This window comes from Nicotiana tomentosiformis, chromosome 10 (genome assembly GCF_000390325.3).
Source record: "Nicotiana tomentosiformis chromosome 10, ASM39032v3, whole genome shotgun sequence".
NCBI classification, from domain to species: domain Eukaryota; kingdom Viridiplantae; phylum Streptophyta; class Magnoliopsida; order Solanales; family Solanaceae; genus Nicotiana; species Nicotiana tomentosiformis.
In genome coordinates, this window is record NC_090821.1 from 8,483,495 (window position 1) to 8,555,583 (window position 72,089).

A 72,089-nucleotide genomic window follows, 5' to 3' on the forward strand; every position below is an offset into this window, starting at 1 on the left:
GAATTTTCAACGTAAAATCTAGAGTTTTCATGGTAGAATTAAGGGCTTGGGTAGAAACTAGGAATTTCGGAAATTTGGGGATTTAGACCTCAGTTTGAGGTCGGATTCCAACACCAATTATATATCCGAGCTCGGGGGTAAATGGGTAAATGAATTTTGGTCCGAACCTCGGCTTTTAACCAAGCAGGTCCGGGGTCGATTTTTGACCTTTTGGAGGAAAATTTGGGAAATTTAATTTATGCAATGTAATTGATTCCTTTAGAAATATTTGATATTATTGAGTCATTTTTGAATAGATACGAGTGGTTTGGAGGTGAATTCTAGAGGAAAAGTTGTGATTGAGAATTAAGTGGCCTTCAGAGCAAGGTAAGTGTTGTGCCTAAATTTTGACTTGAGGGAATTAGGAACCTCAGATTATTTGCTATGTGAAATTCATGTGAACATCGTTTATGTGAGGTGACGAGTACTTATGCGCCGCCAATTTACCTGTTTTCCCTATTTTCTCCCATTTTTCTTATATTGTCTATTTTCTATGCCTAATTACTACGTGTTTATACTAGTGTTGTTAAATTGATCGTTGTTATCATGTTTACGGATTTTATGGTCATAATCAAGTATTTATTTCAAAGTTGAGATTGATATTGTGGAACCAAATATTGAAGTAAGACTTGTACTTGTTATTCTATCTCCCTGTTGTTATTTATGTATTGCATTATGGTAAGGGAGAGTGTTAATGCACGAAGGGTGATGTCGTGCCATATTGTTACTCTTAATGCCCGAAGAGTGATGCCGTACCATATTGTGAGTGTAAAAGCACGAAGGGTGATGCTGTGCCATATTGTGAGTGTTAATACACGAAGGGTGATGCCGTGCTATGATATGAGAGTTAATGAAAGAAGGGTGATGCCATGCCGTTTCTATTATTTTTATGGTGAGATTGAGAGTAAAAGCACGAAGGGTGATGCCGTGCATTTTTCCTTTACTGTATTCGTTGTTTCTGTTGATTCATAGTATATTGGTTGTTCCAGTTATCATTCTGCTGTAGTTCCTTATCTCGTAATTCCCCCAGCATGTTTCCCCCTCCCGATACTTCTTGTCTAGCTCTTCATTACTGTTATTTGTATATACACTGTTAAATTATATAGGTTACTTTGTAGGTGCCTTGCCTTAGCCTCGTCACTACTTCGTCGAGGTTAGGCTCGACACTTACCAGTACATGGGGTCGGTTGTACTGATACTGCACTCTACACTTTCTATGCAGATTTTGGTACCGGCTCGGGTTGATCGAGATTTTGCTATTGGACCGCTATCTGGAGACTCAAGGTATATTTGTCGGCGTCCACAGACCTTGAAGTCCCCGTCTATCTTTTCTGTTCTACTGTTTCTTTCATTCAGACAGCTGTATTTCTTTCAAACTATTACTTGTAGTGAATTCTAGAATGCTCGTGAATTGTGACTCCAGATCCGGGTGGTAGTAATTAATACCGTTTTTATATCATTCCACACTTATTATATTTTATCTTAGCTAATTATTGTTATTTATTGAATAAAAATAAGGATTTGGTTAAATAATTCTCTAACGTTGGCTTACCTAGCAAGTGAAATGTTAGGCGCCATCACGGTCCCGACGGTGGGAATTCCGGGTCGTGACATATACAAACCAATCGTCATAGAGAACCTTGAGATGTAACTTAGTATATCTATTTTTGAAAGTGATTGATTTATTAGGAGTAGTCACCAATTGAGATTTAGCGTCTCTGAGTTGCAAATTGGCGTATATATATTAAAAGATCGTCATACCTACCAAACCAAACGTCATATCCTTGTTGTTGACTTGTAAATATTTCTTTTTAACTATCTATCTTAGATATAGAGTGAAAACTTATTGATAATTTATTGGAAGGAATAAAATTCATTATGTTAGGCAAACACTCATATTTAAACCTATTCATGCTTACCATGCAATTCTAAAGTCTGTATGTGCGGGTGTTGATATTTTTATCAATCAATATTTTGTGTCTTAACATTTATATTTTTATATATATATATATATATATATATATATATATATATATATATATATATATATATATATATATATTAGAATTTGTATAGTATAATTCTATACAAATATAGTATAGTATAGTATAAATCAACGGTGTTTATCAATATATTAGTAGTTTATCCAATTCATAATTATTTCCAACGTTACCAATTTGTAGTTGTATTAGAAGTTCTAGATATTGGTAGAGTAGGAATTTGCTGTCGGATGTGGAGTTTTAATTCGGAAAGAATTCCATTCTTGGGGTAATATTTGGAATATTACAATTAAATCTATCTTTAACTCAAAATTTTAAGGGCATAAAAGTGTATTAAAGTTTCGAGGATATTTTAGTTGTTCAACATTTAACATAATTATTCGCACTTTTATAATAATATAGATATATAGATAGATATAGCTATAAATATAGATAGATGGATAGATATATATATATAGATTATCCAACTCCACTGTTGATCACGTTCACAAGAAATACGAAATTCTATTACGACCCACCTTTTTCCTAGCCAGGAGCTTAAGCCACAAAATCTAGGCCATTTGTTTTCCTTTTTTTTGTTCTTCCGGAAAATTCCGCTCGATTGTATGCCTCAGAATTCAGATGTTTTTTTTTTGGATAATGAAGAAAATTAATTTATCATTTAACTAGTAGGGTTACATGGCCTGGTCCTCCCATTGGGAGCAGACGTAGGCGTGCTAGTAGTAATATTGTTACAACCAAAAGAAGACATTAAAGAGTTTCCAAGCATAGCCAAATTATTTAAGACAACAACATTAGTGGTACTGGTCCTAGTAGTACTAATACTCTCCTTGTCAGCTTGCACAGCATCCCTTAGGTAGTCTGGGACATCTGAATATAACTGATTATAGTAGATGTTGGCTTGCTTGACTCCATGTTGTGCTAGTTCATGTGCTACCTTGTTTCCTTCACGAAAGTTGTGTAGGATTGGTAGATTCCTCAACATTTTCAGCCAGTACCTGCAAGTGGAGATAGGTGCATTATATGGTGGGTATAATTGGTAGTTTCGATTATTGATAGTATAGAGGTTGAATCCTTCTCTACTTGGAGGTTGGTCAAGTTATAAGTTTTTGCTAGTTTTAATCCGTAGCATAATGCTTCAAGTTCCATGTAGAGTGGGGAAGGGCCATAACTCTTCTTACTAAATCCTAGAATCCATTCCCCAATGGAGTTTCTAAATACACCTCCTACCCCTCCTTGTTTAAACCTACCTGTAAAAGCTCCATTTTACATTTCTATAATTCCATTTCTAAGCTCCAGTTCCTTGTTTCAAAGAACTGCTCTACTAATCTAAAAAATTCCATTTCTACCATCCTTAATATCAAAGTCAGTGATAGCTTTGGAAAGTACTTGGGCTTCCCAATTCTAACTAACAAACCTAGGCCAGCTGACTACACTTTCATCCTTGACAATCTCAATAAAAGACTGTCTAGTTGGAAAACCCAATTTCTCTCACTTGCGGGAAGAGCAACTCTAGTTCAAACCACCCTGAATGCGCTCCCTAGCCACGTTATGCAATACACTATGCTGCCTACAAAAATCCACAGACAAATTGACAAAATTCAACGTGATTTCTTGTGGGGCAGTAACCAAGCCTCCAGAAAAATCCACTACATAAATTGGGACACTGTCTCACTGCCTAAACATGGTGGGGGTCTAGGAATAAGAAAATCCACTGAAAAAAACACTGCTGCTATAACAAGCTTCACTTGGCGATTCTTCAGCCACCCCTCTGCTATTTGGGCTAAAATTATCAATTCCAAATACGCTGGTCGATACTCAAATAAATCTCACTCCTTTATATGGAATAACATTCTCACAGGCTGGACAATTAGCGTAAATGCTATTGTTTGGCTACAAGAAAAATGCTTATTACCGACCGAAAAAATGGTCCTTAAAAGTCCAATTTTGGTTCCAAATGGTAAATAGCGACCAGGTAAATCTGGTCGCCACTCGTCGCTATAGGCTCCGCCGCTAAAGGTTCGACGAGATTGTTTAACTGGTCCCCAAAGAGTTTCAGCGACCGCAAAAATGCCGGTCCCTAAAACACTTTTAAGGACCATGTTTCAAGTCCCTAAACATTATCACCGACCAGCTTAAAATTATCCTAGAAAATCTTTAAGGGCCAAAATCTGGTCATGATAATTATTATGGACAAAAATCCTGTTAATATAAATATATAATGTTTTCATGTCCTATATATCATACAATTTATAATATAGAAAAGGAATTGTATATAGACTATCAATAATATCTTCTTTCGTACATATTTTGTAATTCACTACCAAAAAAAGGGATTCACATTCCATTAGGTGCACAGGGTATGGCAATATTATACAAATCCTGTACTGCTAACACAAGTTTTCAATAAAATAGCTGACTTCCCTGCCAAACAATATAAAAAAAAAATTTAACAATCCTAGAAAAATGATTATCAACTTGTCAGCTCATATGTGGCCTTCGAACCCCTCATCTTGACTTGTAAACTCGAGTCTTCAAACCCTGTAAAAGGTATAAAGCAAATTCACTTAACAAAAAACTATAAAGATCGACAAAAGATTGGTTAAATAATTTTACTATTAACATAACAAATGTTTACTATTAAAACATAAAAAAATATAGGTAAACATTACACGGGTGGAGATGAAACCTCAACACTTATTCATCAGTAATACTCTCACATACAACTTGACTCTCATGTACCGTTTAAATTGTTAAGATACCAAATAGTTATAAATAGCTCCCACACATCTTTTGAGGATCATCGAACAACATATGTTCCTAATCATGAAATTCTTCACCTATCAAGTACTCCATAAGTCACTATTTTTAGATATTGGAGTACCATCTCATGCTTCAAACTTTCCCATATAACTTGAACATACATGTTGAGATAATAAAGTAGTCCAACAAATTTTATTTCCATAGCAACACATCAAAGGCTTTAATTACTTAGAATCTAATAACCTACTCTCTTTACATTCTTTTCATGATAACTAAAGTTTCAATTAAGTTCAATCAAGCTAAACAATATTTTCATAACGCATATGGGATCTTTATGATATCAATGTACGAAACAACCAAAACATTTAAGAATACTTCTTAATTTTCCTCTAAATAGATGAGAACATGCATTTAGCTAACTGAAGGAGCACACATAATGACATTTTGCATTACACAGACCAATCGACAAGTCATCAATATAATTTATATCAGGATGTGAATAAAATATTACTGATACGTCCAACTTATTATTTTTCATTTGTTTTTTTGGCCATCTCCCTTAACTAGGCTATCGCATCTATTCAAATTAAGTTTATCAACAAATTAATTCTATATAACCATGAAGCACTCAATCCGATATCAACAATGCATAAAAAGTATTTTATCAAGTTATTATTCTCTTCATGCTCTCAATAAAATGATCTAAAAGAAAAGTATTCTAACAGATCTACCAATGCTGGCAGTGAAACAGACATAACTGATTTATCAATATTATAGAAACAACAAAAGGAGTGGCTAAATCAAGACCTTCATGAGAAAATGAAATTGAGTGATAGTAGGGCTATTCTTTATATAAATTCAAGAGAGCCAAAAGCCTGAAATCTATGAAAGCCTAAGTCTATTATGCAAATCCATTTAGATAAAACAAAGGAAACAAAGTTATTTATTTGAAAAACACAAATTCCTTGGCTAATATTAAACACCAAAACTTTTGCAACATTCGAGAGATCAACGTCAACATTCTGCCAAGAACAAAAACTGAAAAACCGAAACTATGCCTAACAGAATGTAAGGAAAATATTCAATTAGGCAATGGTTTAATAACAGAAACTACTCTATCTTCATTCCTGCTATTGATCAATCTGAATGTGAATTATTCCACTTTCATTCCTACTCTTGGTGAAACTAAAATTGATAATATTCTTAAAGATATCATCTTCTTACATACAATAACTGTTCAATTTATCATCTCATAACATTCAAGACATAATCTGCTTACATACAATAACTGTTGAAAAATCATCGAAGTACATATCTTAAAGATAATACTGAGATATAGACTATAGCTATATAACGGATTGGGTATTTCTACCTAAATCATTTTTGTTCTTATTATATTTTTTTCATCAGGTACAAGTATCAGAACAATTAAAAAAAGTATAAATTGAAGGGATCTTTACACGAACAATATGGCAGTTCCTCTTTCCTTATTCTTTATCTTTATTGCTGCTTATGCTTCAACAATCAACATGGCCTAACCATGTAATCTATCCTGACAACTTTTATCAATCACATGCTCTGCACAATGCACAACAAGAAAGCAGAACCAGCACAATGTACAATAGCAAAATGTATAATTTGCTCAAATAATGATTTAGCTATATGCTATCACACACTCAAATCAGAAAAAACAAATTAATACTTCGAGTAAATTCTTACTAACTTGTATGTGCCTCAAGTTAATGTCCATTCTCCCAAGTTGGGAGATGTTGAAAGCTGAACATCACATTGATGAACATTCTTGAAAGCTGAACATCACATGAATTCAGGAGTATAAAGATACCATACAGAGGAAAAACTCTCGAATTCTCGAATTTCACAAAATAATATAACCCCAAATTATTTTAGCATGAACTCATTATGCTTTAATTTTATACCATTTTGAGTTGGTGCTCTTATGCTTCACGAGAAAAAAGAAGAAGCTAATCTTCATTTACAAATTCTGTATTCATTCAGAAGTAGGAAAACTTCCAACTTTAGCAGCGGAGGAAATAATTTGTACCAAACATTCAATTTTAGCCTATGAGATAATTCAAGAAACATTTCTTTTGAGCCTATAGAAACAACTCATGGGACTTGTCAAAGCTCTCTTTTGAGCTTCCATCCCACATTTCAACAGAAATTCACTCCTTCAAAACAACTAACGACTACCACCACATTGATACACCAATATGGGTCCCCACCATAGATGGAGTGTTCAGCACAAAGTCTGTGTACCCTCTTATAACTCCAAACAATACTCAAAACCAAAGCAAATATTTTACATGGCTTTGGAAACTAAAAACTTGGAACAAGATTAAGTATTTCCTATGGCAATGCTACCATGATCGCTTACCTACTAAAAGCTACCTATGTCATATTGGCGTTGATACACTCTTGTACTGCTCAGTTTGTAGCACCACTGAGGAAACACCACAACACATTTTTCTCTCCTACCCGATAGCCAGACATCTATGGGAAGAACTAGGTGCTAACACGCAAACCCTTGACACCCAATCCACCCATTGGCTAGATAGTCTTTACAAACATAAGCCTCAAATTACATGCCACTCCTTAACTTGGGACTGTCTCTTTTCCTTTGCACTTTGGCTACTTTGGTTAAATAGAAATAGAAACACCTTCCTCAACCTTTGCAATCCATTAAATAGTAATAATGTTATCTCAAGAGCCATGAAATATCATCATTGTAGTAATATCAATTGCAGCAAGCTAGACAGACCCCTAACAGTTATTACCAAATAGGAGCTAGCTTTGTTTTCTCTCTTTTTTATACGGAGGTCATATTAGTCTATAGTTTATTTATGTGAAAATAATAATTTAAAATAATTATTTTAGGTTTAAGCACTACTAGAAAACTGGCAAAATCCATCTACAGAATACCGATCGAAATCGGTCAGAAAATAGGTAAATTGGTCGCAAAAGTTAAAGAAAATATTTCTCACAAGGATACTGATCATCATCGATCAGAAATAGTGGTCCCACAACAAATAAACACAGCTATATATGTCTGACACATAAAAATTCAGACCGATGTCGGTCGGAACCAAGACCTGGTCATACTTGCATATTATCTACCAAAATAAGTTTTAATTAAAATATTTCAAGATACCGACCGAATTCGGTCGGAATTTTTTGAAATTATTTTTTCCCGCCCAGGGGCAGTTGATTTTTTTTAATGAATACGAAAATTATATATATATATATATATATATATATATATATATATATATATATATATATATATATATATATATATATATATATAGTTAACCGACCGATTTCGGTCGGTATTTGTCACGACCCAAATTTTTCTTTGTAGGATGTCGTGACGGCACCTAGTCTTAGAGACTAGGTAAGCCTAACACTTAGTAAATTAATAGAAGAATTTGACCAATAATTAATAATTAGGAAATAGAACCTTATTACACAACTTAAAAATTTTCAAAACCGGTAGTACAAGTCATAAGCTCTACTGAGTTTGCTAGAAAACCTACACATACAACCGTTTCGAAATAAAGGTAAAACAATGCAAGTACAATAACAGAAGGTGACTCCGAGACCTGTGAATGCAACAACAGATTTACTTGAGTCTCCACAGCAAGATCTGTACTGCTAGCTAGCGATCGACTGACTCCGAATTACCTGGATCTGTGCAAAAATATGCAGAAGTATAGTATGAGTATACCACAGCGGTACCCAGTAAGTATCAAGACTAACCTCAGTGGAATAGTGACGAGGGACAGTCAAGACATCTATTGGACTAGATAACCTGAACAAGTATAGGTATAGAACTAAAAGAGTATGATATCCTTACAGAACTACGCATAATGACAACAATATTACGGTGCTTGCAGTAGGAAATAGAAGCAACAATTTGCAGCGGGACACCATATGTAATAACACAGTAGAGTAAGTTGGGCACAGATTAAATCCGATGAAAAACAAATAAAGGAAAGACAAGTAGCAACTTGATAAGAATAACCGCTTTTGCACCAGGTTTATTCAATAATCCCCACAAGGTACCAAATCTCAAAACTCACACAATTCAAGGGTCCCAATTCATGAACCCTAATCACTTGGCATCTTGTGCCCTCATTACAACTTATAACTGCACGGGCGAATCACGTGCCAATAGAACCAATCTCACATATGAGACAATTATACAGAGTACGTATAAATGATCAGTAACATCAGTGTTCATCTTCTTAAACCGATAGGGTGATAAAGTACGTGTACGCTTGTGCAAGGGACGATCCCCACAATTTGCACCAAGTAAAACTCACACAGGTTAGGTATGCCACTACACAAATATCAATAACAACAATGCCCTCGGGCCATCACAAATCAATCCCCGACATAGCCCACCTTGTCTCGCCACGTGCGAAATAATAATATTCTTACCTTGTCTTGCCACATGCGCAAATCCACATATATAGCTTGCCTTGTCACGCCACATGTGCCAATATCAATAGTAATAGTAACACGACAGAAACCTCGTGAAAACACCCAAATAAAACCTCTCAACAATATCACATGCCAAAAATACAACATCACAATAGAATGACTTTCACAATATGTCCCTATATTCCACAACATTTCATCTAAACATTATCAATACCACAACCGCGCATAGCCCTCGGCTCAACAAACTGAGTACAACAGTAATAACAACAAAAATAGCATGATAATTCGACAAGTAAATCAACTCAAGAGCTTTGGATCACAAAGAAGCGGTAGAACGAGCTCACAAAGAATAAACACAATAGGAAATACTAGTTTCAATAAGAATATCTCAACAAGGGAGAAATGATATGTAATAAATGATTCCACAAAAGTACAATCTGACATCAAGAGAGATAACATGAGTCAATAATTTCAAATAAGGATGAGGCCACTACGATCAAGGATAGCTAACTTCATTTAGGGTTGAGCAATTATGAAAGAGGTACAACAAATTCAATTAAGGATAAGCAACAGAAAAGATAATCATAACCTTATTTAAGGATAGACAATTACAGAAGAGATAATAATAATTTCAATTAAGGATAAGCAATTAGGAAAGGATAGCATGGCAATCGAAGAGGCAACAACTTCAGTTAAGGCACGCAAGAGTCAAATAGACAATAAGAGTGGAACATAAAAGAAATTAATTCTAATTAAAACACGTAGTGGTGAAACTAGTAAATGGGGAACTTAACATAACAAAATAACTTCATATCTAATGAGCACAAGAACCTAGGAGCCCTAAAAGGTCAACTTTCCACAAATAAGCCTGAGCACGTACTCGTCACCTCGCGTATACGGACTTCACATGACACAGTTAGAACCAAAGACTCAATACCTAAGGGGTAGTTTCCCCCCCCCCCCCCCACAAAGTTAGGCAAGATACTTACCTCAAACCACGCTCAATCAATCAATTAGTAGGCCTTTCCCTTCGATTTTCAACTCCGAATGACTTGAATCTAGCCAAAATAATTTCATACTATAATTATAACTATAGGAAACTAATTTAAATAATGAAATAATGATCTTAGCTAATAATTGAAAAATTGCTCGAAAACTTTGGCCCGGGCCCGCGTCTTCGAACCCGACCAAAATTACAAAAATCGAGCACCCATTCGATATCGAGTTTAACCATACCAAAATTATCACTCTCAATTCGTCATTCAAATCATCATTTTATATTTTGAAAGATTTTACAAAGTTTCCCCAAATTTTCAACTTAATTCATTAATTAAATGATGAAAATAGCAATGGACTCATAAAATATAACAAGATTCGGGCATAGAACACTTACCCAATGAGTTGCTTGAAAAACCCATGAAACATCTCCCAAAACTGAGGTCTAGAACTCAAAATATGCTAAAACTATCACACCCTCGACATATAAGTGTTCTGCCCAGCGCCCTTCATATTTACGAGCAGGAAAGTTGCACCTGCGACCTCGCATTTGTAAGCAAATGTTCGCATCTGCGAACTCAACTTACTAGGCCTAGGTCCACATCTGCGGACAATATAGCCGCACCAACGATATCGCAAAAGCACCAAAAGGAGCGCAGAAGCGAACAACTTCGCAGGTGCGATCGCTCGACTGCAAAAATGGCCTTCGCACATGCGTGCCAGCCGCCGCAGAACCGAGCAAGCTCCCAGGCCACTATGACTGCAAAAGCGACCAGGCTCACGTAGAAGCGGAGGCGCACCTGCGCTCCAAAACGTCGCAGGTGCGAAGCACCAGAACCAGACCTGATCACAAGCATGAAAATCATCTGAAACTCGTCCGAAACACACCCAGGGCCCTCTGGACCCCGTCCAAGCATACCAAAAAGTTCCATAACCTAATACGGACCCGCTCGAGGTCTCAAATCACATCAAACAATGTTGGAATTACAAATCACACCATGAATCGAACTTTTGAAATTTAGAATATTCCAACTTCTAAAACCCATACAAAAACACATCAAATCAACCCAGAGCGACGTCAAATTTTGCATGAAAGTTCCAAATGATATAACAGAGCTAATCCAACTCTTGGAATCTCATTCCGAACCTGATATCACCAAAGTCAACTCTCGGTGAAACCTCTGAACCTTCTGAAAACTTCAACTTTCCAATTTTCGCCGAAATGCTTCAAGTTACCCTACGGACCTCAAATTCAAATCCGGACACACGCCTAAGTCCACAATCACCATACAAAATTATTGGAACCATAAAATATCCATTCTGGAGTCATCTACACAAAAGTCACATTCCGGGCAACTCTTACCGCTTCAGCTTCTAAAACACAAATCCTTCTCCGACATCAATCCCAAATCATCCGAAGTTTGAACTCGACTACGCACGCACGTCATAACACATAATACAGAGCTGTCTGAGACCTTAAGCAACTAAATGGAGCGCTAATACTCAAAACGATCGGTTAGGTCGTTACATATTATTGTTAGATTATTTGTTATTTACAATATATACATATATTTAACAATACACACACACACACACACACACACACACACACACACACACACACACATATATATATATATATATATATATATATATATATATATATATATATACACACACATAATCTTGAACGTTTTATTCTCGATCACCTTATTAGTAGTTTGCTCAGAACTTCACCAGTGGATCAATTGGAAATTCAATTATATTCGATTAAAACTTACTATAACACATTTAAAAACAAATAATTTAGTTCTATAAGATGTAGTGCTATATTAATACTTAAGTTTTAGCAACAACAACATATATATATGTATATTAATATAGCATTAATATGTATACATATGTTGCTGCTGCTACAATTTAAGTGTGTGTGTGTGTGTATATATATGTTAGTCAAACTGTAATGCGATAATATAAGGAAACAATAATATTTCTGTAACCGGAAAAATAAAAATAGAAAAAGAGTAGAATATCAGAAATGTATATAATCAGAAGCAGAATCTGAAAATATATTTCAGAATAAAATTGAGCCCATTGAATGCACAGTGTGTCCTTAAGAAAATTATTCCGCTCAAGTACCCGAGGTGCTGGAATATTATCCTCATAGGATAGAACTATTTAACTCACCAGAGTATCGGTACCAAAAACACCGGTGAAACAATAAACCACTTGAAGGTTGTAAAATATACTGGAATATTTTTGTGCAGAAGAAGAAGAAGATCAAAAAATTTTGTAAGGAAAGATTCTAGGATCAAGGCATATTTATAGCCATTTTCTGGCACTGTTTCTGAAAAGGTTTGTAATCTTTCAGAAACAGCCATGGCTGTTGGAATAGGCGGGAACGATTCGTGTTTAAAATATTTTGGGAAATTAATTTAAAATAATATGTTAAAGAAACACACCAGGTCGAGTCATCCTGGGTTATTCCAAGTTGACTTTTTGTTAATTAATTAAATTATTGAAAGAAATTTTGTCCAAAAAAATTAAACAATTAATCGATCTTTGACCAAAACCGAATCCGAATCCGAATCCGAATCCGAATCCGAATCTCAAGCCGAGTGTGTGATTTACATGCAATCCTTAATTGCGTCTGGATAAGTAGGTTTTCCCTTGAACTTTCCGTAGTGAATTATATTAGATATGCTCGGTCAACCGGTAGATTTGATATCTTTGTGTAACGACCCGACCGGTCATTTTGAAAGTATTAGCCCCGAAACCTATTTATTGCTCCCTCTATTTCATTTTGTGATTACGTGACTTGACGAGAGGATTTGTTTTTTGGTTTCAGAGTGAAATGGGACACATAGTCCCTAAAATGGAAGTTTAAGTCGTAGGAATCGATCGTAGTTTGAATTTTGTGAAGACCATTCCAGAATGGAGTTTTGGCAATTCTAATAGTTTTGTAGGGTGATTTTTGTCTTACGAGCATGTTGGGATGTTGAATTGGAGGTCCGTAGGTCATTTTAGCGCCAATTGGCGAAGGTTGGAAAATTGGATAAATTTTGAGAAGTTTGACCGAGGGTGGACTTTTTGATATCATGGTCGGATTCCGATTCTGAAAGTTGGAGTAGGTCCGTAATGTCGATTATGACTTGTGTGAAAAATTTGAGGTCAATCGGACTTGATTTGGTAGGTTTCAGTATCAGATGTAGAAGTTTGAAGTTTTAAAGTTCATTAGGCATGAATCGATGCACCATTCGTGTTTTTAGCATTGTTTGATGTCATTTAAAGGCTCGACTAAGTTTGTATGATATTTTAGGACATGTTGGTATATTTGGTGGAGGTCCCTGGGGCCTCGTGTTAATTTCAGATGGGTTACAGATCAAGTTGAAGTTTAAAGAATGGCTAAAGTGCACCAGTTCTGGTGCGATCGCACCTGCGGAAGATGGGCCGCAGGTGCGAGCTCGCAAAAGCGGGCATGGCAGCGCATAAGCGGAAAAAGGGAGAGTGGAGCAGTGGCCGCAAGTGCAGGAAATGATCTACATTTGCACGATCGCAGATGCGGACAAGGAGGTCGCAGGTGCGCTTGAGCCGCAGAAGCGGACTGCTTCTCGCAGAAGCAGATAGGAGATCGAAGAAGTGGAGGAAAGGCAGCATGGGAAAAACCGCAGATGCATTTCATTTTCTGCAGAAGCGGGACCGCAAATGCGGTCAAGTGATCTGCAGAAGCGAAAACACTAGGCAGATTCTATTAATTCAAGGGTTCAGGATTTTTATCATTGTTGGAAATTTTGAGCTCGGGTTTTGGCGATTCTAGAGAGCATTTTCGAGGAATTTCTTGAGATAATTCCTTGTGCTTATTTTTGATCAATAATCTTGATTCTCCATTGATTTTCCCACCTAGTTAGTGTGTATTTAAGGTGGAATTCGGGAGTTTGAGACTAGGGATTTGAAGAGTTTGAATTGAGGAATTGAGTGGCGACTTGGTGTCGGATTTTGGTAATTTTGGTATGGGTGTTCGTAAATTGTGACTTTTACCCGATTCCAAGATGTGGGCCCGGGTCGACTTTTTGGGCCAAATTTTCAATTCTTTACTTAAGTCATAGTTTCATTATTTAAATTATTTTCTTATAGTTATATTTATAGTATGAAATTTTTTTGGCTAGATTCGAGTTGATCGGAGTTGGAAAATCGAGGGAAAGGAATCCTTATCGATTGATTGAGCAAGATTTGAGATAAGTAACTTGTTTAACTTTGTGTGGGGGAAATCCCCTTAGGATTTGGAATTGTTGTAACCATTTGTGATATGTGAGCGTCATGTACACGAGGTGACGAGTGCATACATGGGCTAAATGTGAAAATTTCGGTTCTTGCTGAGTTGTTTCTTTTAAATTCTTTAACTGAGTTGCCTTTGTATATGTAGTGACCATGTTTAGCCTAGTATCGCATGTCTACGTGCCTTAACTCTTACTTGCAATTTGTGCAACATGCTTAGTTGAATTACCTGCTTCCCTTGATTGAATTAAATCTTTAACTGTAAGGTTTCTTGCTGTAAATTTGTTGTTCCTTCGGTTCAGTTATCTGCTGCATATTTATTTTAGGACTACGAGGTGTTTACTTGGGAGATCCCCCTATCTTGCATAATTACTTTGGGACTACGAGGCGGTTCCTCGGGAGATCCCCCTGTCTTGCATAAGTACTTTGGGACTCTGAGGCGGTTCCTCGGGAGATCCCCCTATCTTGCATATTTACTTTGGGACTACGAGACGGTTCCTCGGGAGATCCCCCTGTCTTGCATATTTACTTTAGGACTACGAGGCGGTTCCTCGGGAGATCCCCCCTATCTTGCATATTTACTTTGGGACTACGAGGCGATTCCTCGAGAGATCCCCCCTTATTGCATATTTACTTTGGGACTACGAGGCGGTACCTCAGATGATCCCCCTGTCGTGCATATTTACATTTGGGCCTACGAGGCGGTACCTCGGGAGCGCCCCTGTTGTTTACCTCTATTTGCTGTGCTGCTATTTTTGGAAATTCCTCGTTATTTAAATTCTCAGTCATTTCAAAATATTATTATATCTTCTGCCTTGCTTTTATTTTAAACCAGTAGGGTCCTCACCTGACCTCGTCACTACTCTACCGAGGTTAGGCTTGGCACTTATTGGGTTCCATAGTGGTGTACTCATACTACACTTCTGCACATTATTTTGTGCAGATCCAGGTCTTTCCTACCTGGCCAGATACCCGTGAGCTGGACTATACGTGGAGACTTCAAGGTATATCTGCCAGCGTCCGTAGACCTCGGAGTCCCCCTCTATCTTTATTATGTTGTTTTCCTTACTCTCTTCAGACTCTAATGTATAGAGACACTTAGTATTTTCTCTTAGAAGCTTGTGACTTATTCTCACTGAGTTTTGGGAGTTGTAATTATTGATTTGCAGTTTTATATTTATTTCATGTGTTGAGAATTGGGCTTCAGTTTTATATTATGTTATTCTACAAATTTGTTAGGCTTACCTAGTCTTAGAGACTAGGTGCCATCACGGCATCCTACAGATGGTGAATCTGGGCCGTGACAAGTTGGTATTATAGCAGTAGTTTCATAGGTGTTATGAGTCACAAGCAAGTTTATTAGAGTCTCGCGGATCGGTACAGAGATGTCTGTACTTATCTTCCGGAGGCTATGGAACTATTAGGAAAAGACTTCGCTTCTTGATTCCTTATCGTGCAAGATTTTGACTTCGGATTATAAATTTTTGTCTTTCTATTCTCTCACAAATGATGAGGACACGTACAGCTGGATCGGATGACCAGACACCCATGCCCCCGGTAGATCCATGAGAGGCCGGGGCCGGGGTAGAGGCCGAGGACGTCTACATGGTGCGGCCAGAGCACCCGCACAAGCTGCTACAAAGGAGCCACCAGTAACTCCAGTTGAAGGGGAGGCGCCTGAGACGCCTGTTACTGCACTAGCCCTCCAGGAGACTCTAGCCCAGTTTCTAAGCATGTTTAGTCCTTGGCTCTAGCAGGATTGATGCCTCTTGCTCCTGCCACATCTCAGGCCGGGGGAGGAGCACAGACTTTCGTCGATGGTACCCCAGATCAGTGGGTTCATGTCGACCAAATTCCAGATATCATACCGATGCAGCCGGTAGCTCTAGTTTAGCCTGAGGTTAGGGTAGCAATTTCTTAGGCGAAGCAACTCAGGCTCGAGAGGTACAAGAAGTACCACCCTCCTACTTTCAGTGGCTTGGCATTAAAGGATTCCCAGGGTTTTCTTGAGAAGTGCCACCGTATCCTCTGTACTATGGGTGTTGCGGAGACTAATGGGGTTTCTTTCATTATGTTCTAACTTAGAGGAGCGGCCTATCAGTGGTGGCACGCATACAAGTTAGATAGTCCAACTGAGGAAGCTTCACTTACTTGGACTCATTTCTCAGATATGTTTTTGAGGGAGTATGTTCCCCAGAGTCTCAGAGATGCATGGCGCGCAAAGTTTGAGCAGTTGTGCCAGGTTTCTATGACCGTGTCAGAGTATGTAGTCTGATTCAGTGATTTGGCTAGGCATGCACCAGCCTTAGTTGCTACTGTTTGAGAGCGGGTTCGTCGGTTTATTGAGGGGCTCAACCCTAGTATTAGATTAAGCATGGCCCGAGAGTTAGAGATGGATGTTGCGTACCAGCAGGTACTAGGGATTTCTAGGTGGTTGGAGGGTATGCTGACTCGGGATAGAGAGGAGAGAAAGGCCAAGAGGTCTCGAGAGTCTGTCACTTATAGTGGTTCTCGTGCCCCAGCTATTGATCGTCGGGGCAGGGGTTATATGGGTTGCCCTATTCATTTAGCACTTCCAGTAGCCAGCGGTGCTCCGGCCACTCCTAGGCCCCAAGATCCCTATTATGCACCGCCAATGTCTAGTGTTCCTCCTGTACGGGGTACTTTCAGTGGGCAGTCCAGTCGATCAGGCCCGAGCCAGTTGCAGCAGCCACGTTCTCCAAGAGCTTGTTTTGAGTGTGGCGACACTCGTCATATGGTAAGGGATTGACCCAGGTTCAGGAGGGGTGCACCTCCACAGATTTCTCAGGCACCGCGTGCTCTACCAGGTCCTCAAGCTATGGTTACAACACCAGCTATCACCCCACCTGCACAACCAACTAGAGGTGGAGGTCGGACAGGTAGAGGTCGTCCTAAAGAAGGAGGCCATGCCAGATATTATGCCCTTCCTGCTAGGACGGAAGAAGTTGCATCAGATTATGTTATCACAAGTATTGTTCCGGCCTATCATAGAGATGCATCGGTCTTATTTGATCCAGACTCCACTTATTCCTCTGTGTCATCTTATTTGGCTTCGTATTTGGGTGTATCTCGTGATTCTCTGAGTTCACCTGTCTATGTGTCTACACCCGTGGGTGATTCTATTGTTGTTGACCGTGTGTATTGGTCGTGTTTGATTGTTTTTAGTGGTTTTGAGACCATATTATTGCTCAGTATGGTGGATTTCGATGTTATTTTCGGCATGGACTGGTTTTCACACTATCACGCTATCCTTGATTGTCATTCTAAGACGGTGACGTTGGTTATGCCAGGTCTACAGCGGCTAGAGTGGAGAGGTACCTTAGATCATGTTCCTAGCAAGTTTGTTTCATTTCTTAAAGCTCAGCGAATGGTTGAGAAGGGGTGTGTTGCGTATCTGGCCTATGTGAGGGATGTTGGTGTTGATACTCCTGTCGTCGAGTCAGTTCCAATAGTGAGGGACTATTCAGATGTATTCCAGGCAGATCTTCTAGGCATGCTGCCTGACAGAGATATTGACTTTGGCATTGATTTGTTATCGGGCACTCAACCCATTTCTATTCCACCTTATCGTATGGCCCCAATAGAGTTAAACGAATTAAAGGAACAGTTGCAAGAGTTGACCGATAAGGGCTTCATTCAGCCCAGTGTGTCCCCTTAGGGTGCTCCTGTCTTGTTTGTAAATAAGAAGGATGGTTCTATGCGAATGTGTATTGATTTTCGCCAGTTGAACAAGGTTACAGTGAAGAAAATGTATCCATTGCCACGTATTGATGACCTATTTGATCAGCTTCAAGGTGCCAGAGTGTTCTCTAAGATCGACTTGCATTCAGGTTATCATCAGTTGAAGATTCGGGTGCCTGATATCCAAAAGGCTACTTTCAGGACTCGGTATGGTCATTGTGAGTTCCTTGTGATGTCTTTTGGGCTGACCAACGCCCAATAGCATTCATGCACTTGAAGAACGGTGTATTTCAGCACTATCTTGACTCCTTTGTCATTGTGTTTATTGACGACATTCTGGTGTACTCCCCGAGTCGGGAGGATCACGAGCATTACCTGGGGACTGTGCTTCAGACCTTGAGAGAAAAGAAGTTGTATGCCAAATTTTCGAAGTTGAGTTCTGGCTAGATTCAGTGGCATTTTTGGGTCATGTAGTATCGAGTGAGGGGTTCAAGGTATATCCGAAGAAGATTGAAGGAGTGCAGAGTTGGCCTAGACCGTCCTCGACTAAGGATATCCGGAGGTTTCTTGGCTTGGCGGGGTATTATCGTCGATTTGTAGAGGGTTTCTCGTCTGTTGCAACACCTATGTCCAGATTGACCCAGAGGGGTGCTCTATTCAGGTGGACCGAGGTGTGTGAGGAGAGCTATCAAAAGCTCAAGACTGCTTTGAATACAACCCAATGTTGGTGTTTCCTACTTGTTTGGGGTCCTGTACAGTATATTACGATGCGTCGCGCGTTGGTCTCAGTTCGGTGTTGATGCAGGACGGTAGGGTGATTGCCTACGCATCTAGGCAGCAGAAGGTGCATGAGAAGAACTATCTTGTCCACAACCTCAAGTTAGCAGCTATTGTTCATGCCTTGAAGATCTGGCGGCACTACTTGTATGGTGTCCCTTGTGAGGTTTTCACCGATCATCGGAGTCTACAACATCAATTTACACAGAAGGATCTTAACTTGCAATATCGGAGGTGGTTGGAGATGCTTAAGGATTATGACATCACCATTCTCTATCATCCCGGGAAGGCCAATGTTGTGGCCGATACCTTGAGTCGCAAGGCGGAGAGTTTGGGCAGTTTAGCATATCTACTAGTAGTAGAGAGGCCTTTAGCCTTGGATATTTAGGCCTTGGCCAACCAGTTTGTCAGATTGGATATTTCCGAGCCGAGCAGGGTTTTGGCTTGTGTGGTTTCTCAGTCTTCTCTCTATGATCGTATCAGGGAACGTCAGTATGATGACCCTCATCTGCTTGTCCTTAAGGATACGGTTCAGCACGGTGATGCCAATGAGGTCACTATTGGAGATGATGGTGTATTACAAATGTAGGGCAAGCTATGCGTGCCTAATGTAGATGGTTTACGTGAGTTGATTCTCCAGGAGGCTCATAGTTCGCGGTACTCCATTCATCCAGATGTCGTGAAGATGTATCAAGATTTGAGGCAGCACTATTGGTGGAGGCGAATGAAGAAGGACATAGTGGAATATGTGGCTCGATGCTTAAATTGTCAGCAGGTGACGTATGAGTATCAGCGACCGGGTGGATTGCTTTAGAAGTTAGAGATTCCAGAGTGGAAATGGGAGCGGATCACTATGGATTTCATTGTTGGGCTCCCACAGACTCAGAGGAAGTTCGATGCAGTTTGGGTGATTGTGGATAGATTGACCAAGTCAGCTCATTTTATTCCTGTGGTTACTACTTACTCTTTGAAACAACTGGCTCAGGTTTACATTTGCGAGATTGTCAGGCTTTATGGAGTACCGGTATCTATCATCTCTGACTGAGTTACACAGTTTACATTGCGGTTCTGGAGGGCCGTACAGTGTGAGTTGGGTACTCGGGTGGAGTTGAGTACAACATTTCACTCTCAAACGGACGGGTAGTCCGAGCGCACTATTCAGATATTGAAGGATATGCTTCATGCATGTGTGATGGATTTTAGGGGTGCTTGGGACCGGTTCTTTCCACTTGCGGAGTTTGCCTACAATAACAGTTATCAGTCGAGCATTTAGATGGCATCGTATGAGGCTTTGTATGGTAGACGGTGCCGGTCTCCAGTGCGTTGGTTCGAGCAAGGTGAGGCTAGGCTATTGGTATAGACTTGGTCCAGGATGCCTTGGAAAATGTTAAATTAATTCAGGATCTACTTCGTACAACCCAGTCCAGGAAGAAGAGTTATGTGTATCAAAAGGTTCGCAACGTTGCATTCATGGTTGGGGAGCGGGTCTTGCTCCGGGATTCTCCCATGAAGGGTGTTACGAGGTTCGGAAAGAAGGGCAAGCTGAGCCCTAGGTATATTGGGCCTTTTGAGATTCTTGAGAGGGTTGGAGAGGTGGCTTACAGACTTGCACTATCACCTAGTCTCTATGCAGTTCATTAAGTGTTCCATGTTTCCATGCTCTGGAAGTATCACGGCGATCCGCCTCATGTGTTAGACTTCAGCTCAGTCCAATTGGAAAATGATCTATCTTATGCTGAGGAGACGGTGGCCATTTTGGACAGGCAGGTTCGAAAGTTGAGTTCAAAGAACATCACTTCAGTGAAGGTTTAGTGGAGGGGTCTACCACGACCCAATTTCACCTAAAGGTCGTGATGGCGCTCGACACTACAACTAGGAAAATCAAACTAATAAATTAAACATATATCAATCATTCTTTAATAATTTTGTAAGTAATTTTATTCTCTTCCTAGCAATAATTTAATGAAAATAGAAAAAGATATTGATAAATTTAAATCCAAGAAAATAATACAAATCCAAATTACCAGTGTGTGTGCCAAGACCTGGTGTCACAAATGTATGAGCATCTGGTAGATTATACAAAAATTTCACCTACTGTCTGAAATAAAATAGACAGAATAAAGTCTCCAGGAAGAGGCTTTGGTTGCTGCAGAATGACTCAGAAGGGCAACTCACCCCTAAGCCTTTGGATATCATGGGTGCGTGCCGATAGGTCCAACTATAGCACCTATCTCAGGTCCTACACAAAAAGTGCAACAAGTGTAGCATGAGTACATAAACAACGTGTACCTAGTAAGTATCAAGCCTAATCTCGAAGAGGTAGAGACGAGATGGCCGACTTTAACACTCACTAAGGGTCAATAATAATAATTGAAATAAAACTAGAATATCTAAATCAACATGATTCACAAAGTTAACAATAATTTTATTTAACCAGCAGAAATAATTAAATTCCTTCAAATGCAACAATTTCCAATCTATTAATTAAGTTCACAAGCTGCCATTAAGACATCAAGGTATCGTGTAATTATTATTATTATTATGCACGATTTCTTCCGAAGTCGTACGGCCCGTTCCAGAGTATCGTGTACACTGCCGAGGGACCTACGGCGCGATCCATACATGCATCTATACTGCCGAGGCGTTCGGCCCGCTCCACAAAAAAGGAGGACATTTTCTTATGTACCTCCAGAATGAGAGTGTATTTATTATAAGATTAATTCGAGATGATGAACAATTCCTTTTAACAATTAATTAAATTAAACAGAAAATTAAATATATGAGATTCCCATCTTTTACTATCTTTCCCTAACAATTTACAATATATTTCAAATAATTTAATTAAATAAAGAATACAATTTACACACATAATTCATTCTTTGAGTCCTAAACTATCCGGACTTAGCATAGATAGTAGCTACGTATGGACTCTCATCACCCCGTGCGTACGTAGCCCCCATAATTAGCAATAATTATTAATTTAATCACCTATGGGGGTAATTTCCCCCTCACAGGATTAGACAAGAGACTTACCTCGTCTTGCTCCAATTTAATCTACTAGTAGACCCTTTCCTTGACTATCCAACTCTGAGTGGCTCAAATCTAACCAAAAATAATTCCATACAGTCACCAAAAATTATAGAATCAATTTCATAAGAAAATACTACATTTTCAATAAAAATCCAAAATTAATTAAAACTTCGTTCGTGGGCCCCACATCTCGGACTCCGGTGAAAGTTACAAAATCTGACAACTCATTCAATTACGAGTCCAACCATACCAGTTTCACTCAAATCCGACTCCGAATCGATACCGAAATCTCAAAAATTCGTTTCTATGAGATTTCTAAAATTTTCCAAAATTTCAATCTCAAAACACTAATTAAATGGTGAAAACAATGATATATTCGTGTATATTGACCAAATCCGAGTTAGAATCACTTGCCCCAATGTGTTTCCTTGAAAATCTATCAAAAATCAGTTCTGCTCAAGCTCCAATTTGTCAAAAATGGAGAATGGGACGAAGTCCCCTCCTTTATAGTTCTCCCCAGGCAGCCCTTGGTCCTGCCTCGGTCATGGCCTCGATCATGGCCTCGATCCTCGGCCTCGATCGTGGCTTCGATCATGGCCCTCGAGCCTGGGCCTTCGATCCTGACCCTCGAGCCCTACCTTCGATCATGACCCTCGAGCATGGGCCTTCGATCATGACCCTCGAGCATGGGCCTTCGATCATGACCCTTGATCATGGGCCTTCTATCATGACCCTCGATCATGGCCACGATCTTGGGTCTCGATCCTGGGCTCGACCGTGACTTCGATTTCAACCCCGAATTTCCAGCAGAAAAGAAAAATTGCAGCAACTGTTTTAAGTCCAACTTTTGATCCGTTAACCATCTGAAACTCACCCGAGGCCCTCGGAACCTCAACCAAATATACCAACAAGTCCTAAAATATCATACAAACTTATTTGAAACCTCAAATCACATAAAACGACGCTAAAACCACGAATCATGCTCCAATTCAAGCTTAATGAAACTCAAAATTTCCAACTTCTAGATTCGATGTTGAAACCTATCAAATCAAGTCCAATTGACCTCAAATTTTGCGCACAAGTCATAAATGACATAACGAAGCTATGAAAATTTTCAGAACTGGATTCTGACTCCAATATCAAAAAGTCAACTCCCCGGTCAAACTTTCAAACTTAAATTCCTATTTTAGCCATTTCAAGCATAATTTAACTACAAACTTCCAAATAAAATTCCGAACATGCTCATAAGTCCAAAATCACCATACGGGGTTATTGAAATCATCAAAATTCTTTTTTGGGGTCATTTTCTAAAAATGTTGACCGAAGTCAAACTTAGTATTTTAAGGCCAACTTAAGGAACCAAGTGTTCTGATATCAACCCGAACACTTAGAAATCCCGAACCCACCATCTCCGCAAGTCATAAATTAATGAAAGCGCATACAAGGAGCTTTATTTATGGGAACAGGGTTCTAAAAGTCAAAATAATCGGTTGGGTCATTATAGGGTCATCCGGTTGAGGAAGCGACTTGGGAGATCGAGCATGATGTGCGCAACCATTATCCTTATCTTTTCACCACTTCAGGTATGTCTCTATAGTCGTTCGAGAACGAAGGTATTTTTTAATAGGGGGAGGATATAACGACCCGGCCAGTCGTTTTGAGAGTATTAGCCCCAAACCTCTAAATATTGCTCTCTTTATTTCATTTTGTGGTTACGTGGCTTGCCGGGAGGATTTGTTTGTGGTTTCGGAGTGAAATGAGACACATAGTCCCTACAATGGAAGTTTAAGTCGTAGGAATCGACCGTAGTTTGAATTTTGTGAAGACGACTCCGAAGTGAAGTTTTGACGGTTCCAATAGCTCCGTATGGTAATTTTGGTCTTAGGAGCGTGTTGAGATATTGAATTGGAGGCCCGTAGTTCATTTTAGCGCCAATTGGCGAAGGTTGGAAAATTAGATAAATTTTGGGAAGTTTAACCTGGGGTGGACTTTTTGATATAGGGGTTGAATTCTGATTCCGAAAGTTGGAGTAGGTCTGTAATGTCGATTATGACTTGTGGGCAAAATTTGAGGTCAATCGGACTCGATTTGATAGGTTTCGGCATCAGATGTAGAAGTTTGAAGTTTAAAAGTTCATTAGGCTTGAATCGACGCGCAATTCATGTTTTAGAGATGTTTAATGTGATTTAAAGGCTCGACTAAGTCTGTACGATATTTTAGCACATGTTGGTATGTTTGGTTGAGGTCCCAGGGGCCTCGGATTGATTTCGGATGGTTAACGGATCAAGTTAAAGTTTAAAGAATGGAAATTGTCCAAATATACCCCTGCACTATGAGAAAAGGTTTAAATATACCCCTCGTTATACTTTGAGTCCAAATATACCCATGTCATTATACTATTGGTTCAAATATACCTCTCTTCCGTTAAGTTTGGCCAAGGTGGACATCCAATCCTACGTGGCATTAATATTTGATGAGATGGATGGCATGTGGCATGCCACCTCAGCGCCCCTACCTATTTTATCCCTCCCTTATATTTTTTTTTCATCACTAAAATTCCCTTCATCTCCACCACCATTGCTACCATTACCGCCACCATCGGCAATATTCCCAATATGTTTGCTCTTAGAAGAGTATGGGGCTCGTGGTGGTGGTAATAAATTTTAATGTAAAACTTCTTTATGCCAAAAATAACTCAAATCAAATCATGGATATCCTCTAGAAATCTAAGGTTTTGATATACTTACTGATTATTCTTATGTTCTGCAAATGAATGGTCAAAACATTATGTAAGCACTAGAGTAAGACAATCTATTCTACTGATTAGTCAGAGAGAAGGGCAAACAACTATATTCATGGTCACCGGGCCATCATTTGTTTTTTTCTTTAATGTCATTTGCAAGATTCTTTACTTTTCTAGAACCAATATTTCCTCTTTAAAATGATTTTTGTCATTTGCACTGCTGGTATATCTGGTGGACATATAGCCGAACTTGGAATGTTGCTGGTAGATTTTCATATGAGGATCGTGAGATTGATGAGTGAGTTTCAGATGGGGATTTTGAGATTGATGAATAGCTTTGTGTAAATACAATATTATCATAAGAGAATTTTAGTGGTGAAAAAATAAATAAAAGGGAGGGATAAAATGGGTAGGGGCGTTGAGGTGGCATGCCACGTGGCAGCCATCTCATAAAATATTAGTGCCACGTAGGATTGGATATCCACCCTGGCCAAACTTAACGGAAAATGGTATATTTAAACCAATAGTATAACGACAGGGGTCTATTTGGACTCAAAGTATAACGAGGGGTATTTAAACCTTTTCTCGTAGTACAAGGATATATTTGGACCTTTTCCATTTAAAGAATGGCTGAAGTGCACCAGTTCTGGTGCGATCGCACCTGCGGAAGTTGGGCTGCTGGTGCGAGCACGCAGAAGCGGGCATAGTAGCGCAGAAGAGGAAAAAGGGAGAGTGCAGCAATGGCCGCAAGTGCGGGAAAAGATCCGCATCTGCGCAACCGCAGATGCGGACAAGGAGGTCGTAAGTGCGCTTGAGCCGCAGAAGCGGACTGATTCTCGTAGAAGCGAGTCCGCAGAAGCGGATAGGAGATCGCATAAGCGGAGGCAATGCAGCCTGGGCACAACTGCAGAAGTGGTTCATTTTCCACAAAAGCAGGACCGCAAATGCGATCAAGTGATCCGCATAAGCGAAAACACCGGGCAGATTCTATTAATTCAAGGGTTCGTGATTTTTATCATTGTTGGTCATTTTGAGCTTGGGTTTTGGCGATTCTTGAGTGCATTTTTGCGGAATTTCTTGAGATAAGTCCCTTGTTCTTATTTTTGATCAATAATCTTGGTTCCCCATTGATTTTCCCACCTAGTTAGTGTGCATTTAAGTGGAATTTGGGAGTTTGAGGCTAGGGATTTTGAGAGTTTGTATTGAGGAATTGAGTAATGACTTGGTGTTGGAGTTTGGTAATTTTGGTATGGGTGAACTAGTGGTCGAATGGGTGTTCGTAAATTGTGACTTTTATCCGATTCCGAGATGTGGGCCCGGGTCGACTTTTTGGGCCGAATTTTCAATTCTTTTCTTAAGTCATAGTTTCATTATTTAAATTAGTTTCTTGTAGTTATATTTATAGTATGAAATTGTTTTGGCTAGATTAGAGCCAATCGGAGTTGAAAAATCGAGGGAAAGGCATCCTTATCGATTGATTGAGCGAGATTTGAGGTAAGTGACTTGTCTAACTTTGTGTGGGGGAAATACCCTTAGGATTTAATACTGTTGTAATAATTTGTGATATGTGAGCGCAATGTACGCGAGGTGATGAGTGCGTACACGGGGCTAAATATGAAATTTTGGTTCTTGCTGAGTTGTCATCTTTTAAATTCCTTAACTGAGTTTCCTTAGCATATGTAGTGATCATGTTTAGCCTAGTATCGCATGCCTACATGACCTAACTCTTACTTGCAATTTGTGCAACATGCTTAGTTTAATTACCTGCTTCCCTTGATTGAATTAAATCTTTAACTGTAAGGTTTCTTACTGTAAATTCATTGTTCCTTAGGTTCAGTTATCTGCTGCATATTTATTTTGGGACTACGAAGCGTTTACTCGGGAGATCACCCCTGTCTTGCATATTTACTTTGGGACTACGAGTCGGTTCCTTGAGAAATTTCCCTTGTCTTGCATATTTACTTTGAGACTACGAGATGGTACCTTTGGAGATCCCCCTGTCGTGCATATTTACATTTGGGCCTACGAGGTTGTACCTCGAGAGTGCCCCTGTTGTTAACCTCTATTTATTATGCTGTTATTTTCTGAAATTCCTCGTTGTTTAAATTCTTAGTCATTTGAAAATATTATTATATCTTCTGCCTTGCTTTCCTTTTAAACCAGTAGGGTCCTGACCTGACCGCGTCACTACTCTGCCGAAGTTAGACTTGGCACTTACTAGGTATCGTTATGGTGTACTCATACTATACTTCTGAACATCTTTTTGTGCAGATCTGGGTCCTTCCTACTAGGCCAGATACCCGTGAGCTGGACTGTACGTGGAGACCTCAAGGTATATCTGCCAGCGTCCGCAGACCTCGGAGTCCCCCTCTATATTTATTATGTTATTTTCCTTACTCTCTTCAGACTCTGATGTATAGATACACTTAGTATTTTCTCTTAGAAGCGTGTGACTTATTCCCACCGGGTTTTAGGAGTTGTTATTATTGAGTTGCAGTTTTATATTTATTTCTTGTGTTGAGAATTGGGCTTCAGTTTTATATTATGTTATTCCACAAATTTGTTAGGCTTACCTAGTCTTAGAGACTAGGTGCCATCACGATATCCTACAGAGGGTGAATTGGGGCCGTGACACTTTGAACCATCGAGCTTTGTTGTATACCTAGACAACATAAATCACACAATCAACCTTTAACCATATATGGTTCTCACGGTTGTGTTCGTTTCAGCTATGAACACCGCTTAGTTTCATGAGTGCTTAGAGAATGCGCTTTTACTTTCATTCCCCTTGAATCTGCTTACACTTCACACTCACGCAGGTGATTTCTAAACGTGTAATCCTATAGACACACTATCTGTTCATTTCCTACCAGACTTAGCAAATCATTAAAAAGCTTTAAGCATTATTGACTCATCAAAAATCCTTAATGCTTTGTCCTGATTTCTGAATATTGTCTTCATCACTAGAATCGGTTGAGTTATTTGAAAATGTTGAACCATCAGTCATAACTTTATTTGATCTCTTTGAACCTAACTCTTGGGTTCTCCCGTGTACTAGGGAGAGTTCCGCCATGATGACTTTTCCTAGGCCTTAATCTCATTTCCTTCGATGATCTTTCAACTGCCTCTCTCGATAGGCCTTTTGCAAGTGGATCCGACATATTATCTCTTGACTTTACGTAGTCAATCGTGATAATACCACTTGTCACGACCCAAAATTCCCACCTTCGGGGCCGTGATAGAGCCTAACATTTCACTTGTTAGGCAAGCCAACGTTAGAATCTAACTAGCCATTTTAACAAAATTTTAAATTTATTAATAAATGCGGAAATAAAGTATGAAATAAAGTGAGTAATCCATAATAATCGCGATATCTAAATACCATCCCAGAACTGGAGTCACAAGTGCACGAGTTTCTAGAATAATCCAAATAAAGGTCTGAATAAAATTCAGGCTATTTTTAAAATAATACACAGCTGAGATAATATAGAAGGGGACTTCAGAACTGCGAACGCTGTGCAGTTATACCTCAAGTCTTCACTGGTAGCTGTAACCGGGTAAATCTACAGTACTCCGCTGGGACCAACTCCGAAATCTGCACAAGAAGTGCAGAGTGCAGTATCAGTACAACCGACCCCATGTACTTGTAAGTGTCGAGCCTAATCTAGACGAAGTAGTGACGAGGCTATGACAAGACACGTATGTAAACCACCTGTACAAGTATATACAAATACAAAGTAACAATAATACAACATATAACAATTTATAATTTGGGAGGGAACATGCGAAGGTGAAGGATATAACAATTTCAGCAGGAGATGTCTCACTTAGCAGTCAATTAATTCATCAATAATAAAATGAGCAAATGTTAATATGAAAATGGCACGGCACCACCCTTCGTACTTTTACTCTCATTTGACACGGCATCACCCTTCGTGCTTTTACACTCTCTGAAAATGACACGGCATCACCCTTCGTGCTTTTACACTCACAAATGGCACATCAACACCCTTCGTTCTTTTACACTCTTCCTTACCATGACAATGATATTGTGAATAATTAAAATGGCACGACATCACCCTTCGTGCTTTTACACTCTTCTTTACCATGAAAATAATAATATAAATTCGGAAGAGTATTTAATTGCGGGGATATACACTTATCAATCAATTCAATACCAAAATACCGACTTCACCTTCCAAAATATTCAACAATAATTAAATGAATATTAATTTTACGAATAATGATCAACTAATCAATAATAAACTTAAGCACGAATATCTTAATTAAATAGACAATTATTCAAAATAAACAAATTCCACCCTCATGCTTTGACTCAACCACAACGCATAAGTACTCGTCACCTCACATATACGTTGTATCCACACATTAAATCACATAGCAAATAGACAATTGAATCCTACTCCCTCAAGTCAAGGTTAACCATGACACACTTACCTCGCTTTGCAACCAAATTCAGGAATCCAATAAACCTTTGCCTCGCAAATTCTTGTCCGAAATCCTCAAATCGAGTCATAAACAATTCAATATACTCAATACAAATCGTTCGAATTAATTTCATATGAATTTACTAATTTTCCGGATTAAAATCCGAAATTCATCTCAAACATAGACAGTGGGGCCCACATCTCGAATCCTGAAAAAACTCACGAAATCCAAACGCCCGTTCCGATACGAGTTCAACCATACAAAAATTATCAAATTCCGATGTCAAATGGACCTTCAAATCTTAATTTTTTGTTTTTGGAAAGTTTTACAAAATTTCCAATTTCTTCCATCTAAATCCGAGTTAAATAATGAATATAGACATGGATTCATGAAATATAATCACTTTTATTTATAAAACACTTTCCCACTTCAAAGTCGTGAAAATCTCCTTTGAAATTGCCCAACTTCGTGACTTAAAACTCAAAAATGAGTAAAAATGGCGACTTCCTAATTTATGGGTTCTGCCTAGTGATTCCTTAATCGCGATCGCGTGAATAGCCTCGCGATCGCCTGAATAGCCTCGCGATCGCGAAGCTCTACTTTGCTGCCCCAAAAATTTACTCTACGCAAACGCGTAAAACACCACGCGAACACAATGCTCTGATGCTCTGACTTATGCGATCGCGAGCGACCTCACGCGTTCGCAATGAGTAAAGCGCGTGGCTCAGCTTTAGCCTCCTTAACTCTACACGAACGCGACCTTGTCCACGCGTTCGCGAAGCACCACGTCACACCCCTACGCGATCGTGTCCTCAAATTCGCGAATGCAAAGAACAACTTTAGCTGGCCTCTCAGATTGCCTTACGCGATTGCGAGATCTCCCCCGCGAACGCGATGAAGAAATATTCTACAACAAAACACCAGAAAATCTGCTATCTTCCATAAGTCCAAAATGGCCCGTTGAGCATCCGAAACTCACCCGAGCCCTCGGGGCTCCAAACTAAACATGCATACAAGTCCAAAAACCTCATACGAACTCGCTTGCATGATCAAAACACCAATTTAACACCTAGAATTACGAATCGGACACCAAACCAAATAAAATTTTAAGAAAACTTTAAAACTTCTATTTTTACCACCGAACGTCTGAATCACGTCAAATCAACTCTGTTTCTCACCAAATTCGACAGACAAGTCCTAAATGACATAACGGACCTATAAAAAATTTTAGAACTCGAATCCGACCCCGATATCAATAAAAGTCAATTTGTGGTCAAACTTTAAAATCTTTAAGCCTTTAGGCTTCTAGTTTCCGTCAAGTTGCCATAACTTGAGCTAGGGACCTCCAAATTAATTTCCGTGCATACGCCCAAGTCCCAAATCATGATACGGACCTACCGAAACTGTCAAAATACTGATCTGAGTTTGTTTTCTCAAAATATTGACCAAAGTCAACTCAGTTAAGTTTTAAGACTCTATTCCACATTTTAATAATTTTTTCATATAAAAATGTTTCAGAAAATTATACGGACTGCACACGCAAGTCACAGAATGATGAATAGTATTTTTCGGGGTCTTAGAATACAGAATTAATTAATAAATTTAAAGATAACCTTTTGGGTCATCACACCACTAGAGAGTAGTTGTCTAACAGTATTATGTCTCCGTGGTATGTGACGAGATTTTCTATTATACATAACGCTCCCTGCCCTGCCTATTGCTGCTTGACTATCACAATGTATACATATAGGTGCCAAAGATTTAGGTCAAAAAGGAATATCTTCCAAGAAATTTCGGAGCCATTCAGCTTCTTCACCGGCCTTATCTAAAGCTATGAATTCATATTCCATTGTAAAATGGGCGATGCACGTTTGTTTGGATGATTTTCAAGACACTGCTGGAGTGTTAGATACCCCAAAAATTGTGTCATTGCCATCCAATGTATTTGATTAGGATTACTTGTAAACCGACTCAGTTTGCTAATAGCACATGCTATATCTGGTCGCGTACAATTCATGATATACATCAAACTTCCCAATACTTTTGCATAGTCCAATTGTGAGTCACTTTCACCTTCATTCTTTTGAAATGCATAACTCACGTCAATTGGAGTCTTGGCAATCTTGAAATCCAAATACTTAAACTTGTCACGTACTTTTTCAATGTAGTGAGATTGTGATAATGCTATACCTTGTGGAGTCTTGTGAATTCTGATTCCTAAGATCACGTCAGCAACTCCTAAGTCTTTCATGTCGAATTTGCTAGCCAGCATGCGCTTAGTAGCATTTATGTCTGCCATATTTTTGCTCATTATCAACATGTCATCAACATATAAACAAACAATGACTTCATGACATGTAGTATTTTTAATCTAAGCACATTTGCCACACTCATTGATTTTAAACCCACTTGCCAACATTATTTCGTCAAATTTGGCATGCCATTATTTGGGTGCTTGTTTAAGTCCATAAAGTGACTTAATAAGTTTGCACACTTTCCATTTTTACACGGAACCACAAAACTCTCAGGTTGTTCCATGTAAATCTCTTCCTCCAATTCACTATTTAAGAAAATGGTTTTAACATCCATTTGATGGATTTCAAGACCATACACGGCCGCTAGTTCCACTAACACCCTAATAGATGTTATCCTCGTTATGAGTAAGTATAAAAGTAATCAAGGCGTTCCTTTTGTATATAACGTTTGACAACAAGTCTTGCCTTATATTTGTCAATAGTGCTATCAACTTACATTTTCCATTTAAAGATCGATTTCAAACCTAAAGGCTTATTTCCTGTAGGAAGATCAAGCAATTCCGATGTATGGTTATCCAAAATTAATTGAATCTCACTATTGACTGCCTCTTTCCATAATGTTGAATCAGATGATGACATAGCTGCTTTGAAGGTTTGAGACTCATTTTCAAGCAAGAATGTCACAAAATTTGGTCTAAAGGAAGTAGATGTTTTTTGACATTTGCTACGCCTTGGATCCTCTTCACTTGGAGTATTTTTCTTTGGTTCTCTATGTGGTCGTTTAAGTCTTTCACTTAACGACTCACATTCAGTTTTATACGAATAGATACTTTCAAAGAATTTAGCATTATCTGATTTAATTATAGTGTTAACATGAATTTCGGGATTATCAGATTTATGAACCAAAAACCGGCATACTTTACTATTTGTAGCATATCCAATAAAAATACAATCCATAATTTTTTGTCCGATCTTTACCCTTTTGGGTAAAGGTACTTGTGCCTTTGATAAACACCCCCACACTTTGAAATATTTCAAGTTGGGTTTTCTTCCTTTCTATTTTTCATATGGAATAGATTGCGTTTTGTTGTGGGGTACTCTGTTGAATATTCGGTTAGCTATAAGGATAGCTTCCTCCCACAAATTCTACGGTAAACCAGAACTTATCAATAAGGCATTCATCATTTCCTTTATTGTCTGATTTTTCCTTTCGCAATTCCATTGGATTGAGTGTGTAGGGGGCATTAGTTTGATGGATAATTCCATATTCCGAACATATTTCTGCAAACAGAGATTCGTATTCTTCACCCCTATCACTTCTAATCATTTTAATCTTTTTATTCAATTGATTCTCCACTTCATTCTTGTATTGCTTAAATGCTTCAATTGCTTCATCCTTACTACTAAGAAAATAAACATAACAATATCGAGTACAATCGTCAATAAAAGTTATAAAGTACTTTTTCCCACCACGAGATGGTGGTGACTTCATATCGCAAATATCAGTATGAATTAAGTCTAAAGGATGTGAATTCCTTTCAACAAACTTATAAGGATGTTTTACAAACTTAGATTCAACACATATTTGACATTTTGATTTATTACACTCGTATTAGGCAATACCTCTAAATTTATTAACTTCCACAAGGTTTTGTAATTGACATGTCCTAAACGAATATACCATAAATCATTTGATTCCAATAAATAAGAAGAAGATGAAATTTTATTAATACTGTCAACAACCTTTACATTGAGTTTGGAAAGGACCTCTGTGAGGTAGCCCTTTCCAACATACATATCATTCTTCCTTACAATAACTTTTTCAGATACAAATACACATTTGAATCTATTCTTAACAAGTAAAGAAGTTGAAACTAAATTTTTCCTAATAGTAGGAACATGGAGAACATTGTTGAGCATTAATACCTTGCCGGAAGTCATCTTCAGGAATATCTTCCCACAACCCTCAATCTTAGTTGTTGCAGTATTTTTAATGGAAAGCTCTTCTTCGGGACCAGCAATAGAGTAAGTCGCAAATGCTTCTTTGACAACACAAATATGTCGAGTGTCTCTAGAGTCAATCCACCACTCCTTCGGATTTCCAACTAAGTTGCATTCGAAAAGCATTGCACACAGATCATGAATGTGATCATTTTTCTCCACTATGTTGCCCTGTCCCTTTGTCTTGTCCTTTATCAGAGACGACAATCAAGGGCTTTGTGACCAGCTTTTTCACAGCTGTAGTAGTTGCCCTTGAATTGTTTCTTGTTCTGCTCCTTAGTCTGTTCAAAAGACCTCTTCCTCTTCTTACATTTTGGAGTAGTATCCTCAATGATATTAGCTCCCATAATCGTTGAATTTTCACGAGACTTCTTCTCGGCTGTTTTATTATCTTCCTCAATCTTGAGACGAATCACAAGATCTTCCAACATTATTTCTTTGCACTTGTGCTTTATATAGTTTTCAAAATCTCTCCACGAAGGAGGCAACTTTTCAATCATTGTAGCCACTTGAAATGCTTCATTGACTACCATATCTTCAGCAATAAGGTCGTCAAAAATAAATTGAAGCTCTTGAACTGGGGTTCCAACGGTTTTGTTGTCTATCATTTTATAGTCTAGAAACTTGGCAACCACAAACTTTTTCGAGCATGCATCTTCAGTCTTGTATGTCTTCTCAAGTGCATACCATAATTATTTCGAGGTATTCATAGCACTATAGACATTGTACAAGTCATCCTCCAAAGAACTTAGGATGTAGCCTTTGCAAATAAAGTCTGCATATTTCCACGCCTCAATAATCATAAACTTTTCATTGTCTAGAATGTCGGCGGCAGGCACTGGAGGGTCTTCACTGGTGAATTTCTACATACCAAGTGTGGTAAGCCAAAAGAACACTCTTTGCTTCCATCCTTTAAAGTTGGCTCTAGAAACGTTACATGGTTTTTTGGCCGGTCGTACAGCAGTTCGGCTTGACGAGGCTATCGTCGTTGCCGCAACAGTCGCAGAAGAATTTCCATTATCAATTGCCATTTCTCACTGTCCACAACAGAAGAGTTAAATTAATGGCAGAAAATAGAACAATAAACAATACTGTAATTAATGACAAACATTACGTTTAATAAATAAAAACTGAAGTTTTGTATATAATGTTTCACAATAAAACAATGAAGTTTTTATGTTCTTCAAAGAGTTTTTGAATTTTATCCTCAAGTAGCCGAGGTGTTGGAATATTATCCTCCCAGGATAGAACGATTTAACTCACTAGAGTATCGGTACCAAAAACGCCGGTGAATAGCGAACCACTTGAAGGTTGCAAAACACACTGAAAAATTTTTGTGTAGAAGAAGAAGATCAGAAAATTTCGTAAGGAAATATTCTGGGATAAAGGCATATTTATAGCTATTTTTTGCACTGTTTCTGAAAAGGTTTGCAACCTTTTAGAAACAGCCGTGGCTGTTGGAACAGGCGAGAACGATTCCCGTTTAAAATATTCTGGGAAATTAATTTAAAATAATCCGAGAAAGAAACGGAACGGGTCGCATCGCGGATCCTAGGTTATTCCGGGTTGAATTTTTGTTAGTTAATTAAATAATTAAAATAAATTTTATCCAAAAAGATCAATCAATCGATCGATCTTTAACCGAAGCCGAAGCCGAGCCGAGCGACGACGACGCGCGGCTTACTTTATTTCCAACCCATTTAACATCAAGAGAAGTGCTTTCTCAAAATAAGCACATTCACTTTTTTTTCACCACCAATGAGAGACACTTGCTCTTTCCAAAGAAAAAGGAAGCTCACTTTCCCTTCACGTTTTCTCTCCATTTCTCATTCACCAATCTTTTAATCCCAACAATATATATATAGTCCTTAATTAAAATTAATTTTGACTATTTCACTAAATACCGACCGACTTCGGTAGGTTATTTTAATAAAACACAATTTAAAAAAAATAGAAATCAGATTTTCGACCGAATTCGGTCGGTAAGTTTCTACTCAAACGATTGATATTTCATTTAAATGTACCGGCCGCCGTTTTGGACCAAAGTCGGTTGGAAATCTGCAAATTAGAGCCCACCATCGGGCTTTCTTCCCCATTTCTCAATTTTCTCTATCTCTCATTCTCTCCTCCACTCTCTTCAACCGTAAGGCGATTTCGCTCAAATCCCATCCAAAATCTATTCCTACCCCAAAATCAAAGCTCAAAATCATCCTCATTACCTTCTTCGCCAAAATCCCCAATCACACTGCCTAACCGCCGCCTCCTCCTCCACCACTGCCTCACCACCGCCGCCGCTGCTTCTTCCACCACCTGCCTCCCTTCTTACCACTGCTCAACCGCTGCTACTTCTACTACGTAAAGGTTAGTCACCTAGTTTTTTTTAAGTTACTTTAATTCTTAAAATTTATGGTTTAATTTATTGTTCTATTTTTTTATTGCTTTTATAAATTTACGGTTTATTAATTTGGGATTTAATTTATTGTTCTATTTTTGTTTATTTCTTTTAGAAATAATTTATTAATTTAGGGTTTAATTTATTGTTCTATTTTTGTTTATTTCGTTTAGAAATAATTTATTATTTTAGGGTTTAATTTATTGTTCTATTATTATTTATTGCTTTTAGAAATTTAGGGTCTATTAATTTAGGGGATAATATTGTTCTATTAGTGTTTATTGCTTTTAGAAAATTAGGCTTAACTAATTATGATATATTAATTGAATTAGTTAGTCTAATTGAATGTGTTAATAAATTATAATCTTTATGAGTTAGTCTAATTACGATTAATGCTAGTATTTGCATCTTGCAGGTCTTTCAATTATATTGCTTGTTAATGGTTTAATTGAATTTGAAAAGAAATTATTTAGGGATATATGAGAACTTTAAAATTAATATGCACTCAAATTATTTAAATTAACTACTTTGTAACTAAAGTGTATTATGTTTTAAACTATAAATTAATTTGAATACTCATTTAATATAACATGCAATTTATTTGTTCTTTGCGTAGATGGAATATCGTAGTTGGACGTATAATAGGAATTATCCTAATCGTCGATTTTTGAGGGAGGAATTTATAGAAGAGGTTAATAAATTTATTAGGCATGCAATATCACTTGAACCATTTCTAATCGGGGGAGGGGGAGGGATTAGATGTCCTTGTGTGAAGTGCAAGTGTTTGCATTTTTTTTGGATCAGAGGATGTTAAGACTCATATTTATAAAAAAAGAGTTTATGGATAATTATTTTGTGTGGACTATTCATGGAGAGGTTAGTGGTAGTGATGATGTATTTCATAGCATAGTTGTTCGTGAAAGTAGTATATCGGTGAGGAGTAACGTTCAACATCCTAGATACCATGAAATGGTTGCGGGTTCATACCTAATGATCAAATTACAAAGACAATCACTGAAACGCTTGGCCGGTTGTATGATGCACCCTATGCGACTTGGAGTGAATTTTCACCAGAGCTCGTGGAGAAAATTTTCAACCAATTTAAGGTTTTAATACAATTCTTATCTATTTAACCATTATATTATCAATAATTTCATCTAACGTTACACACTTAATTTGCATACTAAGTGTTCCTGGGAGGACCGACATAACAATACCATTCTTGCAAATTTTGAGTTCAAATGTCGTAAGAGACTATCTGATTCCTTCTGTTCTACTCGGAAGAAGAGCAAGAAGCCTTCATGGGTCCTACTGCACATATGAGAGGATCTACTGAGGTAGTGGACTACTGAAAAATTCGAGAAGAGGAGTGAACAAGAAAAGAAGGCCCGGGCATCTAAGAAGGGTGACTCCTTGCACTGTGTGGGTTTAAGGAGCATGGGGACTGCGAGGAGACTACTGGTAATTCCTTAAAATATTTAATTCTATTTTTATCGAACTATATTTATATATTTTAATTTAGTTAACATGTTTTATTATATTTGTAGGAAAAAAATATGGGAGGAAGATGACTCATGATGAGTTCTTCATGGAGACTCACATCCGGAAGAAAAAGGCACCGACAGATCCGACTAGATGGGTCGAGGACCGGACAAAGACTACATATGCAAGTTTCATAACTACTATAACTTGAAATTAATATTTATAATATTATATAGTTAATAATTTTCTATCTTCTAAGTAAAGGGTCACTTTAAGACTAATGTGGAGGAGTACACTTAGAGCTTGCCACCGAATGAGCAAGGCGAGCGACCACTCCTTTCAGACGAAGAAGCGCAGAAGATATGGTTGGATGTTGTCGGTGGTCCTAAAAAAGGGATATCATACGGCTTTCCAGAGAGACCATTTCGGCGCTACAGGGCGGGATTGGAAGGTATAGGGACTTCCGCCCAAGGCCAGATAATTGATATGTCGACTCTCTTTCCTATAAAGAAGAAAATCGCAACGCTGACAACTTACCTTGAAGAGACAAATGCTAGATAAAAAAAGAGAGATAAACAATTTGATACCCTTCAAGTTCAGCTATAAAAAAGGGACCAACAATTTAATGTCCTTCAAGGTCAGTTGGCCAATCTTTTTCCTAGTGGTGCTTTGTCACGACCCAAACTAACCCCTGTCGTGATGGCGTCTATCGTGGAACTAGGCAAGCCGACTCATTTTCAAACAAACCAATATTTTCATTTCAAAGATAATTTCAATGCTATTTAACATAAAAACCTTCATAAAGGAGTTCAAATCAAAACAAAAGTGCAGAAAAGAAAAGCCCGACATCGGGGTGTCACTAGTCATGAGCATCTACTATCATTTGTCTGACAATATCAACACTAACATAGTCTGGAAAATATCTAAATACAACTAAAGGAAGATAAGAGGGAGAAGAGCAAGGGCTGCGATCGCCAAGCAGCTACCTTGCTGTCCCCGAGAAAATCTGCAACCAGAATAATCAACAACCGCTACCGTGCCCAGCTACACTTGGATCTGCACACAAGTTACAGGGTGTAATGTGAGTAAGCCAACTCAGTAAGTAACAACAATAAATAAAGACTGAGTAGTAGTGACGAGCAATAAAGCATATCAAGTTCATATCATCAGTAAAGTACAACATGCTTTAAAAATCAGTGTTCGAATCAAATCATCTCGTTTAAACCCGGTTCCAGTAAAAATCATTTGAAGATATTTTTCAACAGTTTTTCAAACAAAGACTCAATCCAAAGGTGAGCAAAAATGATGAAATCATAAACAGTCCCTCGGGCAAAACATCACTCATATAAAGCCCCTCAGGCAAACCTCACAGTCACTCATGCCTCTCGGGCATACCTCACAATCACTCTTGCCCCTCGGGCATACCTCACAATCACTCATGACTCTCAGTCACTCAGCACTCGGTACTCGACACTCGCACTTAGTAGGTACGTGCGCTCACTGGGTGTGTGTACAAACTCCGGAGGGGCTCCTTCAGCCCAAGCGCTATATCAAGTCAAATCATGGCATAAATCACTCAGGCCCTTGGCCTATATCAAACATGCTGCGACGTGCATCCCAATCCCATAAATATCCTCACAAATCAGGCCCTCGGCCTCACTCAATCATAAACCTCTCAAGCCACTCTGGCATTTCAGTAAAAATAGGCAATTCAGCCCAAGACAATTTTTTTATGCATCAAAATAGAGTCATAAAACTAAGTTATGCAGTAAATAAGTATAACCATGACTGAGTATATATTTTCAATCAAAAACAGTGAGAGGATAGTAAAAAAAAGGCCCCTAAGGGTCCAAACAACACTGGCACAAGGCCCAAAATATGGCATTCAGCCCGATTTACAGAAACTCTTTCTAAAACATGTAAGTATCATATAGGTTCAACAAAATATGCAACTTCACAGTTGCTACGGGACAGACCAAGTCATAATCCCCAACAGTGCACGCCCACACACCCGTCACCTAGCATGTGCATCACTTCAAAATAGGAAAATGATACGAAATCCGTGGTTTCAAACCCTCAGGACTAGATTTACAATCGTTATTTACCTCAAACCGGTCAAATCTCTACCCTGCAATGCTCTTGCCTCTCGACTCAGCCTCCAAGTGCTCTGAATCTATTCAAAATCAGTACAATACTATCAATATACGCTAATGGAATGAATTTCACAAGAAAAACTATCAAATTAGCCCAAACCCAAAATTGGCTCAACCCAGCCCCCGGGCCCACGTCTCAAAATCCAACAAAATTTACAAAACTAGGAAGCTCATCGACTCACGAGACCATACATACAAAATTTATCAAAATCCGACATGGTTTGGTCCCTCAAATCTTTAAATTAAACTCTCCAAAATCTCAAGCCCTAACCCCTCATTTTCACTAATTACATGATTAAACGATGAGAAATAACCATACATACGAGTATTAGAGCTCAAGCAACTTACATCACTCATAGTCCTTGAATCACCCTTAAAACATCACTCCAAGAGCTCCACATACCGACTTGAAAATGGTGGAAATGAACCAAATTCGCGAAGGCTTCTATTTATGGTTTCTGCCCAGGCTTTTCGCACCTGCGGACAATTTCTCGCTTCTGCGCCACCGCACCTGCGCTCCATTTCCGCATCTGTGACCACGCAGGTGCGAAAAATACCTCGCACCTACGGCCACTGCCTGACTTCCTCACTTCCGCTTCTGCGTCACCTATCCGCATCTGCGGACTCGCAGATACGACCTATCCTACGCACTTGCGGACCCACCTCGACATTGTCCGCACCTGCGACCTCTTGTGCACTTCTACGGTCTCGCAGGTGCGGGAAATTCATCGCACCTGTGCCTTCTGCCCAGCTCCTCTAACCTCGCATCTGTGATATCCCCCTCGCTTCTGCGGGCTCGCACCTGCGATGAGACATCCGCAGGTGCGATTATGATAGCTGAGTTCCAACTTCAACAGTCCTCCAATGTCCAAACTTGTTCCGTTAATCACCCGAAATCACCCCGAGGCCCTCGGGACCTCAACCAAAAATACCAACAAGTCATATATAAACATGCAAACTTAGTCGAACCTTTGAATCACTCAAAACAACATCAAATCAACCAAATTACCCTCAGATTCAAGCCTAAGAACTTCTAAACTTCCAAATTCGACATCCGATGCCGAAACTAACCAAACCACGTCCGAATAAACTCAAATTTTGCACACACGTCAAAAATGACACTAAGAACCTACTCCAACTTCTGGAATTCCATTCCGACCCCGATATCAAATTTTCCAATGCCGACCAAAAATTGCCAAATTTTCAATTTCGCCAATTCAAGCCTAATTCTACCACAGACCTCCAAATCATATTCCGGACGCACTCCTAAGTCCAAAATCACCTAACGGAGCTAATGAAACCTTCATAATTATTTTCTGAGATTGTTTACACATAGGTCAACATACGATTGACTTTTCCGACTTAAGGTTCTAAATAAGAGACTAAGTGTCTCATTCCACTTCGAAACCACTCCGGACTCGAACCAACCAACCAGATACAACACAATACAGCTAAATAACACATAAAGATCAGAAATGGGGGAAACGGGGCTATAACTCTCAAAACGACCAGCTGAGTCGTTACATCCTCCCCTTCTTAAACAACCGTTCATCCTCGAACGGATCTAGAAACATACTTGGAGTCTAGAATAGGCATGGATATCTGCTCCGCATCTCCCGCTCAGTCTCCCAGGTGGCCTCCTCCATAGGCTAACCTCTCCACTGCACCTTCACTGAAGCTATATCCTTTGACCTCAACCTTCGAACCTGCCGATCCAAAATAGCCACCGGTTCACATCATAAGTCATATCACCCTCAAACTGAACCGTGCTGAAGTCCAAAACATGGGATGGATCTCCAATATACCTTCGGAACATGGAAATATGAAACACTAGGTGCACACTCGACAAGCTGGGTGGCAAGGCAAGCTTATAAGCCACCTCCTTTATCCTCTGAAGCACCTCAAAAGGCCCAATGAACCGGGGGCTCAACTTGCCCCTCTTCCCAAACGTCATAAAACCCTTCATGGGTGATACCTTCAGTAAAACCTTCTCCCCAACCATGGAAGATACATCACGGACCTTCCTATCCGCATAACTCTTCTGCCTAGACTGCGCCGTGCGAAGCCGCTCCTGAATCAATTTTACCTTATCTAATGCATCCTGGACCACGTCTGCACCCAAGAGCCTAGCCTCACCCGGCTCAAACCATCTAACCAGAGATCTACACCTCCTCCCATATAAATCCTCGTACAAAGCCATCTGAATACTCGGTTGATAACTGTTGTTATATGCAAACTCCGCGAGTGGCAGAAACTAGTCCTATGAACCACCAAAATCAATGACACAAGCACGCAACATGTCCTCCAATATCTGAATAGTGCGCTCGGACTGCCCGTCCGTCTGAGGGTGAAAAGTTGTGCTCAACTAAACCTGAGTACCCAACTCTCGCTGCACTGCCCTCCAAAACTGCGATGTAAACTGAGTGCCCCTATCTGAAATGATGGAAATTGGGATACCATGCAGGCGAACAATCTCTCGGATGTAAATCTTAGTCAACCGCTCTGAAGTGTAAGTAGTACCAACTGGAATGAAGTGACCGGACTTGGTCAGCCGATCCACAATAACCCAAATAGCATCGAACTTCCTCGAAGTCCGTGGGAGCCCAACTACAAATTCCATGGTGATCCGCTCCCACTTCCACTCCGGAATGTCTAATCTCTGAAGCAAGCCACCTGGTCTCTGATGATCATACTTAACCTGCTGACAGTTGAGACACCAAGCTACAAACCCAACTATATCCTTCTTTATCCGCCTCCACCAATAGTGTTGTCTCAAATCCTGGTACATCTTCGCGGCACCCAGATGGATGGAATACCGCGAGCTATGGGTCTCCCCAAAAATCAAATCTCGAAGCACATCTACATTAGGCACACATATCCGGTCATGCATCTTCAACACACCGTCATGACCAATAGTCACATCCTTAGCATCACCTCTCTGAACCCTGTCCTGAAGAACGAGTAAGTGGGGGTCATCATACTGACGCTCCCTGATACGGTCATAAAGAGAAGACCTGGAGACCACGCAAGCCAATACCCGACTAGGCTCCGAAATGTCCAATCTCACAAGGTGGCCCGCTAAGGCCTGAACATCCAATGCCAAAGGTCTCTCTACTAGTGGAAGATATGCTAAACTCCACAAACTCTCCGCTCGGTGACTCAAAGCATCGGCCACCACATTGGCCTTCCCCGCATGGTATTAAATAGTGATATCATAGTCCTTAAGAATATCCAACCATATCCGCCGATGCAAATTAAGATCCTTCTGCTTAAACAGATGATGCAGACTCCAGTGATCAGTATAGATCTCACAATGAACCCCATACATATAATAACTCCAAATCTTCAAGGTGTGAACAATGGATGCCATCTCAAGATCATGGACAGGATAGTTCTTCTCATGGGTCTTTAATTGGCGCGAGGCGTAGGCAATCGCCCTACCCTCCTGCATCATAACACAACCAATGCTTATCTTCGAGGCATCACAATACACGGTGTAAGAACCTGAAGCTGATGGCAGAACTAACACTGGAGCTGTGGTCAAACCAGTCTTGTGCTTCTGAAAGCTCTCCTCACATTTATCCGACCACCTGAATGGAGCACCCTTTTGGGTCAATTTGGTCAAGGGCGATGCAATAGATGAAAATCCCTCCACAAAATGACGGTAATAACCCGCCAAACCAAGGAAGCTCCTAATTTTCATGGCTGAGGACGGTCTAGGCCAACTCTGCACCGCCTATATCTTCTTCGGATCCACCTGAATACCCTCACTGGACACCACGTGTGGCAAGAATGCTACTAAACTGAGCCAAAACTCACACTTGGATAAATTTGCATAAAGTTTCGCCTCCCTCAATATCTGTAATACAATCCTCAAATGCTGAGCGTGCTCCTCCTGGCTACGAGAGTACACCAGGATGTCATCAATGAATACAATAACTAATGAGCCCAAATAGGGCTGGAATACACTGTTCATCAAATGCATGAACGTTGTTGGGGCATTGGTCAGCACAAAAGACATCACTAAGAACTCATAATGGCCATATCGGGTCCTGAAAGTGGTCTTAAGAATATCCGAATCCCGAATCTTCAGCTGGTGATAACCGAACCTCAAATCAATCTTGGAGAACACCCTCGCTCCCTGAAGCTGGTCAAATAAATCATCAATACGAGGCAAAAGGATACTTGTTCTTGACTGTGGCCTTGTTCAACTGCCTGTAATCAATGCACATCCTCATGGAAACATCCTTCTTCTTCATAAATAGAACCGGTGCACCCCAAGGCGACACACTAGGACAAATAAACCCCTTATCAAGGAGTTCCTGAAGCTGTTCTTTCAATTCCTTCAACTTCGTCGGTGCTATCCAATACGGTGGAATAGAAATTGGCTGAGCGCCCGGCACCAAATCAATACCAAAGTCAATATCCCTGTCAGGCTGCATGCCCGGCAGGTCTATAGGAAACACATTCGGAAAATCACGTACCACCGAAACAGAATCAATGACTGGAGTCTCTGCACTAACATCCCTCACAAAAGCCAAATAAGATAGGCAACCCTTCTGAACCATCCGCTGAGCCTTCAAATATGAAATCACCCTACTTGGTACATAATCTACAGAACCGCTCCATTCAACCCTTGAAATTCTCGGCATAGCCAATGTCATTATCTTAGCGTGATAATCTAGAACAGCACGACATGGAGATAACCAATTCATACCTAATATCACATCAAAGTCAACTATACTGAGTAGCAAAAGGTCCACTTGGGTGTCCAGACCACCAATAGTCACCACACATGACCGATATACGCGGTCCACAACAATAGTATCGCCCACAGGAGTAGATACATGAACAGATAAAACTAAAGACTCACGAGGCATATCTAAAAAATGGGCGAAATATGAGAAAACATATGAATACGTGGAACCATGGTCGAATAATACTGAGGTATCTATGTGACAAACTGAGACAATACCTGTAATCACAACATCTGAAGCAATAGCATCTAGTATAGAAGGGAGGGCATAGAAACGGGCCTGGCCACCCCCTAATCTGCCTCCCCCTCTAGGGCGACCCTTAGCTAACTAACCTCCACCCCGAGCTGACTGGGCGGGTGGTGAAGTAACTGGTGTTGAAGTCGAAGGGTGACCCATCTACTGAGATAAACCTCCATGACAATGAGGACAGTACCTCCACATATGCCCAAACTCCCCACACTCAAAACAACTCCCTGGTGCTGGTGACGGAAATTGAAAGGAAGCCCTAGCACTGGAATAACTGGTAGAAGAACCTGGCATAGAGGATCCCTGAACTGGTGAAGCACGAGATGAACTCTGAGCTGGAAGGGCACTAAGTGATGAGTGGACCTGATGAGAACTGTAAGAACCATGGCCAGATGATGCACCACGGCAAAATGGCCGAGCTGACTGAGCCTGTCAAAAATGACGACCTCTACCGTGCTAAAATTGACCCCCCAAAAGGAGCACCGCTGAATCCACCCTGTCCACAAGGCCTCTTGGACTCTATCTCAACCCTCTCCTGACCGCGAACCATCTCAGTCTATCGAGCAATGTCGACAACCTCATCAAAAGGTAGCACCAGACACCCTCTCTCTGGTCATAAGCAACTGTAGCTGAAAAGTGAGACCATCAATAAACCTCATGATCCTCTCCCTGTCCGTGGGAACCGACTAGATCGCATGACGGGCCAACTCGGAGAACCGCATCTCATACTGTGTCACAGATATATCACCCTGGCGAATCCGCTCAAACTGCCTGCGCAGTTCCTCTCCGCGGGATTGAGGCATAAACTTCTCCAAAAAGACCCCGGAGAACTCCTGCCAAGTAAGGGGTGTTGTGCCAATAGGCCTATGCCTCTCGTAAGTCTCCCACTATCTGAGTTTAGCCCCAGAGAATTGAAAAGTAGTGAATGAGACCCCACAAGTCTCCAGAACAGTACGGAGTATCCTCTAAACACCTGTCCAACAAGTCCTGGGTATACTCTCTCTCTCTGTGCCACTGAAAGGTAGTGGATGGAGTCTCCTAAACCTCTCCAACCTACGCTTATCATCCTCAGGCATAGCAGGAACCACATAATCCTGTGCAGCTGTAATCGGCTGGGCTGGTGGTGCCTCCGGTGTCTAAAGTCCCTGAACAACCTGCTCGGGTGTGCGAGCAATGGGAGTCTGAGTGCTTCCCCCGGCCTGAGAAGTAGTTGCGGCCGTCAAGATAGAGACCGCCTGAGCAAGGCCGATACACGCTATCAGAATCGGAGCTAGGGCCTCCTGAAGGCCTGGAATAAAAATAGGCACAAGTGGTGCGTGAGCTGGTGCATCAACGACTGGAACCTGATCCTGACCTGGGACAACTGGTGGATCCGCAGGTACTGCCCTAGCTGTTGTACGGGCTGCACCTCTGCCCCTACCACGGCCTCTATCGCGGCCTCGGCCTCTCGCGTCCCTGGCTGGTGATACTGGTGGCTGGCCCTCCTAACCGGTAGCACGAGTCCTCATCATCTGTGAGAGAATGAAGCAACAGATGTTTATTTACTAGAATCAACAGATTCGCACGACAAGAATTCAAGAATGTGGAGTTTCCTAAAGGTTATGCAGCCTCTCAAAGATAAGTACAGACGTCTCCGTACTGATCGGCAAGACCCTACTAAACCCGCTCATGACTCGTGAGACCTATGTAACCTAGGCTCTGATACCAATCTATCACGACCCAAACTAACCCCTATTATGATGGTGCCTATCATGGAACTAGGCAAGCCGACTCATTTCCAAAAAAACCGATATTTGCATTTCAAAGATAATTTCAATGCTATTTAACATAAAAACCTTCGTAAAGGAGTTCAAATCAAAACAAAAGTGCACAAAAGAAAAGTCCGACATCGGGATGTCACTAGTCATGAGCATCTACTATCATTTGTCTGACAATATCAAGACTAACATAGTCTGGAAAATAGCTATATACAACTAAAGGAAGATAAGAGGGAGAAGAGCAGGGGCTGCGATCGCGAAGCAGCTAGCTTGTTATCCCCGAGCAAATCTGCAACCAGAATAATCAACAATCGCTACCGTGCCCAGCTACACCTGGATCTCCATACAAGGTGCAGGGAGTAATGTGAGTACGCCTACGCAGTAAGTAACAACAATAAATAAAGACTGAGCAGTAGTGACGAGCAATAAAGCATATCAAGTTCATATCTCAAAAATTCAGTAAAGTACATCATGCTTTAAAAATCTATGTTTGAATCAAATCATCTCGTTTAAACCCGGTTCCAGTAAAAATCATTTAAAGATATTTTTCAACAGTTTTTCAAACAAAGGCTCAATGCAAAGGTGAGCAAAAATGATGAAATCATAAATAACCCCTCGGGCAAAACATCACTCATATACAGCCCCTCGGGCAAACCTCACAATCACTCATGCCTCTCGGGCATACCTCACAATCCCTCTTGCCCCTCAGGCATACCTCACAATCACTCATTCCTCTCAGTCACTCAGCACTCAACACTCGGTACTCGACACTCGCACTTAGTAGGTACCTGCGCTCACTAGGGGTGTGTACAGACTCCGGAGGGGCTCCTTCAGCCCAAGCGCTATATCAAGTCAAATCATATAAATCACTCAGGCCCTCGGCCTATATCAAACATGCTGCAGCGTGCATCCCGATCCCATAAATATCCTCACAAATCAGGCCCTTGGCCTCACTCAATCATAAACTTCTCAAGCCACTCGGGCATTTCAGTAAAAACAGGGCATTCGGCCCAAGACAATATTTATATGCATCAAAATAGAGTCATAAAACTGAGTTATGCAGTAAACAAGTATAACCATGACTGAGTATATATTTTCAATCGAAAACAGTGAGAGGATAGTAAGAAAAGGCACCTAAGGGTCCAAACAGCACTGGCACAAGGCCCAAAACATGGCATTCAGCCCAATTTACAGAAACTCTTTCTATAACATATAAGTATCATATAGGTTCAACAAAATATGCAACTTCACAGTTGCTACTGGACGGACCAAGTCATAATCTCCAACAGTGCACGCCCACACGCCCGTCACCTAGCACGTGCGTCACGTAATGCGGGGTTTCATACCCTGAGGACTAGATTTACAATCGTTATTTACCTCAAACCGGTCAAATCTCTGCCCCGCAATGCTCTTGCCTCTCGACTCAGCCTTCAAGTGCTCTGAATCTATTCACAATCAGTACAATACCATCAATATACGCTAATGGAATGAATTCCACAAGAAAAACTATCAAATTAGCCCAAACCCAAAATTGGATCAACCCAGACCCCAGGCCCACATCTCAAAATCCAACAAAATTTACAAAACTAGGAAGCTCATCGACTCACGAGACCATACATACAAAATTTATCAAAATCCGACATCGTTTGGTCCCTCAAATCCTTAAATTAAACTCTCCAAAATCTAAAGCCCTAACCCCTCATTTTCAATAATTACATGATTAAACAACGAGAAATCACCATACATACAACTATTAGGGCTCAAGCAACTTACCTCACTGATAGCCCTTGAATCACCCTTCAAAAATCACTCCAAAAGCTCCAAAACCGACTTGAAAATGGTGGAAATGAACCAAATTCGCGAAGGGTTCTATTTATGATTTCTCCTCAGGCTTTTCGCACGTGCGGAAAATTTCTCGCTTCTGCGCCACCGCACTTGCGGTCCAAACAACCACATTTGCGTAAGTCACTTAAACGCCCGGACTCTGCACCTGCGCTCCATTTCCGCATCTACGACCACGCAGGTGCGGAAAATAGCTCGCACCAGCGGCCACTGCCTCACTTCCGCTTCTGCGTCACCTATCCGCATTTGCGGACTCACAGATGCGACCTATCCTACGCACATGAGGACCCAACCTACCTCGATATTGTCCGCACCTACAACCTCTTGTGCGCTTCTGCAACCTTGCAGGTGCGGGAACTTCATCGCACCTGCGCCTTCTGCCCAGCTCCTCCAACCTCGCATCTGCGATATCTCGCTCGCTTTTGTGGGCTCGCACCTGTGATGAGACATCCGCAGGTGCGATTATGACAGCTGAGTTCCAACTTTAACAATCCTCCAATATCCAAACTTGTTCCGTTAATCATCCGAAATCACCCCGAGCTCCTCGGGACCTCAACCAAAAATACCAATAAGTCATATATCAACATACAAACTTAGTCGAACCTTTGAATCACTCAAAACAACATCAAATCACCAAATTACCCTCGGATTCAAGCCTAAGAACTTCTAAACTTCCAAATTCAACATCTGATGCCGAAACCAACCAGACCACGTCCCAATGACCTCAAATTTTGCACACACGTCAAAAATGACACTACGAACCTACTCCAACTTTCGGAATTCCATTCCAACCCCGATATCAAATTTTTCACTGCCGACCAAAAATCACCAAATTTCCTATTTCGCCAATTCAAGCCTAATTCTACCACGGACCTCCAAATCACATTCCGGGCGCACTCCTAAGTCCAAAATCATCTAGCAGAGCTAATGGTACCTTCGTAATTATTTTTCGAGATCGTTTACACATAGGTCAATATCCGATTGACTTTTCCAACTTAAGGTTCTAAATAAGAGACTAAGTATCTCATTCCACTCCGAAACCACTCCGGACCCTAACCAACCAACCCGATACAACACAATACAGCTAAATAACATATAAAGAAGTAGAAATGGGAGAAACGGGGCTATAACTCTCGAAATGACCGGCCGGGTCATTATATGCTTTCCCCATTCCCCGATTTCGTGAGTCTTCCCCAGATGTGTCTCCTTCTCGTTGTGATCCTTCGAACCATGCCGATGATGAAGGTTCTAGTAGTGGAGATGGAGATGATGTAGTACAAAACACTCATTGAATAATGTTTGAACTTTTAACTTATGAAATGTTTTATTGTTGAGTATGATGTTTTGTTAATATAGTTTTGATAGTTGTTATTGTTGTTGTTATTATTGTTATTATTATTGTTATTGTGGTTTTTATTAGTTGAATGACAAAAATGTAATGCTGCAATTATAGGTGATTGGTTGTTGGCAGGTGGTGTAGCTATAAAACAACTGTATTCTACCAAAAACTTACATTTCCCAGAAATTTAAATTCACCTACCGACTTCGGTCGGAGTTTTTCATTTTAAATATTAAATATTTTAATAATATCGGCCGACTTCGGTCGGAATTTTTGATTTTAAATATTTTAATAATACCGACCGATTTCGGTTGGAATTGAACAATTTAAAAAAATGAATAATTAAAATTCCGACCGAAGTCAGTCGCTAATTTTAAAAATAATAAAAAATTATTTCCAAGAATACCGACCAAATTCGGTTGGTAAGTTTATTTTGTGTCAGAATATTTGGCCAAAGTGCGTTGAAAATTACTAACCGGCTTCGGTCAGAAATATTGACCGTCTGCGGTCGATAGACATTAGCGGCCATTATTTTTTTAACGAATTGAAAACGGTCGGAAATCAGTCGGTTTTGGTCGTGTTCGGGGATCAACGGACAATAATGCACTTAACGGGAGAAACGAAGAGTTGAGCAAGAGGCTCACCCAGATGCGCGACTGTGCATGAGACCCCTCCAACGTGCACTTGAGGGTGAAAGTAAAGCAGTACACTGCCAGAGGTGAGCGGCCATATGTGCGATAAAACCTCCAGGTGCAGCCGCACACGTCCTCTTCCGAAAACTTTACCCAGGGCTATTTTTGTAATTTTTGAGGCGACTTCTTTTGACCTATATGAAGGCTAGCTCGTCTAAAAATAGGGGATCATGGATTTTTATAGAACATTTGGGAGATAAGAAGGTAAGGAAACAACGGAGACTCAAAATACTTCATCCAATTCATTTAATACAGAAGTTTGTTTGATTCTGGGAATTGTAATGTCTTTTTGTTCTTCTAATACTCTTGTGATGAAATACTTCTCCGCTATAGAGTAATATTTCTTAGGGTTAATGATGGATATTGTGACTTGACTATTGTTTTGGATTTTACTTCTTGTTAATTGTACAAATTCATTGAATGAGTTATTAATTGAATCGCAAGGTCAATTGTGGTTTTACTTTAATCGAAAGAGAAGTGCTGCTGCAATTCGCATTGTGTTATCTTGTTTGGGTTGATTTCACGCCTCTCTTAGGTAATCGAAAAATCTTAGAGAGTTATCAATTGGCGGAATTTAGAAGAATAGCCGAGAGACATTCTTTGAAGGATCATTCATTCACTATATTAGAGCATATATTCGTAGGACCTGTTATTAGGTTTGTTAATGGAACTCTCATTCATTCGGAAGAAGAATTTGAAACCGTAAGATAGCCTAATCATCTGCTGAAATTGAAAGATTCAATAGAAGTTAAGAGTGAACTTAACACGGAGTTACCCGGAATAATAGTTGATCACATATATTGTCACATCCCTTACTTCTCCCCTTGATATTCATTCGTTGCTACTTAGCCATTAAATTTCCATTATTTTCTCACAATCGATAATCTTAGTTTCTTTTATTATTAGTTGATAAGAACATAAACCAAAGGTTATTTTCCTTGATAGTGTTAAGCTAAATATTTATTAGAACATTATTTAGCCCAATCCCCGTGGAGACGATTTAATACTATACTATCTTTGACTAGTGAGCCTAAGTTTTATACAATGGTTTTGTGCTCGTCAAATTTTGGCGTCATTGCGGGGATTGTCGATTAATAGTTTTTGAATTAATTTTCGGTGCTAATTTAGGAGCAATTTTATTTTATTTTCTTTTTTTAAGCTCCTCTTATCTATGTGCAGGAAACATGTTAAGTTCAGCGGTGTATGAATCGATCCTCTTCCAAGGAATTAGTGACATACGATCCAGAATAAGACAAGCATATGCAACAGTTGAGAAGGGAGAAAGGATTGAGCGGATTGATGTTGGTGAACAACCTAAGAGGAGGTGAGCCTAGCTGCGAGAGAGATAGCTCAGCGACAGGAAGCACGGTTAGCAGCTGAAGTAGCCCGTATAGTTGCGGATGAAATAGTCGACGGGGATAGAAGGTTCAATCTTAATCGAACCATGATCAAAAAAGAATTTGAAAATGCAGCCCCTTGGCCTGGGAGGTCGCTTGGAGATTATGCCATACCGGTGTACAACCAACAACAATCTAGCGTGATGCCCCCGCCCATTGATGCCAATAATTTTGAACTCAAACAGGGAGTCATCCAGACTATTCAGAATAATTGCATATTCAGAGGGAAACCCAATAAAGATTCCAACAACCATCTAATGGAATTCGACAAAATTATGAAATAATTCCGCTACAATGGAGCATCACATGATGCCATATACCTCAGAGCTTCCCGTTCTCACTTAAGGATGATGCAAAGCAGTGGTTGAGAAGTCTGCCCACAGGGTCAATCCGTACGTGGGAGGAGATTACTACCAAGTTCTTAAAAATATATTTCTCTACGGCTAAGACTAGATGGATGAGGAAATAGATTCATAATTTCTACCGAGGTGAAGGGGAGACAGTGTTGGAGGCATGGGAAAGATTTAAGGAGCTATTGTAGAGGTGCCCTTATAACGGAATGGAGCAGTGGATGCATCTCCATGACTCCTGGGATGGGTTAAACCCGTCATCAAGGAGATTGCTGAATAGTGCGGTTGCAGGTCCTTTAATGAAGAAAACTCCTAAAGAGATTGTCACTCTTCTGAATGAAATATCTGAAGACGCAGAACAATGGTCCATTGACCAAGGGAATCAAAGAAGATCAGCAGGGATGCACCAAGTAGAATCGTCAGTAGCAATGCAGGCTCACATTGCAGCTATGGTTAAGGACATCAAGCAACTGACGATAGCTCAACTACAAAATCAACCACAGGTGGGATGTGACATCTGTGGATTGGGACACCCTACACATGAGAGTCAAGCTACAACTGAGGAAGTCAACACTGTGGGGAACTTTAATAGAGGAAACTTCCAAGGTGGGAACAACTATAATGCTATGGGTCAAAGACATCCATGTTTTTCATGGAGTTCACCTAATGGGAGCTTGAACTCATGACAGCAAAACAATTTCAGACCCTAGGGTCAGGGATTACCAGGTTTTCAAAACCAGCAGAAGCAGCAATACCAGCCACCACAGCAAATTCAGTCAAGTATGTAAGATCTCATGAATACATTTATCAACAAAACAGATGAAAAATTTGAGAATCAAGTCACGACTATCCGGAATTTAGAATGAGAAATGGGACAGATTGAGAATTTGTTATCTGAGAGGACTCCTGGTACTCTTCCCTCTGATACTGAAAAGAACCCAAAGGAAACAATCAAAGTTATATCTCTGAGAAGTGGCAAAGCATTGACTGGCTCGGAGGTGAAAGCTAGACCTGAGGTGATTAGCAAGCACATTGAGAGACCAGAAGAGAAAGTGAGTGAAGAGCAAAACAGCCAGAGTAGCGGGGCACAAAAGGAGATTGAAGAAAGTAGACATATGTCAGCTCCACCATTCCCTCAAAAGATGAAACGGGAGAAACTTGACAAATGTTTTGGGAAATTTTTGGAGCTGCTCAAGCAACTTTATGTGAACATTCCTTTCAAAGATGTACTCACTCAGATGCCTAATTATGCCAAGTTCTTAAAGGAAATCTTGTCTAGCAAGAGAAAATTAGAGGAAACAACATTGGTCAAGCTAAACACCCACTGCAATGCCATCTTGCAAAATAGAATTCCCCAAAAGTGTGTGGACCTAGGAAGCTTCACTATACCATGCTCGTTGGGGAATGAAACATTCGACAAGGCCCTCTGTGATTCTGGTGCGTCTATAAATCTACTGCCTTTGTCTATATTTAGAAAACTGGAAGGTGAGTTTGGAATGGTGAAATCAATACCACTGTCCCTACAACTGGCTGATTAAACCACAATTCTACTTAAGGGAATCATTGAAGATATTTTAGTGAGGGTGGACAAGTTTGTGTTCCCCGTAGATTTTATTATGGTAGATATGGAGGTGAACAAGGAGGTGCCTCTAATTCGAGGAAGGCCATTCTTATGTACAGGCAGAGCTATCCTTGATATCTATAAAGGGCAGCTTATGCTCAGAGTGGGAAATAAAAAAGTGGTGTTTCAGATAAAGAGGATGATGAGATACCCCAGTGATGAGGCGTCCGCCTACTCGTGTTTCAAGCTGGACGTTGTTGGAGAATTGGCTGAAAAATACAAGTTTGACAAGCTTTGGGGATACTCTATAGAGGTGTATTACTCAGTCTAGCATAGTGGAGGATGAAGATCCCGAAATAAAGAAAGAGGTAGAAGCTCTTGAGATTGAGGATCAAGTGGTTGATGAAGAGGAACTAAAAAAGGAGGCTGATAAGCCTAATGTGTAATTGAAAGTCCTCCCACTCACTTAAAATATAATTTTCTTTAAACTAACAATTTTCCTATGATTATTTCTGCTGACTTGACAGGTACACATGAGCAAAAACTAGTGGAGCTGCTGAAAAAGCACAGGAAGGCCATGAGATGGAGTGTAACTGATATTCAAGGAATCAGTCCGGCCATTAGCATGAACAAAATTTTGTTGGAAGAAAATAGCTAGCCAGTGGTGCAGCCCCAGCACAAGCTGAACAAAAATTTGGTGGAGGTAGTGCACAAGGAGATCATCAAATTGCTAGATGCGGGAGTATTTTTTCCCATCTTTGATAGCAGTGGATTAGTCCAGTACAAGTTGTACCTAAGAAGGGGGGCATGACAGTAGTAAAACATGAAGATAATGAAGTGATCCTCACCAGAATAGTAACTGGGTGGAAAACATGCATTGATTATAGAATGCTAAATGATGCAACAAGGAAGGACCACTTCCCACTCCCTTTTATTGACCAAATGCCTAAGAAAGTGGCCGGACATGGATGTTACTGCTTCTTGGGTGGGTACTAAGGCTACAATCAGATACCCATTGTTCCAAAAGATATTGAGAAGACTACATTTACTTGCCCGTCGGGATTTTTACTTATAGGAGGATGCCGTTTGGGTTGTGTAATGAACCTGCCACTTTTCAGAGATGCATGATGTCTATATTCTCTAATTTAAACGGAAAGTGTCTAGAAGTATTCATGGATGATTTCACCCTCTTTGGTGATGACTTTGAGGATGGCCTAAAGAATTTGGAGCTCATGCTTGAACATTGTGATGCCACACACTTGGTCCTTAATTGGGAGAAGTGTCACTTCATGGTAAATGAGAAAATTATTTTAGGCCACAAAATGACTGCACAAGGAATTGAAAAGTTGATAGAGCTAAGTTTGATGTATTTGCTAGGCTCCCCCCACCGACTTCTGTGAAGATCATAAGGAGTTTCTTGGGACATGTTGGGTTCTATATGAGTTTCACCAAAAATAATTCTAGCATTACCAAACCATTAACTACATTGCTAGAGAAATATGCCAAGTTTGTTTTCAATGTGGAGTGCTTAAGAGCATTCAAATTGATAAATGAAAAGCTTGTAAGTACTCCTATTATGTTGACACCTGATTGGAGCCAGCCATTTGAGATAATGTGTGATGCCAGTGATGTAGCTGTGGGGGCAGTTATGGGGCAAAGAAAAGATAAAAATTTTAGGCCTATCTACTATGCAAGCAGGACATTGAATTATGCTCAAGTCAACTATGCCACTACTAAAATACCTAAGCCGGATAGTACACACGGATCACTAAGCCTTAAAATACATGTTGAGTAAGGAGTCCAAGTCGTGTCTGATACTATGGGTGCTATTGCTCCAAGAGTTTGAATTTGAGATTACAGATAGGAAGGACACAGAAAATCAAGTCGCCGATCATCTATCTTGACTTGAGAGACCTCTGGTTGAAACAGTTGAAATAAGGGAAGAATTCCCTGATGAGCAAATTTTCGCCATTGCTGCGGTCTCCAAAAGGCCACCTTGGTATGCTGATATAGCCAATGTTTTGGCTAGTGGATGGTTGCCTCATTACCTCTCTTGTGATCAAAGAAGGAAGCTTCAAGGTGAGGTAAAAGGTTATTTTTGGAATGACCCTTTCCTGTTTAAACTGTGTGGAAATGGTGTGATTCGAAGATGTGTGCGTGAAGGAGAGATGGCAAGCGTTCTCTCTCATTGTCATGATGGAGCAGCTGGAGGACACTATGGTAGAAATAGCAAAACAGAAAATGTCATGGAAGCCGGTTTCTTTTGGCCTACTTTGTACAAAGACGCAAGCGCGTATGTAGCTGCATGTGACAAGTGTCAAAGGGCAGGTAATATTAGCAAGAGGGACGAAATGTACTCTCAACTCCATTATGGTATATGAAATTTTTTGTGTTTGGGGCATTGACTTCATGGGTCCGTTCCCATCATCACATTCTTATGAGTATATCATAGTAGCCATTGACTACGTCTCTAAGTGGGTCGACGCAATCCCTACTAGGACCAATGATGCTCGGGTGGTGTGTGCGTTCTTAAGGAAGAACATCTTTACCGACTTTGGGACACCTCGAGTGATTATCAGTGACAATGGGTCACACTTTGTGAACAAGCAGTTTGCTGCACTGCTGACCAAGTATGGGGTCACACACAAAGAAGGAACCCCGTACCATTCCCAAACTAGTGGGCAAGTTAAAGTGGCTAACCGTTAACTTAAACGAATTCTTGAAAATACGGTTAGTGCTTCTCATAAGGATTGGTCTGTAAAGTTATAGGAAGCCCTATGGGCATACAGAACTGCGTTCAAAATAACCATAGGGACTTCACCGTTCAAACTAGTGTATGGAAAATTGTATCACCTACCTGTTGAGATAGAACATAAAGCTTATTGGCCAATTAGGATGCTTAATCTTGATCTTAGTCTTGCAGGTGACACAGGTTGGCGCAGATGAATGCATTGGAGGAGTTTAGACTGGACGCGTATGAAAATGCATAGATTTTCAAGGAAAAGACTAAAAGGTGGCATGATCATTTAATTAAGCCAAAGGAGTTTCATGAAGGGGACAGAGTCTTACTGTACAATAGTAGACTCAGATTGTTTCCCGGAAAATTTAAGTCTAGATGGATGGGACCGTATGTGGTGACATGTATCACCATATGGGGCAATTGAGATTCAGAACATGGACGTAACAGAGAGTTTCAAAGTGAATGGGCACAGGCTAAAACCGTATCTTGCTGGAGGATTTTCTAAGCAATCCTCGAGCATCAAAATCAGTTGAGGATTCTCGGTTGAGTCAAGCTGATGACTATAGCTCAGAACTACCTCTAACTCTTCTGCTAGTTAGATTTTGCACTTTTGTTTATAGCGTAGAATAGATAGAAATTAGTGTATATTATGACGTGGTAGGTGTATGAGGTATATGTTCCGGATGTTCTGAATTGAGGTGTTTAAAAGGCCTTTTTAAGGTATCTGTGCGTGATCGCGCACCTGGTGGGGCACCTCGCGCATATGGTCGTGCAAAAGACAATGTGAGCAGATGTGTGTGTGCGCGGCCACACATCTAAAGGGTTGACCACGGACATAGCTATGCACATTCACCAGTATACTGCCAAACATGCGCGACCGCGTACGGGATGACCCGACCGTGCACATGTAAGTTTTTTGTTCCTTTTAATTTTGGATCCCCCTCAAAACCCCCAATTCTAATTTTCCCCTTTTCCTTCCCCCTGCACAAAACGAACCCTTACCCGTCCCCCCTCTTCTCTCATCTCTTCTCTGTAAAAACAACACCAAAACACACTCCTACTCTTCCCCCTTCACCCATCCTCACGAGCTTTCTTCCCCAGAGACCTCTTAGGTAAGTGAGATGCTTTCTCTCTCTTTTATTTTTTTTATTTTGTTTTATTTGTGTGTAGCAATTTGTTTTTGTTTCTTTCTTTTTGTTCTCCTTCTCGTGTAGGTGGAGGTTTAGTTTCACCATGGAGACAGACCATATAATTGCTAGGAGTGAAAGTGGGGTATCCTTAGTCCAGCTAGGGCTAGAATTGCTTTGTGGGAGGTTAGGAACAGTTGTGCATGTTAAGTGTTTGTGTAAATACCACAATGAGATTAAGGGTATAATTTTGTGACCAAGTGTGAGGGTGAAGTCTGAGTAGCCTCTCTTGGTTCGCCGAGTGATTCATTAGCTGATATTTGGCGGTTTGTTTCAGGTGCAATGACTCTTTCCAAGAAGTGAAAAATGCAAGTACCTCCACCAGAAGTCAAGCGGGCACATCCCGGTCGCGAGCTTCTGCATCCACTCGCCTATATGATCAGAAAAAGTTCATCTTCGGGTAACACCACTGAGGTGAATGTTCCCCGAGCTGCTCTGATTTGGTGCTTTATCAATGGCCACGATTTTGATGTGGCTCAGGCCATTCAAGACGAGATGACCACTCGTTGTCCTGTGCAGAGGTATGGGTTCTTTTTCCCATCATTAGTCACTCGGTTATCCCGTGAGGCACGGGTACCAGAAAACAAGGCCACGGATGGGAAAGTCAAGCGTGAGCAGAAATTTTGGGCGGATAAAGTTGTAATTTGGAAGGAACCTGCTGCGCCTGCTAAGGCGGAAGTGAGGAATCTGATGCGCCTGACGAGGTCAATGAGGTGAATAGTGATGATATCATTGCGTCTCCACCGCATTAGCAGGGTGTTAGGGAACCTTCAGGCGGCGGATGGGACACAAGACTGAGCGCTTTAGAACAAGAGATGGTTGGAATGCGTACTTCAGTCAATGATTTGGGTGCTCGAGTAAACTCCCTCGCTATAAAGAATGCCAAATCTGAGAAGAAAATCATGGCATGACTGCGTGCACTTGGCCGGGCTGTCATTTGGACCCTAGCACTGTCTCCGACACGAAATGACTTGATAAGGGGAGTTTTCTTCACCTTTGTATTTTTCTGTGTATCATGGGGACATGCCACCATTTAAAGTGTTGGGTGGGGGATATTCGTATGTATGTATATGAGTTTTCTTTTTGGTAGTTGTAGTTTTATTTTGGTTAGTTGTAGTAGTTAGAGATAGAAAATAATTGAAAAAAAAAGTTTAAAGTTTCGACTTTCCCCATTGATGGATATCAGTCCACTGACTTCTTGAGGGATTAAACTAGAAATAAAAAAACAAAAAAAAATTCTTTTGTAGGTCATGTATTAATTTCCCCTTATTTTTTTTGTGTCGCAGTTCTTTTCCAAGGGTTTTGTTTGAACCGGGTGTAGTTAGTTTTTATTTTTGTTAAGAGTAGGAACTTTGATCTATGATTTGAATAGAAGGCAATATCTCTTGACTCTATTATGCCTTGAGAATAGTGAGTGCGTTAGTTATGACGCTTAGGATCAGTGTTTGACTCTTGTATAAGTACCTTAAATTATATAATCTTAACTCTGCTTAACTGCTTTTACTAGAGTGTCTTGATAGTCCAACCCGGAGTGAGTTATATGCCATGTGTGTGTGAGGTTTTGTATTATTCATTGCATGGCATTTGATGTCTGGAACTTGCCCCGTGTGATTGCAAAGCGAAATGGTTATTTTATTCAATCTTGGAAGTGATATAGGCATTTTTTTGTTAAGCAAGTTATATACTATTACCCACCTGATTGTTATGTATCTTAATTAACCCCTTTTGAACTTGTAATCTTGTTTCTTTGGCAACCACATTACAAGCCCTACTCAATTGTTTGAATTGACCATCTATTGGAATTTTTTACCTCTCGTGAGCACTTGAATTGGTTATGAACTTTGTACAAGTTGAAGTGTGGGGTGGTTGGTTTGGCTTTTGAGTGGAACTAACGAAATAAGAAAAAAGGTGCTGTGTATTGAAAAAGTAAGAGCCACTGGAATTGAAAAAAGAAAAGAAAAAATAGTGTATTGTTGTGTAACATATTCGCTAGTGGTGACTCTTGATGTAATTGTGCTTAAAAAAGTAGGGATTTAATATATATTGATATGAAGGTGGAGTTATGGTTTGACATAAGTGTGGGGTTTTGAACGGTTAATTGTATGTATTTAAGTGCTTAGGGAGGTGTAGTCACTCTTATATCCAAATGGATCCTACCCGTCCTGCAGCCTGCATTACAACCAATTAAAGTCCTATTTGATCCTTGACTAAATGAACTCAATAAGTAGAGTTAGTACACTACGGGCAAGCCTATGGTTCATCTTTTGTGGCATATGAATGTTATTTCTGAGAGTGAGTGAATCCTTTCTATCTAGAGTTCCTAATTATTCTTAATGTCTATTGTGTGTGGAACTACTCTCTATTATTGTATAAGGGAACTTGATTCGTGAAGGAAAGGTAATGATTTACCTATGTGTTATAGTAAGTGAGCGGGTCATAAATAATGCGTGGTGATTTTGAGTTAAATCTTGAGGTTAAGATGTTACGATATTCTACTTAGTATGTTTTAAAGAGTCTTGGTGTGATGGGTCATGAGGGTTGTTGAAAAAGGTCGTATTTTATGTGAAGTGTAGTCTGATACTTTGATTGCTCGAGGACGAGGAATGGTTTAAGTGCGGGGTATTAATGGTAGGCTATAATTGCGTATTTTGGTCACTAATTGCACTCTAATTCACAGCACTTTACTAGTGTTTGAGCTTTAAATGTTATTGTTTTGCATTGAGTGTGTGTTTTATGCATTGTAGGAGCGATCTCGGGTTACGATGAGGTTGTGGAGCTAATACTAGCTATTTTGGAGTTTTGAAGTCTAAGTAAAAGCCCAAGAATTAAGTTGGGATCATGTTCGGGGATCAACGGACAATAGTGCACTTAACGGGAGAAACAAAGAGTTGAGCAGGAGGCTCACCCAGATGCGCGACCGCGCATGAGACCCCTCCAGCGCGCACTTGAGGGTGCAAGTAAAGCAGTACACTGCCAGAGGTGCGCGGCCATATGCGGGATCACACCTCCAGGTGCGGCCGCGCATGTCCTCTTCCGGAAACTTTACCCAGGGCTATTTTTGTAATTTTGGAGGTGACTGTGTTTTCCCTATATGAAGCCTAGCTCGTCTAAAAGCAGGGGATCCGGGGATTTTTAGAGAACTTTTGGGAGAGAAGGAGGCAGGGAAACAACAGAGACTCAAAATACTTCATCCAATTCATTCAATACGGAAGTTTGTTTGATTTTGGGAATTGTAATGTTTTCTTATTCTTCTAATACTCTTGTGATGAAATACTTCTCCACTATGGAGTAATCTTTCTTAGGGTAATTAAATGATATTGTGACTTGACTATTGTTTTGGGTTTTACTTCCTGTTAATTTCACGAATTCATTGAATGAGTTATTAATTGAATTGCAAGACCAATTGTGATTTTACTTTAATCGAAAGAGAAGTGTTGCTGCAATTCGTGTTGAGTTATCTTATTTGGGTTGATTTCTCGCCTCTCTTAGGTAATCGAAAGAGCTTAGAGAGTTATCAATTGGCTGAATTTAGAAGAATGGTCGAGAGACATTCTTTGAAGGATCATTCATTGTACTAGTGCATATGTTCATATAGGACCTCTTATAGGTTGGTTAACGGAACTCTCATTCATTCGGAAGAAGAATTTGAACCCGTAGGATAGCCTAATCATATGTTGGAATCGAAAGAGTTAATAGAAGTTAAGAGTGTACTTAACACGGAGTTACCCAGAATAATAGTTGATCTGTCACAACCCTTACTTCTCCCCTTGATATTCATTCGTTGCTACTTAGCCATTAAATATCCATTATTTTCTCACAATCGATAATCTTAGTTTCTTTTATTATTAGTTGATAAGAACATAAACCAAAGGTTATTTTCCTGGATAGTGTTAAGCTAAAGATTTATTAGAACATTATTTAACACAATCTCTGTGGTGACGATCTAATACTATATTATCTTTGACTAGCGAGGCTAAGTTTTATACACTAGTTTTGTGCTCGTCATATAGCCGGAGTCTTTTCAAGGAGTTGGTTGTCATTCACCCATTAAAATAAAGGGGAAATAAGTGAACGCCATTACAGCGAGATGATTTAGGGTGTTATTCTTGAAAAATAAAGTAGTTTAAAAATTAAAACACCCTAGAGGATTTTTAAACTATCCTTTTTTCCTAAACATGAGCTTTCTTTTCTACTAATGTCGTAAAACGAAATAAATGTAAGCTATTGTATTCTCCTTTTGTTTTCCAAAACAGAAAGCACTTAACATCAATAGGAAATCCTAACAAGGCCACAATATTCTCCTTTCCTCCTTCCCATGTCCTTTGTTTATGTGGTGGTAAAATCTAGAAGAAGGTAAATTTTCTAGTAACCATAACAGTAAAAGTTATTTACAACAAAAAGCAAATCTTGACATTTGAATCACAAGTCAAGTCGTGATTGGGACAAGAAAATAGAAAGTTAAATACACTCCAGATCAAGTCGTGATTGGAATGAGATAATAGAAAAGTATGATAGTACATGAGTAACGTGTTGGAAATTAAGGGAAGGAAAGAAAAATAACTGACGAAATATCCAAGTATTCTTTAGTCTTTACATCCAAATTAGAAAGTTATTTAACGTCATCGAGATGACGGTCATGTTCAACTTTTCCACAAATATTGAGAAAAGAAAGAAGAAGACACACACTATGTTTGGTTTTATTATAGCAAGTGCATGAATGATCGCCATAAAATCTTCAAGATTTCTCCTATAACCCTTGGTAGTAAATCTAATTTTTCCATTCAAAATAAAACATTTCTCCTACAGTCATGGGATTTGTTCTCTTTTCACAAATGCCCTCATTTTTTCTTGTCTCTACACTTCTCTTATTCCTAATAACTAGTATTTGCACCCGTGCGGATGCGCGGACACTAATCATGTCAAATATTTAAGTTATTTGGATTATATATAAATAATCTTAAAATTTAAATTTTCTCAGTAAATATAGATAATCATTGGATATTAATAATAAACACTACATGAAAAAAATTAACAATTTCTTCTATTTTTCTTTTTTGATACCATTCTCGCCGGTGTCATTGGATCCTAAAAATAGTCAGGAAGCAAAATAATAACTCATATTTATGGCAAAATAATCAAATGTTGAGACTATGAATGACTCTTTGGATACGACTTACCTCTTTTTCTACTACTTGAACTCTTATTTTGTGTGTTGATATCTCTTAAAAAATATTTATTTTTTAAAATTTCAGTTTCTAAAACTTTATTTTTCAATAATAATTATTTTTATAATAATATAAGTGAAAATATTATCCTTAATTCAAAACTCATTTTAGTTGGCTATCTAAAAATTTTAAAAAACAATTTAGCCAGTGTATTGTTTTTTTCCAGTATGACTTCATTTTGATATTTGATATTTGCCATTAGCCATGTTAAATATCTGAGTTATTTGAATTATATGTAAATAACCTTAAAATTTAAGCCTTCTAAATAATTATAGATAATCGTTATATATTAATTAACAAATACTACATGAAAAAAGACTAACATTTTCTCAAATCTCATAATGTTAATTTTATTTTTGCACTATTCTCATTGGTGTCATTCGAACCTAAAAATAGCCACAAAGCGAAATAATAACTCATATTTATGGCAAAGCACAAAGGTTGACACAATATAAACTATTCTTTGGCTATGACACGACTCTTTTACTACGACTTGAACTCTTAATTGGTATGATATTATCTTTCAAAAAATATTTCTATTTTGAAATTCCAATTTCTAAAACTTTATATATATTTCAATAATTATTATCTTTATAATGATGCAAGTGAAGATATTATCCTTAATTTAAAATTCACTTTAATCGTCTATCTAAAAATTTAAATGATTCTTTAGCCGAAAAAACTTTATTTCAGTATGACTCCATTTTAAGTTTATCGATATCTCTAGCCACAAATTTTGAATTTTTATGTGATGACCCAAAATGTCATCTTTAAATTTAATAAGTAATTATGTGTTCTAAAATCTTGAAAAGCACTATTTAATATTTCTTGACTTGCGTGCATAGTCCGTACAATATTTCGGAAAGTTTTTATGTGAAAAATAGATTAAAATCTGAAATAGAGCTTTAAAACTGAACTGAGTTGACTTTGGTCAGCATTTTGAGCAAACGGATCCGGATTAGTATTTTGATAATTCCGGTAGGTCCGTATCGTAATTTGGGACTTGGGTGTATGCCCGGAATCGAATTCCGAGGTCCCTAGCCCGAGATATTGAATTTTGATAAAAAATTAAAAGATGAAAGCTTAAAGATTTTTAAGAAGTTACTGATGTTGGATTTATTGACACCGGGTCCGTATTTTGGTTCCGGTACCCGATATAGGTCCACTATAATATTTATGACTTATTTGCCAATTTTGGTGAGAATCGGAGTTGATTTGACGAGATTCGGACGTCTGGTTGTAAAAATATAAGTTTTAATGTTTTCTTGAAAATTTCCTTTGATTTGGCGTCCGATTCGTAGTTATAGGTGTTATTTTGGCGATTTGATCGCGTGAGCAAGTTCATATAAAGTTTTAGGACTTGTGTGCATGTTTGGTTTGGAGCCCCGAGAGCTTGGGTGAGTTTCGGATAGGATACAGGATGATTTTGAACTTAGAAAAATCTGGTTTACTGCAACTTCAGGCTTCTGGTATTTCCTTCAGCGTGTTCGCGAATGTACTCTCGCGATCGCGAAGAGCAAACTGGGCTGGCTGAATTTTCCTTCTTCACGAACGTGAATATTGGGTCGCAAACGCGAAGCTATGGGGACTTTACCCTTCGCGAATTTGACCAGCTCAACGCGAACGCAAAGTTTTAGAGGCCTGGTGGAGGGGTCAGTCATTCTTCTACGCGAGCGCGAGCACTGGCACGCGAATGCGAAGACCAGGGGGGAAAATGCCTTCGCGAACGCGAAGGAGGACTCGCGAACGCAAAAGCCACGGGCTGCTACTCATCGCGAACGCGACAGGCCCTTCGCGAATGCGAAGATGGCCTGACGCCTGTGACTTAAAACAGAACCAAAATGGGATTTTTTCCATTTTTCAAAAACCCTCAATTAGAACTCGGTTTAGGGGCGATTTCAAAGGTGTTTTTCACGATTTTGAACTGGGTAAGTATTTTTTATCATATAGTGATTGTATTTCATAAATCTAAGTCTATATTCATCATTTATTTCGGATTTAGATGGAAGAAATTATAATTTTTTATAAAATCTTTCAAAAATGAAAATTTAAGATTTAAAGGTCCATTTGACATCGGAATTTGATAAATTTTGTATGGTTGGACTCGTATCGGAACGGGGTCCCACTGTCGAATATTTTAATGAATTTCAAATTTTTATCCGGAAAATTAGTAAATTCATATGGAATTAATTCCTATGATTCGTATTGAGTATATCAAATTGTTTGTGAATAGATTTGAAGCTTTTGGAGACAAATTTAAAAGGAAAAGTTGTGGTCGAGTAATTGATTGGAATTTGCAAAGCGACGTAAGTGTCATGGTTAACCTTGACTTGAGGGAATAGAACCCTTAAACTATCTGTTATGTGAAATGCATGTGAACGACGTATAGGCGAGGTGACGAGTGTCTATACATCGTCAAATTTATTGTTTGCATAATTACTTGAAAAATCATAAATCGTTTTAAATCACGAATTAATTATTATAATAATTGTTTCTCTCCTATTCTTTGTCAAATATTAATTCTTGAATTCCTGCATTAATTATTACATGCTATTTGAATTATGTGTCTTAATTGTTATTTGACATTTAGCATATTAAATATTAAACTGCCTATTTTCTCCCTGATTTCCATAATAATTTGCTATTTGTCATTGTTTATTTCATAATTAAATCATAATTATTGTATGCTTGGCGTCTTATAATTTTATATTAATTGTTGTATTTATTGGGGAAATTTCTTCTATAAGAATTGGTAAATGGATATATTGAAGGATCGGGTTGCACGCCGCAACATAATTGATTGAAATGGATATATTGGAGGATCGGGTTGTACGCCGCAACAGACTTATTAAAAACTCCATATTGGAGGATCGGGTTGCACGCTGCAACAGACTTATTAAAAGTCAATATTTTGGGGATCGGATTGCACGCCGCAATAGACTTATTTAAAAGTCAATATATATAGTTGATTAAAAATAATTATATGAGAGGATTGAAAATGAATATATTGTGAAAGTGGGTTGCACGCTGCAAACAGAATTGAATGTGAATATATTGTGAGAGTGGGTTGCACGCTGCAACAGAATTGAATGTGAATATATTGTGAGAGCGGATTGCACGCTGCAACAAAATTGATGGAAATGATAATTGGTTATGACTGCTGAATTCAATTATTATAAATGAGTTACCTGATTTATTTCTATTATTGTTGTTGTTACTAATATTGCATACAGGTAATGTAAGTGACTCGCCTTAGCCTCGTCACTACTTCATCGAGGTTAGGCTCAGCACTTACCAGTACATGGGGTCGGTTGTACTGATACTACACTCTGCACATCTTGTGCAGATTTTGGAGTTGGTCGCAGCGGCGTGCCATAGACTTTATTTCAGCTACTCAGAGGAGACTTGAGGTATAACTGCACGACGTCCGCATTTCTGAAGTCCCCGTCTACTTTACTCTAGCTGTGTGTTTATTTCCAAACAACTTTATTTTATTCAGGCCCTTATTTGTATTATTCTAGAAGCTCGTGCACTCGTGGCACTAAATTCTAGGATGGTATTTAGACACCATTGTTTTTATAGATTATTCACTATATTTCAGACTTTACTTCCGCAATTATTCTTTATTATTAATAAATTTGATTTTTTTTAAAAAAAATTGGATGATATTATTCTAACGTTGGCTTGCCTAGCAAGTGAAATATTAGGCGCCATCATGGTCCGAAGGTGGAAATTTCGGGTCGTGACAGTTGGTATCAGAGCACTAGGTTACATAGGTCTCACGAATCACGAGCAAGCTTAGTAGAGTCTGAAGGATCGGTACGAAAACATTTGTACTTATCTCTTAGAGGCTATAAAGTTTAGGAATAATATCACTTCTTTCTTATTCTGTCGTGCGAATTTATTCTACCATCGATGATTGAAGCATTGTACTCTTATTCTCTTGCAGATGGTGAGAACATGTAATACCTCTACCGATGGACAGGGACCAGAGCCCCCAGTGGCAACTATGGCTAGAGGTAGAGGTCGAGGTTGAGGTCGTGCTAGAGGCCGAGGCAGAGGTAGAGCTCAGTCCAGAGCTCGAGCAGCTGCACCTGTTATAGAACCTCAGATGGATCTTCAGGAGGAAGTTCCAGTTCAGAATGTACCAGTTGGACTAGTTCAGGTTCCAGAAGGATTCATTGCCACTCCAGTACTTCAGGACGCTCTAGTCCGTTTGGTAAGTTTTATGGATGGCGTGGCCCAGAATAGTACATTTCCAGTGGCACCAGCTATCTCACAGGCTGGGGGAGGAGCACAAACTCCCACTACTCCAGCTCCGGAGCAGATGGCTCCCCAGAATCAGGCTCCAACAGCCCCGCCAGTTGGGGTAGTTCAGCCAGTTATTGCGGCACAGACCGGTGATAGGCCCACCATGTCTTTTGAGGCCTTATTGAGATTGGATAAGTTTACTAAGCTCTTTCCAGTTAACTTCAGTGGTACACTTTCTGAGGACCCACAGGATTATCTTAAATGCTGCCACGAGGTGCTACGGAACGTGGGTATAGTTGAGACCAATTGGGGTTGATTTTGCTGTATTTTAGATGACGAGTTTCGCCAAGAGGTGGTGGAGTGATTATACATTGACCCGACCAGTCGGATCGCCTGCACTTACCTGGGATAAGTTCTCTCAGCTATTTCTGGAGAAGTTCCTTCCTATCACAATGAGAGAGGAATTCCGCAAGCAACTTGGGCATCTACAGCAGGGCAGTATCAGTGTTACTCAGTATGAGTCATGTTTTGTGGATATGGATTATTCACTATATTTCAGACTTTACTTCCGTAATCGTTCTTTGTTATTAATAAATTTAAAAATTATTTAAAAATTGGTTAATATTATTCTAACGTTAGGTGTCATCACGGTTCGAAGTGAAATGTTAGGCGCCATGACGGTCCGAAGGTGGGAGTTTCGGGTCGTGACATTTAAATACCCTATATATACAAAACAAATTGTTCTTTGAATCATTAAATGTTAAATTAGTTGATTGTTATTATATAGCATTGCATATATTGTCTTAAAATTGCCAAGTAGTTTATTGTTAGACACTACCATACTTGGCTTAACCTCAATGCAAACTACTAAAATTGCATTTAAATTAAAATTTGAATATCATATCAGTTTGTTAGTAATAGTGATTTTTTAAAAACGACACACAATATAAATAAAAACAAATTCTAACATATCCTTATCTTATAATCTATATATTTGAGTAAAAACAAATATTTAAATCGATGAGATTAGCTTCCAAATTTTTTATATTCAACAAAGATGAAACATAAGAAGAAATTCGTTGTCATCTCCTATTTCTGTTTTTAAGATCTTTCATATAATTTTTTCAATATTTATTTTTTTATCTTATTTTTATGTCATTCTTTCTTTTGTTACAAAAAAAATAATTTATTTCACTATAAAAGGATGAGTTTTAATAGAAATTGTCTACATAAGAATTTTATTTATATTTTTAGTCTTTGGTTGAAATTCTTTCATATTTTTCTTTTGGCTTTATCTAATCAGCCTAAATAGGTTCCTACCCGACCACTTAAATTAAAAAATTGAAGGATGTGTAATTTATATATAATCTATATATAATATGTGTATAATCATGTGTTGTCGGTATATAATCTATGTCATGACCCAAAATCCTACCACAGGCATCGTGATGGCACCTAGTCTCTAAGACTAGCTAGGCCGATTACAATTACCTTTTGAAGCCATTTTTTTTTAAAATAAGTAACCAACACTAACGGCGGAATAAATATGAATATACAACCTCCCAAGACTGGTAGTACTGAGTCACAAACTCTAATTGAATACATGGAATAATCACGAAGACTGAATATACAATATTATTTGATTACAAACTAACAGTACAATGAAATGAAAAGACTCCAAGGGACTACGACGGCCAAGCAGCTCTACCTTGAATTTTTACGATCGCGCTTTAACTCTTCTCAAGTCCGATACCTCCAATACCTGGCTCTGCACAAAAATGTGCATAAGTGTAGAGTGAACACACCACAGCGGTGCCCAGTAAGTATCAAGACTAACCTCAATGGAGTAGAGACGAGGTACAGTCAAGACACTCACTAGTCTAATAGCCTGTGCAGTATAATGTACAAGATAGTAGGAAACAGATAACAATAAGGATATTATAAAACAACCAGTGACATGCACAACAAGACAATACAACATCATTTAATATCGCTCAACAAATAATAATACAAGTACACCCAATTAAATCAAATTCTTCAAATAAATGTCCTTCGCATATAATTCTACCAAATACTCTCTTTCAAATATAATTTTTCTCAAATAAATATCTTTCAAATATAATTCTTTCATAATAAAAATTCTTCCAAATAAATATTTTGAATATAATTCTTCAATTAAAAAGTCACCATGAAAATCCTTCCAAATAAATATTTTGAATATAATTCTTCAATTAAAAAGTCACCATGTGACACCTCATTTCATAATCATAAAAATACGGGTCTCAGTCCATTTTCATATTTTTTACGGTACTTCATGCATATAATTAAATCATCATATTTCCTCAGCACATCGTGCCCTCATTTCATATTTCAACTACACGGACAACTCACGTGCCAAATATCATTATCATTTAATCACAGCACCTCTTACCCACATTTCATATCACAACCACACGGACAATTCACATGCCAATATCCTCAATGTATATAAGATCCACATGATCAATTTATTTTCACTAAAGTGAGTTTAAAAGTTTTTAAATCAAATAAGAAATCAACAAAGAATTGAATTTATTTTTAGAAATCATTTGGGTGAAGAAAATAACTTTGCACTTATATCAAAGCATCAGATAAACTACTGGTTTGGTTGTAAAACTATTTAATTTAAAATATAATAATAATTTCTTTATTTAAATCAACTCAATCATCAAGAATTAGTAAGAAAAACCAGAAATACACTTCTTCGGAGTTACGTGCTAAAAAGCCAAAGCCAACACAATATAACTAGGAACACAAAACACATGATAATAAAGTCAACTAGTACATCCTGGAAGAAGACAAGAATTAACATAATCAATGAAACAAAATCACCAAGAAAGGAACATAAATTAAGAAATATCAACAGGGCACTCCCGAGGTACCGCCTCGTAGTCCCAAATAATAAATAAATTCACAATATCTCATTTTCTTATATCACCGCGGGAGCCTTCACATTTAATTTTTAAAGAAATTATTTTTTCCCCGAAATGGCATCCCGCGTTTTAGCCATCCTTATCACACTGCATAGCTTCTAGTAGTTCCCCTACTAGCCGCGCGTTTCAAGCCACCCTTATTTCACCGCATGCATTTCAACACCCTGGCCTTATATCACCGCATGACTTCTAGTAGTTTCCCTACTAGCCACGCGTTTCAAGCCACCCTTATCTCACTGCATGCGTATCAATATCACAATATTTCACAAATCGCACCTCAAGTGCCCAATATCACAGCATAATACAACTTGCACCTCAAGTGCCCAAATATTACAATATTTCACAAATTGCACATCAAGTGCTCAAATCTTACAACAAATCACATATTGCACATCAAGTGCTCAAATCTTACAACATATCACAAATTTCACATCAAGTGCTCAAATCTTACAACATATCATAAATTGCATATCAAGTGCTCAAATATTACAACATATTACAAATTGCATATCAAGTGCTCAAATCTTACAACATATCACAAATTGCACATCAAGTGTTCAAATATTATAACTTGTCACATAAATCAACAATACATTATTTTCCACAATAAGGAGCCCATGGCTCGACCATAATGTGCACAAAATCATAAAAAAATATCCGGAGGTGAACACTCAATAAAATAATATTTCACATAAAATTAAGGTGGCAATCACACCAAATCATCGTATAAAACAATTTCAACAAACAAGGATCTAGGCATGACAAATAGAGAATTTAATAAGTGTCAATAATTTCCAATTTAATACCTAAGGGCGTTTAAGGATTTTAATCAATGAAATTTGCACATATAAACCAAGTACGTACTCGTCACCTCGCGTACATGGTTTTCAATTACACAATTTGCACATAATACTCAATGCTTAAGGGGTATTTCCCCCACTCGAGATTAGGCAAGACACTTACCTTTTTGAAGATATGCCGATATTCCAAATCGCCTTCTTGCTTGAATTGACCTTCGGACCGCTCAAATCTATCTAAATTAATTGTATAACTTCATAAAAATTCATCGAAAATAATTCTGGATAATAATACGCCGACTTAAAAGTTTATTCCAAAAAGTCAACAAACATCAACGTGGGACCCGCCCCTCGGAACCCGACAAAATTTTCATGAAATCCGAACACCCATTCCGATACGAGTTCAAACATACCAATTTTATTGAATTCTAATAACAACTCGACCTCCAAATCTTAAATTTTCGTTTATCGAAGATTTTACAAAAATCTTGATTTCTTCCATTAAAATATGAATTAAACGATGAATATAATCATAGATTCATGAAATATAAACACTTTAGGATATATAACACTTACCCTAATTCATATGGTGAAAATTGCCTCAAATATTGCTTCAATCCGAGCTCCATAGCTCCTAATATGTCAAAAATGGCTGAAACCTCGAAATATAGTTACTGCCCAGGTATTTACTCTTTGCGATCGCGAAGAACAAAATTTTCAGCCCCAAAATTGCTCTTCGCGATCGCGAAGGAAAAACTTCTCAACTCTTCCGTACAGCCTCTAGTATACCGGTCATAACATTTTGTACAAAACTCCAAATGATGAATGGTTTAACTTTCTGAAAACTAGATTGCAAGAGCTATAACTTTCATTTGTTTCTCATCTTCCAATTCCTTATATATTACGAGATATGAGATTCCAAAGTCAGCTCTATACAACAGAGATTTCCAAACTTTTACCGAACAGCCTGTAGTTTATCTACCATAACTATTTGTACACACCTCCAAATTACGAATCGTTTACATTTCGTAAAACTAGATACAAATGGCTACAACTTTTATTTTTTGATCATCTCCAAATTCCTTATAGATTGTGAGATATAAACTTCCAAAGTCGGGTCAATGCAACAAAACTTTCCTCTACGCGATCGTGAAAGGCCTTCCGTGATCGCGATTCACTGGCCATTTTCCTCCATTTTGTGCGTCGCGATCACGGCCAATTCCACGCGATCACATAGCACACTGCTGTAGCTAAAAACCAGCAGCTATAAATGGCCTAGAAATGGTCCAAAACCACCCCGAAACTCACCCAAGCCCCTCGGGACCCCGTCCAATCACACCATCCAGTCCCATAACATAACACGGACCTGCTCGAGGCCTCAAATCACATCGAACAACATCAATGAACTTTCAAATTTTATATCTTGTGCCGAAACACATCAAATCAATCCGGAAT

General features: G+C 39.1%; 2 protein-coding genes across 2 annotated transcripts; one reads left to right on the forward strand and one right to left on the reverse strand.

Moving 5' to 3' along the window:
* Nucleotides 1-31,656: 31,656 nt before the first annotated feature.
* LOC138899728 (uncharacterized) lies at nucleotides 31,657-33,620 on the reverse strand. Its single transcript, XM_070186419.1, has 3 exons — nucleotides 33,175-33,620; nucleotides 31,990-32,322; nucleotides 31,657-31,873 (listed from the first exon to the last, which is right to left on the reverse strand). Exons 1-3 carry the CDS (start codon nucleotides 33,618-33,620, stop codon nucleotides 31,657-31,659), a joined length of 996 nt encoding a protein of 331 aa, XP_070042520.1.
* A 19,150-nt stretch (nucleotides 33,621-52,770) lies between these two features.
* LOC138899729 (uncharacterized) lies at nucleotides 52,771-53,908 on the forward strand. Its single transcript, XM_070186420.1, has 3 exons — nucleotides 52,771-53,386; nucleotides 53,471-53,544; nucleotides 53,774-53,908. Exons 1-3 carry the CDS (start codon nucleotides 52,771-52,773, stop codon nucleotides 53,906-53,908), a joined length of 825 nt encoding a protein of 274 aa, XP_070042521.1.
* Nucleotides 53,909-72,089: the final 18,181 nt, after the last annotated feature.

Excerpts from the sequence above, each read along its gene's own strand:
- LOC138899728 (XM_070186419.1), bottom strand. The coding sequence starts at position 33,620 with ATGCTTTTCGAATGCAACTTAGTTGGAAATCCGAAGGAGTGGTGGATT. Across the intron at positions 32,323-33,174 it reads TTGGAATCAAATGATTTATG|TATCTATTCGTATAAAACTG; the intron begins GTATATTCGTTT and ends ATTCTTTGAAAG. Across the intron at positions 31,874-31,989 it reads TCGATCTTTAAATGGAAAAT|GGTGTTAGTGGAACTAGCGG; the intron begins GTAAGTTGATAG and ends AACATCTATTAG.
- LOC138899729 (XM_070186420.1), top strand. The coding sequence starts at position 52,771 with ATGGGACAGATTGAGAATTTGTTATCTGAGAGGACTCCTGGTACTCTT. Across the intron at positions 53,387-53,470 it reads TATATTTAGAAAACTGGAAG|ATATTTTAGTGAGGGTGGAC; the intron begins GTGAGTTTGGAA and ends GAATCATTGAAG. Across the intron at positions 53,545-53,773 it reads ATATGGAGGTGAACAAGGAG|AGGTGTATTACTCAGTCTAG; the intron begins GTGCCTCTAATT and ends GATACTCTATAG.